Source organism: Pholcus phalangioides, unplaced genomic scaffold, assembly GCF_987345545.1.
Source record: "Pholcus phalangioides strain wild (caught in Gottingen) unplaced genomic scaffold, Ppha-v1.0 ptg000011l_1, whole genome shotgun sequence".
Taxonomy (NCBI): Eukaryota; Metazoa; Arthropoda; class Arachnida; order Araneae; family Pholcidae; genus Pholcus; species Pholcus phalangioides.
The window spans coordinates 62,029,980-62,102,068 of NW_028301604.1; the positions used below are offsets into that span (position 1 = coordinate 62,029,980).

Here is a 72,089-nt window from a genome sequence, read left to right on the forward strand (position 1 = left end):
GTTTTAATAGGGCGTGTGGTCTCCTCGAACAGCTAAGACTGCTGCACACCTGTTTGCCATGGATGCGATGAGGTCATCGATCAGACTTTGGGGAATACTGTTCCACTCCTCAAGAAGTGCAATCTGCAAGTCTCGGACAGTAACAGGCGGCCTTGGTCGCGCAGCAATGCGTCGTCAAACAAAGGAATCTCCAATGGCTCCAGCGTAAGGGATGACATGAGGTCGCAGTATCTCGTCTGCATACTTTCGGGCCGTCAAAGTGCCATTCCGAATGATATACAGGTCCGTACGTCCGCCTATGCTGATTCCACCCCATACCATCCAACCAGCTCGTCTGTATTGTGACCTTTCACGAACGAATGTGGGGTTATTTCGAGTGCCCCTGTCCCTCCATACCAGAACACGTCGGGTGTCACACTCCAGACTGAATCGGGACTCGGTAAACAGCACTTGGCTCCAATCATGTTGCTCCCAATCTCGATGTTCAGCAGCCCATCTTCTTCGGGCCGCACGGTGGCGTGGGGTCAACGGAATGCAGACCATTGGCCTACATGCATAGAGCCCTCCCTCATGAAACCGATTACGTACTGTTTGGCTGGACACCCTTCGTCCGGTTGCCAAGAGCAACCGTCTTTGCAGCTGCGTAGCATTCTCTGTTCTGTTTCGACGGGCTGTTAATCGTATATACCGGTCATCAGTTGCTGTAGTAGGCGCGTGGCCGACCTTGCCCTGGTCGACGTCTAACATTTCCTGTTTCTTGGAATCGATTCCACAGCCTTGCAACAACACTTCTGGCGACTCCAACAGCGTCCGCGACACTACGTTGTGTTTGCCCGGATTCCAGTCTGCCTATAACACGCCATGCCATGGATTCCGGTAAATCACGTTGTTCAGACATCCTCAAGTCACCTTGTCTCAAAAAACAATACTGCGCAATCGAATTTCACAGTTACGGCAGTAAAACAGACGTTTCTGCAACATCCCGATTTCTGCCCTTATCTCCTTTTTCTGGTTTTTGATGTCATGAACTTTGATTTGCATATGAAGTTTTCTTCTTCCGTTTCCTGCTAGGCTTTAAATTATGGATGATTCATTTTATGTTACTTATCGGTATACATCTTTGCGTAATTTTGTTAAAACCATGTGCTCCCCTAATTGTTTTGAGCAGTGTATATGGCTGTATAATAAGGGTACGAACATAGTGCACGCTGGTACCCTTATTATATAGCCCTAGTTCCATCACTGCAGAGAAGTCGCATCTTCAAGCTGCAAGGTCAGCTGCTCCTGAGTGAATCTGGTTCCATTTTTTTTTTTTTTTTTTTGCTGTTTTTCTCGCAGTTGGTGTGGCCCCACCAGGGATTAATCACTTCACATACAAGCAAGAAATTTCTTGCCAAACTGCACATTTGGAAAAAAATTTGAATTATCCCTATTTAATAAAGCGGTAACAAATATAGTAACCATGTTCTAACCTAACTGCATGTTAGAAAAAACAAGAAGGAAAAAAGAAAAAATATAAAAGGAAAAAGTATAATAGATAAGAATTTTTTAGTTCTCTTTCGCTCTTTCATATATATAGTAGAAAGATACATTATATGTGTGGGAAAAAAATGTAACGTAGATAATAGGTTTGCTACAAAGCTTTGCGATGGTGAAGAGAGAGGAAAGAAAACACAGAGAACTTGTTCGAATTTATTCCACTGGAGTCTGTGGACATATTACACCTGTGATCATAAAGAGATAAAACATTCTGCGATTATTTTTCTTTTCAAATCACGTGAAAAACGTACAAAAATTTATTTAGCAATAAATATTTATATCATTATAAATAAGAAATTTTGAATTGAAGTAGAAGTGAAAAAATTAAAATAAATTTTCAAAATAATAGATATAGCCATAGGGCCGGAGAGAGATCAATCTTACTTTTTTTCTTTTTTTTTTTTACATTATAAATTCACTATAGATGAGCCCACTAATGATCTCAGATCCAAGATATGGGGGAAGCATGATCTGTGAAATCAGTCAATGATTGAGAAAGATACGGTGGATTCTTTGATATGTATTTTGAACTTTTTTAAAATTTTAAAATCTCCCTCCTCTTTTTTTCTGCAAATTATAATAATGCAAATGATTGTTTGCATTAATTTAAATTTTTCAAGGATAAAAAATAAAAGACGAAAATGGCTACAATCAGTATTATTCAACATAATGGAATAAAGTCCATTATACACAATGTCATCACTTGTCAACTGATGTTATTATAGCATCTGGTAAATACTGCTACCATAACCTATTCATTAAAGCGAAGGAACAAGTCAGAAAGTTTAAGTGCTCTGAGTGTGGATTTGGTTCCCGTACTTGGAAATTGAGTCAACATTTTTCTTCTCATCGAATGGCGCCATCAATCATCCAAAAGTTGAAGTATTTGCATTTTGGTCATTTTATGTTAATTTTGACGTTTTTAAAATTACCATGATGAAATTCTTACAAGCGGAAATTCTAAGAAAATTTGAATAGACCACTCGGGTAGCTTCATTTTGCAAGCGCCCAATCAGGATGGTGCAGTAGTCTTACACGCAGGTTCTCAGCTTCATTCTGACCATGATGTTTGAAGTGAACAGATCAAGAGTTAAGATTTGGTATGCAATCCAAGTGGGATCCTTGATCAGCATGTGATTAGTGGTTAAATATTTTTACTCTGAAAACGACACCCACTGTGTGTCAAAATGCATTCAGAGTTGTTGTATTTTTCGTATATTTGCCTTATTCATTGGCAAGTTCTTAAAAGTCCTCATTCGCCTCAAACTTGACGTGGTGTCACCTTAAAATGGTCACACCTAATTCGTTAGAGACTTCTTAATATCCTTGGGATTGAGTGATCTAGTCCAAAGTTGATCTAGTCTTCCATAAAAATGGCCATTATGCCCCTTTGAAGGCTTATACCTCACACTAAAAAATGACAATTTGGAAATACTTCGACTTCTAGAAGATAAATAGCACCATTCGAGAAGAAAAAAATGAAATTTTCTGCGAACGGAATTTGAACTCATAATCAGAGTGCGTACTAACCCTCAATCTTTTATCAAACACAACACAGCAACAGTAATACTGCTGTGTTATTATGACATGACTTTATACATAAATACAAATTCACACATGGGCCAAAACAGGCAAAAAGCTCAATCAGGTGGGAAAAAATAAATAAACAAATGCTTGCATAAAAATATGAATGCCACATATGTCTAAAATAAACAAACCAAAATAAAACATCATTTCACGAAATGAAAAAATTTTAAACTATAAGGAAAATATAATACTGCCCGTAAAAAATTATGGTTGTGTCTTCACATCTAAGACTTAACCTCATCCAGAATAATTTTAGCACTGCATTCAGCTCGTAGGTGAAACATGGGTGATTTGATTCAAAGTGAGCTACCATGCCTTGTCTCAATGTTGAAAGTCATGCTCCATTCATTTGCTGCAATCACATTTAAGTTAAGTCTAGAACAACTCCCTAACAGGTGGATTTATAACTACAACCATTAGTTTTGTGTCACCTGTGAATTTGCTATTGATCTAGAGCTTCTTGAAATACCAGGCTGACTCATCCACTATCTTTGAGTGAAAGCATGATGTCAGTATTATGTTGCTTTAGACTAGTGATGGGCAAACTTTTTTAGAAGCAGGCCAAAAAAGAAAAAAATTTGGCGGGAGGGAGGGGGGGGGGACATATTCTGACATTGATTCATAATCTTTTTGCTTGAAGTAAAATGGCGATATATTTTGCATTATTTGCAGACTGCCATTGTTTCATTTCAAAAAAGACAATGATTTATCCTTCACAACTGTGAAAATAAATAAGTATATTTTAATAATTTTATGCATATCTTTTATGGCGCATTCCACTTTTTCCATGTGCAAAAAATGTTTTAAATAAACTTCTATTAAAATGCTCACAACTATATTTTGCACGTGCAAAAAATGGAACTTCCCCCCTCAATGAATTTTTTTGAGAAACACTGAAATTGAACATTTTTCTATACTATTATTTTGAAATCTGCCCCCAGCCAGACAGAACCTCTAAGCGGGCTGTAGTTTGCCCATCATTACTTTAAACAATAGCTGTTGCCTAAGGTACCTAGAGAGGCAAAAACAAACTCAGTGCCCTCCATTTTGGAGCAGTAAAACCAGTTTTTTTGTTTTCTTAGTATCAAGGAGCCCAATCTTTTTCCCCCAATGATTTCCGATACCTCACTTGAAGTCGCAAATGTGTTCTTTGCTCAAAGATGAGCAAACGAGTCTGCTCTCTTTTATAAGGGCCTTACTTTGATCGAGGTTATCAATAAAAAGCGAAAAAATATTGATCCCAGAACACTACTTGTGGCATCTATCCAATCAGGAAATTCCCCGTTCACCATGGCTCTCTCTACGACACATTCCAGAACCCCGCATCAATCCAATTCAACAAAAGACTCACCCTCCCTAATTTAGCCCCACAACCCCAATCTCATGTGAACAAATTTAGACAATGTCCACATACTTTCCTTACCAAAGAGCTTTGGTCACGTGATTGTAAAACAAATGATGTTGTTTACACACAGGCTGACCATATTTCCTCGAGAAAAATTCAGGAAATTGCAAATTATTGCCAAAAAATTATGCTAAAGCTAAGCAAAATTTCCAGTTGTTGCTAAAATCACCAAAAAAATTATAAACTGCGTTAAATGAAGTGCTATTGCAAACTGCAGCGAATTAAAATGAATTCGCAGAAATCAAATGGTCGACATGAAAAATATGTGAAATGAATATATCATGAAAGTTGGAAAATAATTTTAATTCTTCATTTTGATAAAAATTCAAGTAGGCTCCATTGAAAATATGGGGGAAAAAAGGACATTTTTCATAAAAAAATTTGGGATGGCCATTTTTATTTGATTAAAATTTAATTAATCAGTCAAGATTAAATTTTTTTAACTAGCCAGTTAAAAATGTATTTGATTTCCAGCCCTAGTATTAAGTAAAACTGACCAGATGTAATTGTCCATCCTGTACTTTGGTACGTCTGACAAAATTTATGGGCAAATGCTGCATTATGAAGCTGTTTTTCAGTGAATAATAAGATTTACAGAAAATCTTCAACATTCTGGCAACACCTGATGAGTCAATTTTCTTTTTTTTGGTTCTATCACTGTGACAAGTCAGAAAATACAAACATAGACCAGCCTACATTACTTTTTATTCGCCATGATAATCTTTGGTTTGATGACAAGATCATTAAATTAATTTTCTTACCCCCTGTACCTGAAGTAGTAGTTACATAAATGATCATAAAAAAAATTAAAGTCAAATTATTTTTTTTAAGACCAAGAGAAAAGAGAGCATGTAAATTTTTAGTACCAAATTCCCTTTGAGTGTTATTTTTATGATCTGAGTTCCTTTTATAGTATAGCATAAATGTTTAGAACAGACATCTTCAACCTGGTGCTACCTGAAGTACCCAGAGTGCTAGATGCTTGGGTTACATTTCATGCTCGCGAACACTTGATTAACATTCCAACTGAACACCTTGGAGTAATTGCATTCAAAGATTGAAATCATAATCATTTAATGCATTTGTATGTTAAAATTGCTGTAAGGATGCTCTCCTTTTGATGATGGTACAGGCAGTGCTCGTGACTGGAAAAGGGTAGAAGACCTCTGGTTTAGAACATGTTAGAAATGATGAACTACAGGGAATTTTCATGTCTGACATCATTAACAATTTCCTGAAAAACCATACATTTATTTGAATTCATTGAGCATACAGAAAAAAAAATACACAACCAATCATTTGACTTTTAAATTTTAATACAGTCTCTGAACTTTACAATATTGCACATCACATAATGGAAGACTTTTTTAAGTGATTAGATCACTTAAATTTCATACACAGCTTGAACAGATAAATATAAATCTCTAAAGACAAACATAACCACCAGAACATTCAGTGTGCATATGACTACACTATATTCAGAATATTTCATTCAAAAATAATAAATCATACTGATGAGTCTAAATCTACACTGCATAAACACAAATTTGATTTTCCTGATATGTAAGATAAAATGTCAGTAATGCCTAGCATTTTAGCACCAGTGAAATAAAATGAGGGTAAAACTCCAAAAAAAAAAAAAAAAAAAAATTGCAAGTTTTTTAAAGTTTTAAAAATAGTTTTACATTATTACCATTTCAATTTCTTTTTTTCTTAAAAACTCATGTCAAGCAGAAAAAATATATGTGACTTCAATGCAAAATTCGATCTTACAAAAATATGTCTCTTTTGAAAAACCATATTGACTTTTCAGAACCAACAGCATTTATAAAGCTGAAAAAAATTAAAAAAAGAAACATATGCATTCAAAAATTTTTTGAAGGTATAAATTAAAAAAATATAATACAAAAAAATAAAAAAAATAAATAAAAATACATAAATTAGTGAATGTGGGCTTTTTCCAGAATATTAATCCATTTGCATGTGCATCACAGCTCTAATTATGCTGCTACTTGCTTTATATAAATTGGATGTGCTGACCTCACATTCAGCCTGTATCAACATTCACTTTTGATTTATTTTTCTATTAAGGTTTACTGAAATTTTAAACCACTAGAAATCAGATTAGCAATGCATTGGAAGCATTCATACACAAAAATACTAAACTTTCCCACTGTGAGATGTGTGTATGTAATTGATGATTTGTCATCTGTAGAACATTTGTCATATAAATATTTGACACACCGAGAAATTTGAAAAATCTGAACCTTAGAAAAGCTATTTTCTTCCTAATTTTTTTCTACAACAAAGCTATTTATGTACCCATGTGAAATAACTACAGCAGGACCTCAATTATCCGAACACATCGGGACCAAAGGATGTTCGGAAAATCGATTTCGAAACTAATTCAATGAAGTGAATAAATAAATTGAATTTAAGATTAATTTGTCAGATGAAAAAAAATATGACAGCTAAATCTGCTCCTATATTCACACATTTGTTTGCTTCTTAATCGCTTGTAACTACATACACTGTACCCGGATCTGCTCCCTACAGGTACGGTATGTACAATTGTTTGGAAGTGAATTATTCTACAATAGAGCTATCGTGTGGAAAGAAAAGAGGATTCAATTTCCAAGAAAATACCAACTGTTTGTTGAGCATCACTGACTATAGAAAACTGAAAATGAGTTAGGTGGAAAAGGTGTTCAATTGACAGAGTTGTTCGGAAAATTGATGTTCGGATAAACAAGGTTCTACTTTACTTCTAAATAAAACTTAAGCTAACCAAGGGTTACAAGATGTCTTCATTTAACAGGGCATGTTCTAATTTTCTGTGTCATTTTAAGCATCTTCATTGGTTTTGAAATTTTACCCTTTTTTTCCTTATATTTTTATGGCTCCAAAATTATTTCCCTTTTTTAATTTGAAAAAAAAAAACTTGTAGCGTGAAACAAAAATCTGTTTATCAGTGTGTGTTTATTTGGATTTTCCACACATATTTACACCCTTTGAGGAGTCCCACGGCTGTACTTACCCTCCATTAAAAGTATTCTGCCCCCCCCCCAAAAAAAAATACTGTACGCCTACATATTGGATGCATCTCAGTTTTGGTAGGGAAAACAATCGTTGTACTTTGTTGGTACAGAGGCCTTATCTGTTGTAAAAATATGTAAGTGGCATACATTGTCAAGAGGACACATGCATGTGTCCTCATTTCTAAGTTTCAGAATCCACTAACATTATGCCACTATGCTAGGATCTAAGTATAGTGGCGCCATCTGTTGTGAACAAAGATAAATAAGTTGTTAAGGCAGCACAAGCATCAGTCCTCAATTTGGAGTTCTGGAATCCGGTAACCCCAAGCTCAACCATATTCATAACAAATTCCACAACCCAGACTAGACCAACACATTCAGTTAAAAAGAACCAAAACTAAATCAATTACTCGCTTATGTTTTTATATACATGGGTAAAGTCCATAATGAAATTTAAAAATGCCACACACAGTTATATTTGGAAACAGTCACAGGAACCTGGGGGGGGGGGGTGAGGTTATTTGAGCCCCCCCCCCATGAATTTCATGAGAGGGCTTAGGGCCCCCACTAATAATCAATGAATGTACAATCAATGCACCACTCCCTCTACTGAATGAATGAACGCCAGAACTTTGCCACTGGACTTATCCCGTTGCCGAGATCTCTTCCAGCCCAGATTCGTGGCAGAGTCTGGAACAGCACTCCCTCTACTGCATAAGGGCTTGCGTCCCATATATATATATGGGACAACAGGCAACTTTCAGTTCCCACAATGTTTTCTTTCTTTCAGCATCTCTGGGAACAGTACATTACAAGTGCAAAGAATATTGTGAACTTTTCTACTGTGGTTTCTCTATTTCATCCCTTATTCCTTCTTGTGTTTGGTTGATAGCCTTCAATTTCAATTCACTTCAAATTTATTTATTTGGTTCCAAAGTTAAATAACACATAAAACAGTCAAATTTAAATGTTTGTCGTCTAGAGGCCTAAGCCTGTACAAAACAATTAATCAAAAACTATACAAACTGAAGAGCCAAAAAAACTAGTACAGGAATGTGTATGGAACCAATCAGAGTATGGCGCTGCAGTCGGCAACGCCTATATAACACAACAAGTGTCTGGCATAGTTGTTAGATCGGTTACTGCTGCTACAATGGCAGGTTATTGAGATTTAAGTGAGTTTGAATGTGGTGTTATAGTCGGCGCACGAGAGATGGGACATAGCATCTCCGAGGTAGCGATGAAATTTGGATTTTCACGTACGACCATTTCATGAGTGTACCGTGAATATCGGGAATCCGGTAAAAAATTAAATCTACGACATCGCTGCGGCCGGAAAAAGATCATGCGAGAACGGGACCAACGACGACTGACGAGAATCACTAAACGTGACAGACGTGCAACCCTTCCGCAAATTGCTGCAGATTTCAATGCTGGGCCATCAAAAAGTGTCAGCGTGCGAACCATTCAATGAAAAATCATCGATATGGGCTTTCGGAGCCGAAGGCCCACTCGTGTACCCTTGATGACTGCACGACACAAAGCTTTACGCTTCGCCTGAGCCCGACAACACAGACATTGGACTGTTGAGGACTGGAAACACGTTGCCTGGTCTGATGAGTCTCGGTTCCAATTGCTTCGAGCTGATGGACGTGTACGGGTATGGAGAGAACCTCATGAATCCATGGACCCTACATGTCAACAGGGGACTGTTCATGCTGGTGGAGGCTCTGTGATGGTATGGGGCGTGTGCAGTTGGCGTGATATGGGACCCCTGATACGTCTAGATACGACTCTGGCAGGTGACAGGTACGTAAGCATCCTGTCTGATCACCTGCACCCATTCATGTCCATTGTGCATTCTGACGGACTTGGACAATTTCAGCAGGACAATGCGACACCCCACACGTCCACAATTGCTACAAAGTATCTCCAGGAACACTCTTCTGATTTTAGACACTTCCGCTGGCCACCTAAATCCCCAGACATGAACATTATTGAACACATCTGGGATGCCTTGCAACGTGCTGTTCAGAAGAGATCTTCACCCCCTCTTACTCCGACGGATTTATGGAGAGCCCTGCAGGATTCATGGTGTCAATTACCTCCAGCACTACTTCAGACATTAGTTGAGTCCATGCCACGTCGTGTTGCGGCACTTCTGCGGGCTCGCGGGGGCCCTACACGATATTAGGCAGGTGTACCAGTTTTTTTGGCTCTTCAGTGTGTATATATATATATATATATATATAGATATATATATACTGTGTTATATATTATATATATATATATAACACAGGAGTTATAATAAAAAATGAAGTTAAATAGTAGAATCCTTTTGGATAAACTTTTGTAACAATTAATATTTAAAATACTTGTTCACAAAACAGTAGCATTTGGTACAATAAAAAATGGTATGAGTCAACTACAGGCATATTGATAATAATATAATTCGCTTCTATAATTGAAAATATACATCAATATCGTCTATTGCTATTAGAAATTCAAAAAGTGATTTTTTAAATGATGCAAACCTAGATAAATTCTGTATTACCAATGGTAAAGCATTAAATAGTTTAGGAGCAAGGTAGTAAAAATTTTTGTGAAATATTTCTTTTCTAAATGAGGGTATGCAGTAAATTTTGTTTGGTCTTCTCAGTGATATGGACTCTCTTTGAGTGCATATTGATTTATTACGATATATGTAGAGTATGATTCGGTAGATGGCGTTATGTCTTATGGAAAATAGATTTAAATTTCTATGAATTGAGATTTCAGAGCGAGCACTGTAAATAGTTTTGAAGCATCTGTTTTGAATAGAACAAATAGGTTGTAGATTTGTCCTGTAATCGCCTCCCCAGATGATGATACCCCCCAACTGACAATTGAATAAAACCATGCATAGTAAATTTCTCTCAGTAATTCTGCCGTTACCTTTTGTTTCAGATAATAGAATTTATGTACCAATAGAAAGTTAGCGAAGGCTATCAATCAAACACGCTGACCAGCATTTGCTTTTTTCTAACATAGGGATTTATTATAATTAATTAATGAATCAGCTGTATATATATAAAAGATTATTTTTCTCACACTTGTTGTTTTTCTCATACAAATATGTTTCATTTGTATACAATGGAACTTTGGTTTTCGAGTGTTTCAATATATGAGCAAAAATTTTGTCTCGATAAACGAGTAATGATCCACATTACAAAAAAATAAATAAAATGTGCTTCAATTACATGACCACAACTGATCAGATGTTTCTTTGCTTTAATCCACATGCCTACTGCACATAATCTTCAGCAAACAAAGAACCCTCCAATTCCCATGAGTTTTGGAAAATCCATTTCTATATTGTGCACTGCCTCAAGATCATCAATAAGGCCTAGGATGAGGTCACCAATTGAACCCCCAATTCTTCTTGAAGGAAACTGTGGGCTGATTGTATTATTGAACATGGCTTTGAGGGGGCTAGCTGAAGAACAGAAGACACTATTTGTCGAAGAGATTGTGTCCTTAGGGAAGACCATGGGATTAGAGGTGAATAAGGCTGACATTCAGAAACTAGTGGAGGAACGTGGCCAGAAGTTGACCACAGACAAACTAATGGATCTCTATTGTGCACAACATCAGGAGCTTATGGACATGATCTAGTCTGATGACGATGAAGAAAGAAATCAGGAGAAATCTCTTTGGTTCAAATGAAATTAGAGAAATGTATAAAATGTGGGAAGTCAAACAAAATTTTGTAAAAAGAACCACCCAAATAAAGCTGTAGCTGTGTGTACAATGAATCTGTCCAACAACGATATATTTTAGTATTTCTGCAAAAAACTCCAGAAAGGAAGTAAAAGCAAGCATCATTGGAATGGTTCCTTTTCTGAAGTCAAACAAAAAGAAAATGATTGCTGGGAGCCAGCAGATATCAGTGAGTCCATAAATCATCCTAAATGATAGCCCTCCTCTCTCTCTCATCATTTAGAATAGGTAAATTTGTAAAACTATTGTATTGTATGTTTACTTTATGGCGTTATTGTATTATTTATTACACTATTATTGCATCGTGTTATCTATTACATGCCATTTTTGTCAGTAATTATTATGTGAATGAATAATTGTGGAATAAATCCTCAGAGTTTACATTAAGGTACACTGAGGCAAGTGGAAATTGGGGGTAAGTGGAACCACATATAATTTATAAAATTCGATTAGCTTCTGGGAACGATCTCTTGCAAAATTTTTCTTCTATACTTACTTCTATTTCTCAGTAAATATATAATTGGCACGATAGCTGCTCATACGACAAGGAGCTTCCATATGGACAACTTAGATTTGTAGTCAAGGCACTACCTGTTGTACATTTTGACTATTTCTGAAAATGTGATTGGCCTTATATCGATATTTCAGGGCCAATTTCTTCCTTTCTAATTACTTTATATATCTGTCATATTTTAATCTAATTCTTATATCTCTTTGTGTAAAATAGGATTTAAGAGGTTTATACCTTCCCCACGTTTTCACTGTACTAGGGCAAGTGAAACCCAATGCATTAACACAGAAATATTGCTCGGTCCTTTTTGAGTGAAAGTGGGTCCCTCTCATAAAAATTTATCTTGAAAAAAAATTATGCCCCCCCCCATAATTCACTGGTAACTCTATGAATTTTCTTCCAGCATGCCCCAGGTCTTTGATATTACCTGCTTATATTTCTTCATTGAAACTCAGCGGTGGGCCATGTTCTGGGTAGGAGAAGAAGAGGTATCTGTGAATCAAGTAATTCATTTCTAAAAATATGTTCTATCCAAAGGTTCATTTACTTTCATTGTCTCTTTTATGATGGTTTTTTGAACATTGTTATAAGCAGGATCCACTTTATTTAACAGTTGGAGGCACACATTTATATATTTACTAATAAATCAATCTATAAATTCCTTTCTGATTGATTTTACATTTTGTTAAAAAAATCTTAGCATTTTCTCAATATCTTTTGATTAAATTTAAAGCAAATTAGATTTTCTCTCTCTCAGACACTTATCTTCTGATTCCCTATTCATACTTTGATTTTCCTAGTAAAATGATTTTATTTTCCCTCCCTGATAGTCCACCACTCTGATCTGTTGCCATTTAACTGTCATATATTTTCACACCTGAATATGCGAGCTATGTCAGATTTGTGTTGGAGAAACTTAACAGTGTGCTTATGTGTGTGCCCCCAGCATATGGTGTGTTTGTGTTCAGTATAGGTGGGGTGCCATCTATATCTAGCACGACAACTAGATACTTTTTCTCAAACGGGGCAAACACACATTTTGACACACCCATGTAATGTAGAAGCAGTTATAAAGGGTGAATTTGGTGCCACCCTCTAGTTCAGAGCCCGGGACACTAGACTCACCTGTCCCTCCCCCCTCCCAGTTGCGGCCCTGCATCCATCCTCCAAACTGGCAATGCGCGCATTTGAAATTTAATGCATACATATTTGTGTTGTAGGTCTGTGTAATCATCGTGGCAACTCGAAGTTTTTTTCAAAAGATCCAAACCCGGATTAACACCAAAAGTAAAATTTGAGGGGGGTTATAAGAAGCCTCTTCCAGATTGCCTTTTTACAGATTCAGTTTTTTTCACACGATCTCTGGAAAGTTTTACAATTTGAACAGCCATTCCAATCCTTTACAATTTAAAAAAAAAATCACATTTGCAATATTGTGGGAATGAGGTGAATTTAGGCCGTATAGATGCTGTCTTTGAATACCGGCAGATAGCCGTGAAAGTACAGTAATTTCCGGTATGTAACCGGAAGGGAGAAAATCTGCAGGGGAATAAAAACTCTAGAATTTGACAATTACACGGCCCCTCATTCAGGGAAGCAACTAGAGATATCCCTTATCTTATTCTTCAACAACCCACATGTATATCAATACAGTACAGTGCACAAAGTGGTAAAACCACTTTTTCAAGGTAGTGCAATCATGATTCACGGTAGAAAGAAAAAAGTTGGGGAGGTTTTTCTCTCTACTTTTTACTTCTTAGAACTAGGAAAGAATTTTTCTAGGAAAGAAACAAAATTTTTATGAGTCTTTTTCTGAAATTCTGGGTATTTGACGCATTTATAGTAAAACAATGGCATCTCTGATTTACACTAACTCCATACTCCTGCATTTTTGTATTCCCCTTCTCATTTGCCTCATATAATGTCGGATAATATTTAATGGGGGGAGGGGGTACTTTTATATTGTCATTTTTCTACATTTCAAAGTCATTAATTAACATTGTGAGTTTTCCGAATACTAAAGTTGTAAATTAGCTTTTATACAAAAATAATAAAATGTTTGGGCTTTTTTATGGTTTAAATTAATTTTTTTTCTTTGTTTAAACTTCTTTCATTTATGAATCATCGTTATATGAATGATTTTAAAGCACAATCAGTGTGAAGTTTCACTTGCCCCCCCCCCCCTCAAGGAGGCAAGTGGAACCAACAATTCACTAAACAATAAAATTAATCTTGAAAAGGAGAGACACTGAAGAATTGTGGTTAAAGCACCAGCCCTAAAAAGAGAATAATTCAAACAACCTGCTTCCATATTTTCAAGAAGTTTCATCGACTTCTCCAACATAGGTGCTAACTTGAACTAATGAAAAAAGTGGTTCCACTTACCTCAGTTTACCTTATTCCCTATGGGGACGTTTGTATTAATATACAAGTGATTTGGATTACAAGCACATTCACGGAACAAATTATGCTCATAAGCCAAAGTTACACTATATGCTTTTTAGTGCAGTAAAATATCTTTAGCAACGATATGCATATAAACATGATATTAAAAAACCCAACAAATTAAGCATTCAATTTACATTCATTTCACTTACTTTCTTGCAGCTCACTAGAAATTGCATTTTATATTTTAGGAAATTTTATTGGACCTTGAGCATGACATGAACCAGAATTTTTGGCAGATGGTCCTTTTCCTTTGTAATCGAAAACACATTCGTGAGATTCTGGGTAACGATGGCGAGCACAGAATGCAAAGCCACATCTAAAATTCACAAAAATGTGTTTTTAATTATATTTACAAATGTTATGTTTACAAATATAATTTTTGAGTTACTGAAGCAATAAAAAGTTAAAACATGTTTTGAAAAAAATTAATATTAGAATTTATCACTGCTGAATTTTTGTAGTGGTTTTACTGTCAGAAAAAATCTCTCACTTTATCAAAACTACCAATGGAAGGCTATAAATAACTGTAAAAAATTTCATGCAATTGTGAGAGGAAAAACAAATAATCACAAATTCTAAGTTTTCAAAGAATCTCTGTATTACATGTCAACAAATTTGATTCATTACCATAATTACAGTTCAATTTTTAACCATAAACATTACATTTGTCATCTTAAGACAATTGAACGACCGACATTATTTGAACGCAAAATTGCAAAAGAACCACGGCTATACGCGCTTTGGAACTATAGGAAGTTCCTTCATCAGTAGCAAAAAAATACTCCTTATAGCAGGAGTTACTCGCTGTTGTAGGCAAAAGAGTCAAATTCAAAATGAACCGGCAACAAGAGACCATAATTTTGACCATAACCTTTGATAATAATAATAAATAACTTTTGACCATAAATTTGGCTTCTCTTCTGCCAAAATCATTCAAAAATGCCATCCTCACCGTCTGACTTGGACTTCTTTGAATCATTCCACATCAACAAAAACACAAACCAGTTGGTCAACGACCTAACTAGCACACCACCCTTCCCAAAAATCTGGCAACAGTTTCTACAATAATTATTCTTCTCCATCAGCATCACTATCATGTTCTCGTTTGCCATTGGCTCCACCATTTTTCTTTTTCCGCCTCCTCTACTCTTTTGTTGCCGGTTCATTTTGAATTCGACTATTTTGTCTACAACAGCGAGTAACTCCCTGTAAGGAGTTTTTCGATGTTTTTTCTTTTTTCTTTGTTTCTGCTACTGATGCAGGAACTTCATATAGTTCCGAAACGTGTATAGCCATGGCTCTTTTGCAATTTTGCGTTCAAATAACGTCGGTCATTCAATTGTCTTATCTAACCCAAAAGGTATTTTTAATAAAACAAACTGGTACACATTCAAATGGTACAAATTCATTTTCTATTTGTCATCTTGTTCAGAACTATTGCTGTAGCAATTGAGAGGAGACTGAATATAAGGCAGAGTGCACACTGGACTGATACAGCAAGTAATACAACTCTATTATACCAGTGTACATTGAATCAGTTGCTTCAAAATTGACTTCCTATTTTTAACCAACTTGTGTTGATGTTGTAATGCTGTAAAAAATTGGTGAAATCTAGATATTTTTGTTTTTACTGTGAAATGTATTTTAAACATGGAGAAAACAAGCCATGTATTGTTGAACTATGGTTCTTATATACCCACTACTTTACAGCACACCAACTCTGGTCATATACCGCCATATTGCAATTTCCAACCAGTGGAGTGGAAAAAAGAAGTGTTCCAAATAGAGTTCCCAACAGTGGGTGGGAAATGAAGTGGGTCACCCCAGACTCGATAGGTAAAACACCACCTGCTAGTACTGGGCTATGTGTACCGATTTATAATAAATCACCATGTAAGGCCCACATCGATATCCAGATTTAACAATTTTGAACATATTGATGTATCGTTAGCTCTGACATGCGATGTTTAATATTGGTGTAATTCGATGTAACAACATTATTGTTCAAATGATGATACCGATATAAAGAGTACGCTTAAGCAATGTCTAATATTGGTGGAATCTAATGTAACAACACGAAAAATACTAAAAACTGACAACCGAAAAAGTTTTTCAAAAATATTTTAAATACCTGCATTTGTAAGTTGTGCATATTCCAAGCTTTTTTCGACAGAACCTACATAAAACCTTGCCTTCATGACCAGGTGAAGTTTCATTTATGTATGGCAATTTAGGCATATTTGAAATCTGAGATTCTGATGAAATCTATAAAAAATCAGTCATATTAAACACTTTACTATATGTGTACCCTATGGAACATATACAATTGAAAGGCTAGCAGCAAGAAAGGGTTAGCTTCACTTTTGGCACTTTTGGGAAATTAAATAAAGTTTAAATTTTGAAGTTTTGTCAAAAATATTTTTTCCACTTACAGTCCATGCACCTATGCATGATTTGCCACCAATATAACATCCAGAAATACCTATTCTGTAAAGCAGGGTGGAGTTTTGGATTTTGGAGCTAACTGCTTATTGCCCCAAACAAAAATTCAAATTTTTAAAATCTGATATTTGGACTAAATAAAACATTAAGGTACTAAATTGAGTTTCAAAAAGCTTATATCTTGTGGGACAAGAAGGTTTTTTGTTTCAGCTAGTTGGTTAATTTTTTCAAAAGTAATCAAGATCTCTATAAGTTTCTATGAATCATCTAATTGTGTTCCGCCTGATTTCAGTTGGTTGTAGAGCCACATCTTGTGCCCAATGTATTTTTTGAGCAATTTCAGTTGCATCTTCGAATTTGGCTTTCAGTGGGATTGCACTTTCACTGGCATCAGCTGGTCAAAGTTCATGTAGAGTGATAAGTGTCATAGACTTGACAAGTGTCTGATCTTGGATGACCAAACATGGCATTGCAATTTGATTTAAAGTATCTGAAGTAGAAATCAAGTGAAGCATTGGCACATTCTCAGTGTTTTTCCAAAAACAACTTGCACATCATTTTCACACAGTTCTGGAGACAGATTACATGCAGTAAAACCTCTTTTACAAACACTAACAGGACAAAAAATTTGTCCATAAAAGAGGGGTGACTGTTAATCAGGGGTTTGAAATAAGCATTTTTATTATACAATGGGAAATTATTATTAGGCCATAAAAGAGGGGGTGACTGTTAACAGGGGTTTCACTGTATATATATATTGTTTGTCATTTTGGCTGTAGTGTTAGCTGGAAAAGTTAACTAGCTGGAAAGCTCTCAGAATGTGGTTGTAAATCTTTTGTTTAGTTTGTTCCAGTATTGGGTAACCATCCCCCCATTCAATTCTAATATTGCGCATATAAATGGAGCTTAAGCTGAAAACATGGTAGTGTGGCGAGGAAAGCAAAAAATGGAAAAATATTGCCACAAGCAAAGAACATAGCGTACACACACACGTAGTGGATAGATATAGCAGAGAGCTATCAAGCAGAAACTCACAACCATTTATTTTTTAAATAAAGAATCTGCTCTATGGTTTAGAACTCCCAAAAATTTAAAAATTATAAGGACCAGCACTCAGATATCAGTTAAGAAAAAATAGTGTGGTGAATATCACTATTTTTAAGAATAATTATGGAAATATTCCACTCCTATATATTTTGGTCACCCTCTTCCCATATCATTTACTGCGGTACTTAGGCCTGATCATTCAACAAAAGAATCAATTATATTTATTACTAAATTCATAGGTATAAAAATAAAAATACCAAGTCTAAAAATGAGCCCTGCAGCATTGTCTGAAGAGCATCGTGAGCTCCAGAAAGTAGATGTCTAGAGCCCTTATCTGACTGAAATTACCAGTGATACCTATGATTACCAATTACCATCTTATACCAGTTACCTATGATATTCACCATTGAAAATCATAGAAGCAAATCTCATAATTATGAGGCTGTGAGTCGTGCCGGGTGGACCAATGGATTAGGGTGGCACAGTCCAGTTCAGAGCCCTGTCAGCCTCGTCATTGTGTACAGGGAAAATGCTTGTTTTTTTATATGAATATTTTTTTGTTTCATAACTTTTTTTACACAACTAAGAAACAATTTTTGACACAAAAGAAACCAGCATAACAAACAAACATTCAGTATGGAAATATTGGCAGTACACGGAAAATTAATGAGCAAATAAAGTTTGCTAAATTTTCCAGTGAAATAAATATACAAGATGTTCTAATTCAGAATAATTGAAATACATTTTCCCACACGCACTCACAATGTATGATAAATTAGTGTAAAACTTAAAATGCAAATCATTTTCAGTTCGGTTAAGCATTTGCATATGAAAAAAGTTCAGCAAGAAATTTATAAAAATGATTTGTTACTTGTTGTTTCCATTTGATTGTTCACAGCATTCTAAAATATGTCGAGAAGTAAGCATTAACGATTCTGGAAATATTTTTGATCTTATATACAGGCACATAGGAATCCATATGCTTGATTTCATTACTGTGCTCTTTTTTTCCCCATTGCTGCCTCACTATGTTTTCAGACTTAGATTTTCTTTACTTACATCAGGTAAAGTACTTTGTATTGGGCCAAGGGGGAGTCAGCTTGGGGAGCTACCCCTTTCTTGCCCCAATGCTACGATGGTGTAAGCTTTTTATATTCAGAAACATGGGAACTAACTGCTGGCGTTACTTTCACCTTGCACCAAATGAAGGAAAGTTTTTTTAACAAGAAAGTGTTAACTCATGTGCCAAAAATGGAGCAAACCTCTTCTCGCTGCAAGCCCTTCAATTGTAAAATTATTAATTAAATACAGCAATAACCCAATGTTATGTGATAGGTAAGATAAACGATAAACACGTAAGTCGGGAGCAATTTTGCATGAAAATATATAACATACAGGGTGTAAAGTCATATATTTATACCCTTTTTATCAAACCATTGGTGATAGAAACATATAATTCGAAAAAGTATAAAAAAATAACATGCCCATTTTAGGTATTTCATTCCCATTTTACATGGGGCCGTATATGTATTGAGATACAAAATTTTAATTTTTCATAGGTAATGTATTAAATACCTCGTCAGCAGTTTCAGAATTTTGCTCAAACTTGACTAAGGTAGCATGATTACTTTCTGCAAGAAAAGAAACAAGCAGAGGATGTTTATATTTGAAAACCAATTGAATTATAGAATATATACTTTAATTCACACAAGCTACATATTTTAAATGAATTCATATTGCTGCCACATTTTGTACAATGTATTTATAACTACTGAGGTCACCTTAAAAAATGTAACTGTTTTAAATTTAACTTTTGTTAGGTACAATTACAGTAATACTTCAAAGTTAAGCAATAGGTGGGACAGACAATAACCGTATAAGTTAGGATATGATTGGGATCAAAATTTAGAAAAAATACAAATTTGTCAACCTTCTTACTATGGCTTCATAAAATTAAACTTGCCTTGTGACTGCAATCCTATTTAAGACCTTAAGGGGTCACATACTTCTTAACATGAGGAAAAGTTTGAATATCATTCAAAATACTATTTAACCATTGATTTATTAGAATTTTTTCACATATTTTTCATTAAATATGTTATCCTATGCTGGTATAAAATTTTATATATCTCTAATACTTAATTTTTTAAAAATTAAAAGAAAACACATTAAAAACAGCTTGCACGCATGGTAAAATGACATCACATCAATGTAGCCATACAATATTAAAATTGAAATGAAGAAAACGATCCATTTCATATAATGAACTAAAAGATTGAAATTGCAAAGAATTGAAATTCTTATTTGAAATTTAAATTTTCGAAAATTAAAAAAAAAAATTAATAAATTTATTTTTTTTATAAATCAAATATTTATGAATGGATCTGAAGCAATCTTTTAGTTCATTTTATAAAGTGAACCTTTTTTCTTCGTTTTAATTTTAATATTATATGGTTACATTGATATCATGTCATTTTGTCATGCGTGCAAGCTGTTTTTAACGTGGTTTTTTTTTTTTTAATTTTTAAAAAATTAAGTATTAGAGATATTTAAAACTTTATGCCAGCATAGGATAACACATTTAATCAAAAAATATGTGAAAAATTTTAATAAATCAATGGTTAAAGAGTATTTTGAATGATATTTTAACTTTTCCCCATGTTAAGAGGTATGTGACCCTTTAAGGCTGTATTCCCTAAAGTCTGTGCAAATGGAGTCATGTGTTAAATGCATGGGCAGAGATACGGGGGGGGCGGCATTACCCCCCCCCCCAGGGTCAAAGGTGGAGTCGACTGATCTAATGTATATATGAATTGACATCATCATCATCGTGCCCACCCAGGAATAATGACCATGCCCCCCCCCCCCAGATTTCCAGGTCTATCTCCGCCTATGGTTAAATGGCATGACTTTGAATACTTCGATAACACCTAGGTCTATCAAAAGAAATAAGCTACTTGCATTTGGAGGCAAGAAAACAACTTTCACCCATGGGTTAAAATAAATTTAGAGTTGTGGAACAGGCGCATAATCATGAAAAAGAATCACATCAAACTGATTTTTTTGACTGGCAATTATGTTGGACTTCAAGTATGAAATTGTAGCCTTCTCTCCAAAAATGGCAGATACCATGCAAGCCTTGGAATTCCATTACTAAACTATGACAAAGTTTTTATCTTTATATACTGTAGTCTCTATAAAATCAGTGTAGTTTCATCACATATGATTTTCTAATGAGATAAAACAATTCTCACTTTATTTTCACTCAATACACTCTACTGTCTCAGCAATAATCCTGTGATTAGGCTCAAATTTCAGAAATTCACATTTTTCAAAGAATATCTTGTAACTCCCAAATCACACAACTCAGAAGTAGCATAAGTTGGAAAATAACTGTACATGAACTGAAGTCCTTAAGTTTTTGATACCAAAATTATCATAAGTAAATCATGTTTAAAATTTTAAAAACATAGTTTTTTTTTAATCTGAAATCACTAATCTCAATTAACAACCAAAACAACAATTTAGATAAAATGTACTGCACTTTAAATATGATAGTAAAGGAAAAAATAATCTCATGCATTCATTATCATGCATTGGTCTAAGACTGCACAAGTATTCTTGAAAAATCATTTTCAGACTGAATCAAAATATGACTCTTGCAAGGCATTACAATTCAGTAGCATTCAGTGGAGTTCAATTTGATACTACTACTGATTATACAGAGGGGATGAAAAGTCCTACTTTCAAAATTAATAAAAAATCAACCAATTGACATAAAAAGGTGTGGTTTGCAGTAAAATAATTATCATGGCCTAGAATTTTTGTTTTTAATAAATTAAAAAAGAGTTCAAATTTCACTCACAAGTGGACTGTATATATAAAACGAAAAATTCTACATAACTCATGAAATGCAACACAAACAGTGCATAATTAATGTTTATGACAATTTCTGTCACATAAAACTTTCACATTTCAATATGAATGACCTTTATAACTTGGGCTACATCTAAACAAGTGAAAGGGTAACATCTTTTTATGTCAATGGGTTGATTTGTTATTCATTTTTAAAATGTGTCCAGGATTTTTCGTCTGCCCTGTATTTTTAAAATAAAATACACAGTGAGTGTATGCAAAAGTGTGTATTGTTTATTTTTTTTTTTGTTATAAGAATTTAATTTGAATCACTGCTAAATGATTATACAGAGCTATGAAATTATATTTAACCCTATAACACATTCAGATTTTAAATCACTTACAATGCATTTTCCATGATGAGAAGAATTTTCAATAAGAAATGATACTGAAGTATCATCTCTTTTGAAATTAAAAAAATTGTATTTGATATAGCAAAAATATAAAAATATTCAGGTAATCAATTACTGGTTACCTTGCACTTGATTATAAAAAACAATTGCATCATAACATAATTAAGGCTTAAAGCTCTAGCTAACATATTCATGCATGACAATTTAAAAAAAAATGCATTAACTCATAGAAAATACAAGCTACAGGCAAAATAATTGGTATAGAAATACTTTTTCTTGTAACATTAAATATATGAATAGTTAAGAAATGCAAAAGTATGACAAGTATAGAAAAACAAACAGTAACAAAAATTAAATTTGTTTCTAAAAATTGTAAAATAAAATAAGAAAATTAATAATTATTTATAATTATGCTTCAAAATTATTTGATGTTCATAAGGTAAAAATGTTATATATTTATGTTCATGAGGAATAAATGTAGTTACATGCCATCAAATACAATTATGAGTTTCTAATATTTACATGACCCACTCCACAAGAAAAATCATAAATGCAGTTCATGCTGCATTCATTAATTTTTATTGCACAATCAGTATTTGTTTTCAGAGCTGCAACTAGAAAAAAAGGGGAGGGTCTTGTGCACCAGGTGCTAAGTTTACTGTTTTTTCATTCAAAATTATGAGGAGAGGCACAAAAATGGACACTGGTTCCGGGGTAAAGGAGTAAATTTTTGTTTATACTTGTGGCCTGTAAGTATTACAGGATTCCATTTAGGTATTACAGGAGATTGACTTCAAAGCAATGCATTTAGTTTCCCACAAAATGTAAAAAAGATAAAGTGCAGTGTATAAATGTGAAAGGTTGCAATTACAATAAAACACCTTCTTAAAAAAGTAATGCATATTTTTATATAAGTAGAACACTCATCATTTTTTTATGTCACATCTTCACAACTGAACTTATGTGGCCTGTGTGCATTTTGCATTTTAACCATAAATCTGTTACAAGCAATATCGTATTTGCTGAAACCTTATAACTGTGATGGAGTGGTTCAAATCTTTCGTTGATCTCTCTGGTACTTTTTAACTGCTTAAGCCATAAATTTTAGAGAATTTAAGGACAGATAATTTGTGGTCGGCTGAAGTTGGTTTTCTGTGGTTCCCAACTTCAAGTCGCATATGCGAGCCGATCTGCCCGTTAAAAAGTCTCGCCACAGAGAGCAACAGTCCTACAACGATAAATCATTCAATCATAACACTTCACTCATAGTTTGAAAAACTGGTGGCAGATGGCAGCACTACACATAACAAGCATTACAGGGAAACACAAAAAACTTCACGTCAGGTTTCACTACACGTACACGCACATTCCCGCATGTACCGATTCGTTGGGGGTTCCGCGGGGGGGGGGGTGCGGGCGGGGTGCATGTGTGGTGTAGCAGTAGTAGGTAGGGCCTCCAAAAAATGGCTCGGGGATCCATGATGTTCTTAAGTCAGCCACCTCGTTGGGCAATTTGCCTGTTGTGGCATTGTATTTGTATTCGTATAAAAAATTGATTTTGAAAAATCTGGAACATACACAGGGAACAATACATTTCATTGCCTTTTCTCAAGAATTATTAGCTAGGCCATTTCAGAGCCCTGTTTACCAGAAATTAGGGTAATGGATTGATGGGTATGTTGTTATTGTTAGGGTAATGCATCCTATTTACCAATACTAACTGAGGATTATACATAATCATAGGGGTGGCTGGTGACTTACAGGTTTTTGTAACCACAACTTTTAGAAGACAAAAATAATAGTGACTTAAAATTATCTTATTTTATCAAAAATCAACAGATTTTATTTCATTAATAAATTAAAAAATATTAAAAATAGATTCAACATCACATAAATTCATGTAAGATCAAGAAACACCTTAAAAATAGTTGCAAAAAAAAGAAACAAACACTAATGCCATAAACTCCATTGAGCCAGTATGGAAAAATTTGCTAGAATTGATTTTCTCCTATTTTGAAGCACTACTATAAAGTAAGACCTGAAAGTTTGCAGGCCCAAATGCAAATCTGACATTGAAAACCCTTTTTGAGCATGATTTTAGGCCATGTTGGAAAAGAAGGAATATAATATTGGTTTTCAATTAACTATGAAGCTCAAAGTTCAGGTAATTTTCTACCCCATAAAGGACAATCAATGATCCAATCATGTCACAGCACCTCTGAAATTCTTATTCTAAAATACAATATATAGGCCTACTCTACATAAGTGAATGATATTATTCATACATGAACATATGTAATATCATATAGGTATGGGAGCTTTATTTAATATATAGATATATTTTTATTATTTATGCATATCATATGGCATAATTTGTTTGTTTTCTTGTTTTTAGTATGAGCCGCACATTCTAATTTAGCTGGTTTTAAATTTTTGTTAATGATCAAAATGAACTTGAATCTTTCAAACTTTGTTTTGTCAAACTGGAAACTTTTTTTTTTTCTGAAACCCTAATTTTTGAACCATGAGTAGCCATTGCATAATCACAGGTAAATGTGATAAATTTGAAATATATAAACAAAGTTTATCAAACTTATCAACATGGCATGCAATTATACTGAATAATTGGCAATTATATGTATAATAACCAGATTTATCACTTTTAATGTAACATATGTAAAAAATTTTTGCATATAAGTTGTTCCATGCCCTTGAATTTTATTCTGGTCACAAAACTTTTGGAGTATTTTCAAGTTACTGAAAAGAGAATCCTCTTTTTTCTTTCACTTTTCTCTTTTAAATCCTATTCAACTTGCTAAGAAGCTGACTGCATAGAACAAATAAGTTATTTTAAAAAAAAAAATCTGACCACCCAAAATAACCTTGCACAAATGCACATCTGCGACTTGTTGCCCCCAATAAGGGTTGATACTCTCGCAGCACCTTTCCAGGACAAAATTTAACTTTCATGTAGTTAGTGTTTTCTGTATTTTACAAACAAATACTTGTTAGTGAAAATTTTTGTTGAATTCTCCAAACTGATTTCAAACAGTAGAAATGCAACCTAATTAGTTGATATTTGAATGTTACATGATAACGTGCATAGTCAATATTTTAAAGATGGTGTTTTCTGGAATGAAAAGTGTAAGCAATACAACAGTTTAAGCGCAACAAGCCTTCAAAATTGTGTTTTTGAAAATGTATGCGACGAAGCTGATAGGCCAACAGATATGGTGGAACAAGTACACGCCACTTATTGAAATCATGGATAATGTTATCATTGAGGTCGTTGTATCAGATAGTATAGTTATCACTTTTGCAAAAGACAGAACAGACTAGCATCATACCAGGTGTGAAAATTCATTTATAGTTACGAGGATTTTGGTTTATACTATCTTTTTTGTCAATAAAAACTTTTTTGGGGGGCATTTTGAAGCCAAAGTTGAGCCAGGCTTATTTTTCCTCTATGAGATATTGTTATCAACTTGCAAGACTATGTAGGAAGTAAGAAGGCATACCCCTCTCTCTTTGTTTCTAGTATTACTGTACTCAACTCATGATTCTAAATTCAGCCTTAGTAGCAGCTATGATCCATGTGCATGCAGAGCTGCTTTTGCAATGATATTCTTATGGTAGAGGAAAATATAAGGTATAAAAAGTCCCTTCCTTCATTTCCTGGTCAGTTTCTTACAGCTAACCATACCTACTTGGATGAAAGACTTTATCAAATGACCTATGGAACGTACAGTACATTAAAAAAATTACATTAGTTTGTAATACACATTAGGCAGTTCCATTCTAATTTCTCGCAATGTCATTTATAATAATAATAAATGGAGGGATTTTATAGTTTGAAGGGAAAATCACCATTTTGGAACAATATGAAAAAAAACATCATGCTTGAAACAAAACAGAGTTGTCCTGTTTTCATATATCTCGGTCAACCAAACAAAGCATAATGTCATTGCATTTGTATTTGTTTCAGATATAGTTATCAATCAATTGTTTCCATCAGAAACCCCGAGTCCTGATGTGATCCCATTAAGTGGCATGATCTGTGCATTGAATTTCATTACTCCTAAATGCTTTCACATGTTCCAAGTTTTTTAAAATACCTTCTACTTCTCCATTTTTTCCTGTATTGTTTCAACATCTTACAGCTGAATTTGAATTTGCATTGGCTTTCATTATTTTTCCTTTCATTTTCTCTTCTGATTTTTCAGTTGAAAGACATCTATTGAGACATTCATGGGAAAAAACCCCTTTAGTGTTTCTGGATTCACTCATGCCCACAGAAGCAACATTAAAAATGCAAAAAAAATCAAGTTATGTTCTTCCTTCTAAATTGGGGATTTTAGAAAAATAAATTTGACATAAGTGCTAAGATGAATGAAACTTTTGTTATCTAAACTATCTTATGGCCGCTGTGGTGGTCGAGTGGTTATAGTGCCGGACTCGTGATGCGAGGATCCGGGTTCGAACCCCACAGTGGTGGTCGGCTGAAGTTGGTTTTCTGTGGTTCCCAACTTCAAGGCGCAAATGCGAGCCGATCTCCCCGTAAAAAGTCTCGCCACAGAGAGCAACAGTCCTACAACGATAAATCGTTCAATCATAACACTTCACTCATAGTTAGAAAAACTGGGGGCAGATGACAGCACTACACATAACAAGCATTACACAGAAACAAACTTTACGTCAGGTTGCACTACACGTACACGCACATTCCCGCATTCGTTGGGGGGTTTCGCGGGGGGGAGGGTGCATGTGTGGTGTAGCAGTAGTAGGTAGGGCCTCCAAAAAATGGCTCGGGGATCCATGATGTTCTTAAGTCAGCCACCTCGTTGGGCAATTTGCCTGTTGTGGCGTGGTATTTGTATTTGTATTTGTATTTGTAAATTAAGTTTGAAATCTCACACCTTCAGGGGAATAAAATCAAGTGTTTTCATAGAATAAAAATATTTTTCTTTTTGATTAATCAAATGTATATCCTCAATTGGGCACATTACATATAAAAAAATAATGATTGATGAATTCACAGAAGACCTCCTCTCCTAATCTTCTACATTTATGTTTTGATTTATAGAAACTAGGTGAAATTAGCTTTGTTTCATGCAAATACTTCAATCATGCAATGCATACAAAAAAAATTTTTTGCAGTGCAAATATCTGTGCATTTTTTGGCAAAGTACCAAACATTTTTATACCTTTTAATCCTGCTGAAGATTTGGATGTTTTAAAATGTCCAGGTGACCCACTTGTAGAGCTCTCTATTTGAGATGTATATGGCATCAATGATGAATTCCAGCTAGAGCAACTTTCTCTAACATGATATTGAACTTTGTCACAATCTGAAGGATAACTGAAATCAATTTTTTGTTTAACAAGTAATTTTCTTTTTCCCTTTGTCACAGTTTCTTCAACAGAAACATTGGTCTTCTCTTTCTGGTCAGGTTTACTAACATTATTCAAATTCAAACTAAAATTGTCTTTGGGTATAGTTTTGGGTCTAGTATCTAACCATTGATCTAAACCCATGAACTGTGAAGAGATGTCATTGTTATAATTAGACATTGAATGAGCTGTTGTCTTTTTATCGTCAACTGATAAACATCTACATAAACCATCATCTTTCATTGGGCTGGAGTATTCTGTAGGACTTTTTGATTCAGATTCATTTTTCATAGCTGAAGTAGATTGAACTGAGTTGAAGCAAATGTATGGCAGAACATTGTTGTTTGGAATAGAAATATGGTTCTTTGAGTTATTGACAGAAACTTTTGCATTTAAAACCGGTTTCAAAACAGCAGGGTGTTTTGTATGAGAATCTTGTAAATATGATGGAATATTTATAAATGGAGTACTTAGAGCATGATATCCCTGATGTGAAATCTCTCTTTTAAATAAAGAATGTGTATCAGAACCATTTGCAACAGAATGAGGGTTTTGTTGTTCTGTATATTGTTGAAAATGTTTAAATCTTTCTACAGGTTCAAAATAAGGATCTGGTAGTTGATACACACCTTTCACAATATTTCCTTGCAAAGGTGAAGTGTTACCAGGTTGTGAGAAGTTTTTTTTCTGCAAAAATAAAAATAAGATGTATATACTACATAGGAATAATATGAAAATTCTGAGTTCATGCACAATTCTGAGTCTTGCAATATTATATTCAATTTTAAATACATGAGATGATAAAAATAAATTAAAATGCATGAAAAAAAGCTAAGCATTACACATTACTACAAATGCTACATTCTTATTTGTGAAGTTTTGTCTCTATCTAAATAATGCACTTTTTCTCAACACGTCAACTGATCCCCACAAATGATAAGTTATTGCCAATGTCTAGCTTAGTGTTTTTTTTTACCCTTTTTTCATTTGTGGCCCCCCTTTAGACACTTTCTTTTCGCCCCCTCCCTTACACAACCAGAAACAAAACCCTTTATTTCTAATTTCTAAATAAATTTATTTTGTAAAAAATTAGCATAAATAAGGTTGATGTCCACACTACTCGAGTAAATGCTGTCATCCTCTAGTAAACCTCTAGTAAGTGCTAACTCTTGTGGGAGTTATATGAGTAGAAAACCAGTATTTTTATCAAATTCTAAACTATTTACTTTTCGCACCATATTTTACTTAAACGTTTTGAATCTCTCTTTAACAGCCTTCTGTGATCCCTTAATTATTATTCATCGCTAACTTTTACTTTATTTCTACCCGTGCTCCCCAGAATGTCTCACGGCTGCAAGGGCACCATGAGTGCCCCAGTTGAGAACCACTGGCCTTGCTCTATTTTTTGTTGGTCACTCCAGGTCTCCTTCATTTCATAATTTGATATACAAAAAAAGTCTACAAAAAGATGTTACGGTCCATTCTTTTTATACCTATCTTAATCCATCTTCTAACCCTGAGCTGGTCAGGCCCACTTCAGATTATCTTCTCTGAAGTATGGGATGGTGGTGTTAACCCTCTATGGTGTATATTGAACGAATGAAAATCATGTCAAATAACCTATTATACCAATTTCTCTTCCCAATTTATTTGGTATTTTAGAAAGTTAATCTTTTAGTGTTATTTCAGTATAAAATCCAGCTATCTAAGTACAATATTTTTTTTATCTGGAAAAAGTTACTTCCTTGTCTGTGCCATTTTTTGATAGCTGCTGAATTTTCTACATGTTCAGAGATTTGTAAACTCCCACCAAATTCGAGAAATTGGAAAAAAAAATTAAGGTAAACTTTGCTAAGCAAGTTTTCATCTATTTATACATAACAGTGAAATACAGAAAAACTGTATATGTACCCTTAATTGCCCATTGCAAGTAATTAAAAAACTACTGTAATTGATTAAATTTCTGTGTTGATATATTGTTTCAATTAAAAATACGCTAAAACAGCCAGGGTCACAACTAAAGGAGAGCAGGTGGGTCTGATGGACTGAGTGTTGAGCCAAGGGGGTTGCAAATGCAAATTTCACCCTTCAACATTACAAGGGGGCATCCCAGCTGACCAAACATTTAGTTGTGGCCCCTGCTAATAGCACCCTTACATCCGTATTTGCAAAAAAAATTCAATATGTTTTTATGGGGGTGAACCATAGAGGATTAAGCTGTGCATGTTCTTATAGATTAAAATTTAACATGAACTCGGGGTCCGATTTCCACATGGGCAACGTGGGCCATTTGCCCAAGGCCCCATGTTTTAGGGGCGACCCCAAATTTATAACATAGTATATATCTCAACCACCTTGTTGGGCATTTTGCCTGTTGTGGACTTGTATATATATATTTGTATTTTACTCACATTTTCCTAAATTTTATTTGGTAAAATTTTGGAAAATCAAAGAATTTTCCCTAAATCACATCATGCAATTTCAAGAGTGTCCATTATTACCAAACCCAATTAAATATCAATTTTAATATTATACCAATCAGTAATAGACTTTACACGGCCATGTACAATGCACCTATTTTAATATCAACTCCACAACAAAAATATGTTTCAATGTGTCACAATCTTTTGTTAGATTCTTCAATTTCACATCTTTTTGACCGTAAAATGATCTATGAAATTATGACAAGAAAGTTTGCATGTTTGATCAACATGAAATCCTCAAATTTTCATGAAGATTCTGTATATTTGCAATGCAAAACTTTATGCATCTGATCTTGCAAAACTTTATGCATCTAATCTTGCAAAACTTTATGCATCTGATCTTGCAAAACTTTATGCATCTAATCTTGCAAAACTTTATGCATCTGATCTTGCAAACACTTTTTCAAACTAACTGCAATAATTTTCATCCTTGGTTAAGGTTGGTGACATAATACCACAAATGTTAAATACCGCTAGAGATTTAGAAGAGATGTTTCCATGTTGAAATGTTACCCATCATTGACAACATCACCAATATCAAAATGTTCTGGAGAAAGATCATTCTTCTTATGAAAAGGATAAAATCATCAGTTTGCTCAAGTCTTTGTAAAAAACTGTCATCTTTACCTTTATTGTGTATTGAAGCTGAGGTAACTCTCAAAAATTAGATTTTGATGACATTATCAATGATTTTGCTCATATGAGAGTGTGAAAAAAGCATTTATATATATCGCAAGATAATCATGAAGAATTTTACATTGTATTTCTCATTTAAAAAATAGTTCATATCTTTTTTTTTTATGTGTTTGCAAACATGTACTGTATTTGCTGACGAACCAAACCTCTTCAACCACAGTTGAAAGGGATCCCTAGTAAATAAAAGTCTAGCCCTGTATGTACTAATAACCACTCAGAAATCTGGCAGCAATGGCAAGGGTCAAAGCTGGCCATTCATATTGTTATTAAATGATTTTTATAATCAAGGTAATGTTTTTTTTCAAGAGTTTTCTTAAGATTATTACTTTTTTCAAACTATCTATCAAATAATACATAAAAAAATGTTTTTACATAATCCTCTAATGGAACAAGAAGAATATTCTTAAAATAAAGCAGAAAAGTATCATGATATACTACTTTCTTAAGGATATATATTGTACTTACTTTTTTCTGAAGGCTTTTCCTCAAAAAGTTAATCTTGTTTTTCAACTTCTTATTTTCTTCGGACAGATTAGATGAATCAAGATAATCAATTCTACTGGATTCACCTTGTGAACTTTCACTGGAATGAAATAATAAAAAAATATATAAATGCAATTTATTTTCAAGAGAAAAAGCCAAACCTAATAGAAACATAAGTGACATCTGATCAAGAAAATAAAGAAATAGGTTTCATCAGGGCCATAACTAGAGGGGGGGGGGGGACTGCTCCGGGCGGCAGTTTTAGGTGGGAAAAAAAGAACACCATTACAAAATTACCTAATTTTAAAGTTGTGGGGGCGGCAAAAACCCTAGTTACGGCCCTGGGTTTCATTGTTTTCCATTGAAATGATTGCAGGAATAGTAATAAGATCTGGCATGACAATTGGGAAAACTCTTATAAGCATCAATAGAAATTGTTAGTGACTTAAACACATATACTCAAGCTTTACTCCCCCACGCTAATAGGGTATGAGAAAATCAAACAAATGTCCCACAGAGGGGGAAAATATACCCAGAAGATGAAAGAAAGGCTACAGTATGAGCAAGTGGTAAATCAAAAATTTACTTTCCCATCATTGTTGCAGCAGGTGCTCAATGTTGCGACTATTTTCTAGAATGTAGGACTGAGAAAGCAGAACTGTAATGACTGTACCTTGGTAGAATAGGGTAAGTACAAATATTCTACCAATGTCACACATGCTCACTGTTGTCAGCTGCTTTGAGGCACCTTGTGCAGCAATTGCACTGACTGCCACCATTAGGACACCATGATCGGCTGAAGATGGTTTTCCCACTTCGAAGTGCAAATGCAAGCCAATCTCCAATTTAAAAAAAAAAAGTCTCTCTACAGAGAGCCCAATCAGGTCTATAATATTTGAAATTCATGCGCAATACATAATACAGTCAAAATAAATTGCTGAGTTGTTGTTGGCTTCCAGATTCTGAAGACAGATGGCAGTGCTAACATTTTGAATGGATGGGCTTGCCCATTAACCTTTCTGACTGATAAACAATTCCTTTGTTAATTAAGCTATCAAATTCCTTTTTCAGGGATAAGAATTTTTTAGGGAAATCCTTAGAGCCTCAGAAAAAATGAACAAATATGGTGAGTGGCAAAGCAGGATTTGGGATTAAATATCAATAAATCAAAGAAATCATTACTCATTAATCATTTATAATTAATTTAAATCATTGATCATTTAAATCATTGTAATTTAAACACATTTAAAGTTAGGCTGTAGTTCACTAATCAAGAATCAGATGAGAAAAACTATCGCATTTAAAATTTTTCAACATTTAAAAATATAACATTTCTATACCTCAGAACCATACTATCATATGTCCATTTTTGCAGATTTTTTTAATTTTTTTCATTTTTTTCAAATTTGAGATATTACTGTATTCTTGTAGTTCTTATTCTGTAGGGCCATAGTATTGTATTTTAGCTAAAATAATTTAAAATGTTTTTAATTATTTTAGCTAAAATACATAATCTGAAAACTGACAAAAATGGGTACATAATAGTATGGTTCTGAGGTACAGATTTATTGTTGAGGATATAGCTGTTGTCATGTGAAATAAAAACTGAATGGAAGATGAAACTGAATGAAAGATGAATAAAAACTGAATGAAAGATGAATAAAAACTGAATGAAAGATGAATAAAAACTGAATGAAAGATGAATAAAAACTGAATGAATGAAAGATGAATAAAAACTGAATGAATGAAAGATGAATAAAAACTGAATGAAAGATGAATAAAAACTGAATGAAAGATGAATAAAAACTGAATGAAAGATGAATAAAAACTGAATGAAAGATGAATAAAAACTGAATGAAAGATGAATAAAAACTGAAGAACTGAACTCAATAAAATAATAAATGCACGTCCTAATTTTTTTTTTTTTTTTGCATGATAGTGAACTGACTTTGTAAAATGAGAAATGAGAAAACAGTGTACAAACATTTAAGTCAAATTATTGCATTGCATGAAAAATATAAATTGATACATTAAAAAAATGAAATTTAAAGTAAAAAAATTATGAAACTTTCAAACCTGATTGCAGAGGTAACACATGATTGTGGAAAGTTTGCATCATTTGATTCATCACAGAGAGCACTTTTGTTCAAAAAATGTAATCCATTAGAAGAACATTTCATAAAAGCCTTTACCAAAAATTTGCACTTGATAAATGATGAAAACAGTCACACGAACAATGCAATATTTACTAATACAAATATAAATGTCTTTTCTGCATATTTTACTGATGTTCCCGATCCCAAAGGTCCACAATCCCAATCTATCACTATAGAGCCAATTTACATTATCCCATCCAATTAAATTTTATCCCTCCACCAAAAGGTGAATTACACAGAACTGAGTTTCTATGAAACCCAACAGTTCACATGTATATGTGTCTGTCGTGCATGTTGAATGTTCAAGAGCCGGAACAATCTATAGTCAAAATCGGAAGTGGTGAAAACTTGTAGTTTCAGTGAATATTTTCTGTGTAATTTTAATATTTTAAGTCTACCGAATGCACCAGAACTCTGTCAATGGACTTATCCTGTTGCAGAGATTCCGTCTAACCACTGGAACACTTCTGTGTTTACTAAATTTACTAGATTTTGTATGCTCTTTTACATACAAATTGGCAATTAAAATCATCAATGCTGAGATTGATAAAATGATCAATTCTGAACTTCTCATTTATTATTTGACTTCTCTTTGTGTTCATTTTTTTGTTACAGGCACCTCAAACTTAATGTTTACAAGGAGCATCAGTGATGATAAGTGGTATTGACCAATCTTCAATTTAATTTTTGAAGAGAAAGAAAAACCAATGCTTTTAAAAGAATTTTGTTGACATCGTAGCAATAGTTTCTTCATTTTGCAACTTGTTATAAAAGCATATTTTTTGTTAGCTCTTTTCACAAACAGTTGCAAATTATTAGTAATAGTAAGATTATAATCATTAGCTATACTCATTACAGCCAATTTTAACTTTATTTAATAAAAAGTACAAACATCATGTCATCAAAATATTCATACTTGTTTGTAGAAGAATCAGGAGAGTCTTGATTATTGATAGGTGTTAGGTCATTACTGCAATGCAGATGACTGTGAGAAGAAAAATTTTTATTGCCATAAATTGAGGTTCCACCACAAAAAAAAAAAAAAAAAAGAAAAAAAAAAAAAAAGATCAGAATGGGGGGGGGGGATACTTAAAAATATTTCAATATTTTTAAGCACAAAAGTATATAAATATCACTATCAACTGAAATATTTTTGACTACAAGAAAAAAACAGTGTTTTAAGATAAAACAGAATTCTTAAACTGCTTTGCTATACCTTTAGATATTAAATAATAATTTATTCTAAAAGAATCAGTGTTATAATTCTTGTCTATCTAAAAAAAAGAAAAAAACCCAGCAAATACAAAGTTACTCTACCTCTAGATACTAGCTACCTCATGTGCACTGATATGATTAACCCAGGAAGACGCGCATGGGTACTGCAGTAGCATAACCAAAGCATTAATTCAAAGAATTATGTTATCAGTGAAATATTTTTTTATCAGTAGCTGATTTTCCTTTTGTAGTACTGATACTAGCAAATTAAGCACCCTAGTTTGTATTGTGACTTATTTAATGAGCCATTTTTCATTGTTAAGTACTGTAATATCCCACGCAAACATTAGTGTTTGAGCTATATAGATGTGAAATGATGAATGAGATGCACAAAAGTTTCTTAATTTGAGTATAAGAGCTTTTCATTTATATTAATTTCAATTGTACTTGACAATAAAAATGATAAAGAACAAACAAAAAAATTAATTAAATTGTGGCAATAAGATATCTTTTCTTAATGTTTGTATTGAAATTTAAAAAATCATATACGCCTACTGTAGCTGGGGGATTTTTTCACAATTGATGAGAAGCATAAAAGCTTTCCATGGTTTTCAACAATATATTCTGAACAAAACCTGTTAAATATAAAATGGAAATTTTTTGTGTTTGTCGACGCTCTCACCTTTTATACCTTGGTTATGTATATGCATGCTAAAATCCATGCATGCTAAAATGAAGTAGATGTATGATGTCTTGTTCATTTGTTGCATTAATCTTTGCATGTTTAAACCTCTGAAGATGATGCTACAGATGCGAGCAAAACATCAGGAATTGAATTTCTTTAGGTGGCCCCACACAAGTGACCCAATAGGCCAAATGTCCCTGCACAGATCCAAAGCGCGCCATGTGCGGGGAAACTCAGATGAATTGATGTGGATTGGCAGGCCTGGTTTGATCTTCTTCAAGTCAAATATCAGCAACGGTGAGCCCTCGAGTTAAGGCTCAGCACACATGAGCGATCTAACAGGCCAAATGGCCCAGCATAGAAACAAAACTCGCCCTGTGTGGGGGAACTCAAATAGATTATGTGGATTGACAGGCCTGGCTGGGTTTTCGTCTAGTCCAAAATCTGTGACGCTGAGCCACGAAATAAGGCTCAATCATACCATGTGAGGGAAATACCCTTGCCAACTAGAGTGTGAAAACCCGCCAATCATAACGTGCGTGTGCAATCCCTGATCTAAATGATCCGAAATTCTTTCAGTATGAAATCATACTTTTTCAAGATCAAATATGGTCACCCTGATTATAATAAAACAAAACTTCACGTGCACGATTCCATTGCATCTGGTTATATTTTTCATACTTGAAAGGTCTTGAAAACATCAACCTTGGTTGAAACGACATCTTGGTGATAATGGAAAAATTTTGCAAACTCTTGTATGTCATTATAACCAAGTTTGATTGTAGTTCACAGTTGTACACTTGATAGTGACATAGACCAAACTGAAAACTGGTCAGGCTATGAATGTCTCCCTAATTTGGACTGACTCCAGATGGACTTGAGCCAAATGGATTGCTTATGTGTGACCACTTTTAGACCATGGCCTAACAACCTACATTGTAATTGAACCTTGGAAAAATTATGACTATGCCAGTTGTTTTAAGGAGCTAATAAATGCAAGCAAACAAGCAATACTTGATAAGTTGTACAAATAAATATATATATGTTTTCAAAAGCAGCAGCTTAGGGCCATTCAAGTATTACGTAAGCAGATTTTCAGCCATTTTTGACCCCTGTCAGCAAAATTTTGTCAGCAGCTTAGAATATTTCATATCTTCAAAAAAGGGTGGTTGATGACTTAAGAAACCTTCAAACCCCCCCCCCCCTGATGCTGACGTAATAATTGAATGACCCCTTACAGAAAATTCAGAATATTTAACTATTAAACTGCTCCTCATCATGAATAGATGATGAGCTGATCAAGACTGCAGAATGGCTTATTGATGATTTGTACTGTAAATTGGAGAAGGATTCTCTTGCCTATACCGAGAGCTATATCACGACTATTTGTGCTGTTTAAGGGATTTGCAATGGTGTATTAAATTCATAGTGGTAAAAACTATTATAAAATAAATAATGGAAAATTGTATGTTTTATTGGATGCTATTAGTTGATGACTGTGGGAAAAAACTACAATTTCTAAAGCAATTATGGCAAGCAAATTTTTTACTGAATAAATTCCAAATCCATTGCTGAATTTAGTAAAGTACCACACACATGATTTGTAGATTCTAAACATTATAAATGACTGAAGTTTATAGAAAAAGACAGACTGATTTTTTAGAGAATTTGCGATAGCATGAAAATGTGTTTACATTTGCTTGTGTTTCATCTATAGGTGGGGTGTGAAGCTTATAGAAAAAAACGGACTGATTTTTTAGAGAATTTTGCGACAGCATGAAAACGTGTTACATTTGCTTGTGTTTCTTCTATAGGTGTAAATATAAGAACTCACTCAATTTTCTTCATCATATGAAACAAATCTTGAACCATTTCATAATCTATAAAAAAAATGGCACAAAACATTCAAAGCAAAAGGCAAAATATTTTTTATCAAGATGCACATCATTTGAAAAATTAAATTAAATATAAGCACTTATTATTACAATCAGGGTTGGCAAGTTTTTACCATAGCGGTAAAAACCATGGAAAAAACCGCCCCAGCAAAAGTAGTTTTTGCCAGTGGCAAAATTGAAAAGAATTCAAAATTTGAACTTTTATTTTCATGAAGCAAGTTCTGAGAATTAGTTTACTTCACAAAGGTGAAAATATTTAAAACTATTTATTTTACCTCTGGAATCAGCTGTTTTCCTTCCAATTAGACAAAAGGGTTGGAGATAAATATGAATAAAAACTATTTCTGCCAAGCAAGATACTTGTAAACACATTCTTAATGAAGCACATGTCTTTTCTTAATGAAACCCAACAACATGAATTGATGAGTTGCATAACAAAAGTGAAATTGTAGAAAATTCCTACTCATTTCATTAGTTTTGATAAGGGTCAGTGAAGTTAGTGCCACAACGTTGCATTCCAAAGTATTAGATAGGTGATATGTAAATAGATCACCATCATTGAATAAGCTCACAGTCAGGACCGTCTTAGACCGTGTGGTGTCCTGTGCAAAACCAGTGGTCGGTGTCCCCCCAAGGCGGAGATCCAGGGTGATGTGTGTCAGGGGAGGGCAATTTATTGCTAGTCACTATTGTCCCATAAAAAAAAATATGGGACAAGTTCATTCTCCTATATTATCAGGCTCTTGGGGAAGTCGTCCTCATCGCCCTCCTCTGATTTCATGCTTGCCCCACCCTTTCTTCCAAGTTGGTTGTAAAGGGATGCAGAAGTTAGTTTCTTAAAACGAAAAAGAGGGATTTCCTTTATGTGCCCTTTTTGCAGCCGCCACCTCACAAAAGCCTCTTAGATAGAGACTATGAGGCTCATAAATAGTATCTAATCTACGAGGCTTTGACCTTATGCACCTGCTTCATTCTGGGCCTGGGTATCTATAACGTAGGCCTATGAAACTTCAAAAAGGTGTTCAGTTGTGTATGTGAGGTTTGTTAGAATTCTTAAGTCCAGACACATAGGGTGCACCCAGGGGTGGCTCGAGATGAAGTTTCTACCAGTGAGGGACCAATTTTCGGTGCCCTTGACTTCCCTCCAATGAAAAAATAAAAAACTTCTGTTTTAATCGCTTCGCAGTGATGAGTTCAAAGGCACAGAGAGATTTTTTTCATAATTTCTTTCCTCTTTTCACCTCTGTGTGTGACCTGTGCTATAACACTGTCATTGCTCACAGTATTTTAATTTTCAACCTTTATGTTATAACTTTTGTCAATTTTTTTTTGTTTGGAATCTCTTAAATTGAAAGCAAACATTACAATACCTTAAGCCAGCAGTTCTCAACCGGTGCTCCGCAGAGCCCTTGGTTCTCCATGTGCACTTCCCAGGGGCTCTGTGGCCACTCGAGAGAAATAAAATAAATTAGCAAATTTGATAAGTAAATAAAAAAAAAGGCTTACAGGGTTCCACCATAAAAACTATTCACAAAAAGGGCTCCTCGAGTCAAGCAAGGCTCCGCCATAGAAATTATAGACCAAAAACGACTCCGCAAGTCAAAAAAAGTTGAGAACCACTGCCTTAAGCAAAATCGGACACTATACGATATCAACCACAGTACAAATGAATGTCGAATACTGCAATTATGATATTCTAGCCTTTTCAGAGAACTCCACTCCCATCAGAGCAAACAATTCTCAGAATTTCTAGCACCAGGCATTGTACCCAATTTTTGATGATACAAAAAATATCACTTTTACCGGTGATTATGCATAATAACCATTTAATATTGATAAAGATGATAAATAGGTCCCATCGCCATGAAAAGTTTTCTTATTTAGATCAGTGGTTCTCGACCTGGGGCCGTATGGTCCCTTTGCAGTCCATTTTAAGGGGGCCACGGAAAAGTACCACTCTATGATGATGGGCAAACGGGTAAAACAGGGCTACGAGAATATTGTCTAAAGAGGGACATGGGCTGAAAAAGGTTGAGAAACACTGATTTAGACGACCACACTTGTGAGCCTGAATTTTAACCGGGTATAATGAATCTGATTCAACAAATTTTTTTTAACATCCCCGAAATAACTCCTATTTGACGCAGTCTGCACTCGGACATCAATATAACAAACTGCCATTCAACAAATTTTACCATCCTACCCTAATATAGGGTATCATGCATAATCACTGGTAAAAAAGATAAATTTTAAGTATTTATCATATTTGCCTATATACTTTGACAATACACCTTGGGACTATGTATGGGCCTAATCGTTGGTAAAAGTTTTTTTTTTTTTTTTTTTGCATTTATCAAATTTTCCAACGACCTTTGGATATTATGCATAATCACTGGTAAAAAATGAAATATAATGAAATTTATCAAAGGACAATTGGCAATTATGTATAATCACTGCAGAGGAGTATTTACTTAATGGGGGGTAAACAGGCTATATCCCAGGACTGCAAGTTCGGAGGGGCGGTAAATTTATGGAATGAGTGATCAAGGAAATTAGATTAAAATGCGAGAAAAGTGGCAAAACCACAAATCTGTCTCTACCTAGAGAGCAGAGACCAGGTGAGTGACAGAGAGAAAGACCTAGAGAGTATGTAAGCATGTGAAAGACTTAAAGAGAGATCAGGTCAGTGAGTGTACTTGTGAGCAGAGGTGAATTTACGGTTTTCTGCCTGTTGGATAACTGAATTTTTCCGCCCTTTTCTCATTATAATTTTATTTTATTTTACTGACTACTCATTCCTCAAATTTGGCGCCCTGTGCTATAAATCATTTAGCTCTGCCTATAAATATACCTGTGTCTCTAAGTCCTTCTTTTGGGCACTCACATGCTTGAATACTCTTTTGGCACTCACATACTCTCTAAGTCATTCTCCCATTCACACACTCTCTAGGTCACTCTCATGCTCACACACTCTCTAGGTCACTCTCATACTTACACACTCTCTAGGTCACTCTCATGCTCGCACACTCTCTATGTCACTCTTTTGGCCATTCGCATGCTTTTGCATGCTCTAGGTCACTCTTTTTATCACTCATGTGCTTGCAAATTCTTTTGCTTACTCACATGCTTGCAAACTCTCTAGGTCACTCACTGACCTAGTCTTTCGCTATCTAGGCAAAGGCAGATCCATGGTTAGAAAATTTTGCCACTCTCATCTCAGCTACTCATTCCTAAAATTTGCTGCCCCTTCGAGCTTGCTGCCCTTGGCTAAGCCCCCCTGTAAATACCCCAGTGTACAGTGTAAAAGCATGTGAGAAACCAAAAGAGTAAAACATATCTCAGTTTTATACCAGTAAGTACATCTAGATAATGCTGTGCCCACCAACTGGTATAAAACATAAACACACACAAATCAAATTTCACTACTTTCACATTTGTTGTAACTATTTAACATTCCATTAAGATTTATTACTCATACACTAACAAAATTAAATCTTATGAGAAAACTCTCCTTATTTGCAATACAAAGATTATTTGCTTTTTGCAATACAAAGATTATTTGCTTTTTGCAATACAAAGATTATTTGCTTTTTGCAATACAAAGATTATTTGCTTTTTGCAATACAAAGATTATTTGCTTTTTGCAATACAAAGATTATTTGCTTTTTGCAATACAAAAATTATTTGCTTTTTTCAAAACTATAAATTATTTAATATATATATGTTATGGTAAAAACCCGAAGACTGGTAAAACCTAGAATTTACAGGTAAGACCTAGGTTTTACCATGGCAAGTTGGTAAAAATCCAAAATATGCTTGAGAAAAAAAAACGTTTTAATTTCTGACTTTTACCAAGTCACACCCCCTTTTTTAATATTAACTTATTAGTTTCTGCTGTTTATTAATTAATGAATAATTATAAAAATTTATATATATATAAATTATGATTAATAATTAACAAGTGAATTAACTAACCAACATGAACCTATTAGTTCCACAATAATTAATTTATTTATTAATATACTCTGAACAATAAAAGCCCATTTTTAATGAATCAATTAAAAGTAAACTTTTTTGTTTTGTCATGCCCCCACATTATTATTAACTAATTTAGTTACTTAAATAATTAAATAATTAATAACTGACCATAATAATAAATTGATTAACTATTAATAACAAATAAAGTAGCTACAATTATTAATTGAAAAAGGGCATTTTAGTTTACTCCAAACAGTATGAACTTTAAATCAATTAATTCATAAATTAATGATTTACTTACATAGTCAGCACCAGGAACTAACAAGTTTGTGTTAATTATTGAATAATTATTTCATTATCAGTTAATTAATAAGCGGATGATGGTTTATTGATTCATTAAAAATGGTCTTTGACTTCATCAAAGTCTGAAATGTAAATATTTACAAGAGTATTTCGGGTTTTTACTAATTTGCCTTGATAAAAGTTAGGTCTTACCAGTAAATCCTAGGTCCTAGGTTTTTACCAGTTTTCTGGCTTTTACCGTAACATTATATGTATCATCATCATTTATTGGTGTCCCTGAGGAAAGATCTTTGGTGGTTCTGCCCATTAGTCTGACATCAAATAAAGGATCATGGAAATGTGAAGAAGATATGGCATTTTGTCATCCTCCTGTGGAGCTTTCCCAAACATTTTAGAGACCCAACTGGGGGAAAAGGCATGGTAGGCTGAGCCCAAGAATCATTATAGTATGAGGTATCTGCAACTATTTAATATGTAAAAGAAAAAAAAATTGTGTACCCTTCAAAATAAAGAACAGTTGGTTTTTCGTAATAAAATTATAGATTATAACTTAAGTATAGAATGAATGGCACTAAATATTAATGTACAAGACGAATCAGTTTAAATGTTTAGTTTCATTCTTATAAAATACTGGAAGTTCAGATTTTCTCAAATATAATTAAATAAAATTGATTCCAAAATTAAATAATAATTTTTAAATTTATTTGTAGAAAAAATAGTTACCAGCTGTAGTGAGGGGTCCACACTCTATATCAAATGTGACAAATATATCTGTGTCATCAAATATACCACAGGTTTCAATAGTATCAAAATCATGTAATTCCTTATCTTTCCAAATGATATGCAATGAAGCAGCAGGAATACCTAAAATGGGATAATGAAAATGTATGAATGAACTAAAAATGACTAACAATACAAAAATATAATATCAATTAATTCTTGAGTTTGATCATTCATGACCATTTAGCCACTTTTGGTTAACTGTTTTATTAACTTCTACAACAACAAAAATATATTTCTAATAATATGGAGGAAGTGAAATTCTTTGTCCAGGAAACTAACACAAGTACAGTGAAACCTATACGAAATGGAACGTCAAGAGAGTGAAATAATATTCCATTTTAGACAACTTACCATTTTACCAGGATGCAAATCAAAGCACTAATCATTGAACAGAACTTTGATTCCATTTAAGACAAGTTTACAACTCATACAGTGTCCATCTTAGACAGGTTTCACTGTACTTGGGAAAGAAAGTTCCATCATCTCTATTAGGAATCAAACCCAGAACCTCTCGCAAACCAGGGAAAGCACACTGACTATTGTACCAGAGAGATGTGACCTTTATCCCTTAAAATATGCACAATAGTGTGACTTGCTTAGTAGGGGCATTACAGCCTCTTTTAAATTCAACGAATGGTCTCGAGGTGGCAACAGTAGTGATGGATGGTGATTTTTTTAAGCCCATGATACATCAAATCAATAGACTTTTATTTTTGAATTACATTTTAATTCACTGCAATTTGCAGCCTTTCACTTCCTGTCATGGTGATTTTCCAGTGATAAATGACAATATTTTCTTATTTTTTCATAACTTTATCAGCGATAAAATTGGCAATGACCTGTATTTTCCTTTAGGGACAGTGATTTGCTGTATTTTTATAGAGGAAATATGATCAGCCTAAGTTTTTATCATGTGCATTGGCGTATGCAAATGGAGGTTGAGGTTCTACCCCCCCCCCCCCCCCCGAGCCAAGATGATAGTGTTATTTTGCAGGAAAAAACTTAACCCTCCTCCAGAAGGAAAAAAATCTGAAACCCCTCCTCGAGAAAATTCTACGTACGCCTATGATCATGTGTGTATTAATAATTTTGAAATGTAACACCTTTCACAGGCCAGGTGGATCTACTTAAAGGGTTGTGCATCCCCTGCTTCAAGTGATAGAGCACACTAAAACGAAAATTTTTTTTTTTTGGAGAATGTATAGATAAAAGTATATGTTTAGACTACACCAGCTGAGTAAGTGCGATGCTCTATTGAATTAGCCTAATAAGGTGAAATCAACAAAAGAAATGCAATGGATTCTATATTTCTTACAACATTCCACCAAGTTCTTTACTCATGGTCTCATTTAGGATGCATGCTTTTGATTGGTGGAGGACACTGGCTTGGCCCAATGATTGTGAGGAACTTGTCATTGTTGGACACTACAGTTTTACAGTTTAAATTTAACTCGTTCAATGTTTTTGATGTAATATGATGTCTGAAGTTGTATGGAAGAAATACAAAACACCATTCCTTCGCTACCAATATTATGCTAAGTGTGTTGTGTGCCAAAAACCAAGAACTTACTTGAGAAAACTAAGTAATCCTATGAACCTTTTGTGTGTGTCTGTTGAGTGAAATAAAAACAAATTTTCCCCCCAGAAATAGTTTTTCCTTTGCTCATGTTTGTCTGAGGGGATATACAGTATATTAGAATTTCGTAGAGAGAGAATTTAAAACTGACTAGTGCATTATCAAATTAGAAATATTATCAAGTACAATATGAAAAGGTGTAAAGTTATTAAAAATATTGGGAAGGCTCATGGGCCAAATATAAGTTTACACCTACGATAATTTGGCATTATATAGTTCGCTAACATTTTATTTGGCATTATATAGTTCGCTAACATTTTATTTGGCATTATATAGTTATGTGTCCATTATATTAAACCCAATAGTTCTTTCAGACAAAATGTTACACTTCAGAATTAATTTCCCATTTTTTTTGTTTTTTATTTGACATGTTTCATTTCACACCACTGATTAATGCGTACCTCTAGAATCTAAAAAAACTCAGTTTAAGTAGAAGTAATTAAAGTCAGGGCATCAGAAGTGTTTAAAACAAGGATTACACTATAAAATTTTGACAAAAGTTCTTTTATAAAACTCTTATAGTGTAATCTCAGCTTTAGACCCATGGGCACTTGTGCACAGCTTGAGCTTCAAGTAAAAATTCTGAGTTTTGAACAAATTCTGGTGTGCTTGGACCCATACTATAAAATACTTAGGGTGCTCGAGCAACCAAGGCTCTGACTCAATAGTTTTACCTATCAAATTATATAAACAGTCCTTAATGTAGGAAGTTTTAAAATCTCTCGTTTAAAAAAAAACAAAAAACAAAAAAAAAACAGGTTTGTTTTAAAATGTGAAACAAATGAGAACAAATACTCGTTCCTTGGTCGAAAATTGCTATCTACCCTGATGATGAAAATGCACTTATAGACATCCCCCAATCTCCATATACCACATTGTTTATTCTTATTGAATCGCTAAAACCTGTTTCTGAAAAGTAATCATGTATCTCCAAGCATTAAAAAAATAATCTTAACAAGAATAATTTTTTCCCATTTCCACTTTTGGTGAATCTTTGTACGGGGAAAGAAAAAATGCATTTCATTGAAAGAAGAAGCAAGTGAAGAAATATTGGTAAGGTTAATAAAGAGAAGTTTTATCAATTTTTTCAAAATTATGATGTAATTTGATTATATATTACCCCCCCCCCCCATGCCAGAAGCACGAATGTGCAATGTTCTTGGAAAAAAAAGAACATGGGAAACAATGTTTGAATGCATTACTAATTACCCATGTTATTCTACGGAAGTTATTTCCTTAAAATGTTTTGTGGCATGTGTTTCAATAAGGATACACATTTACGTTTCAGACAAAACTTAAGATAGCAAAATAAGGTATCGAACCAGCTGATTAAAAGAAAAAGTGAAAATTCATACATTCATGCTTCTAGCATGAAGGGGACGATATAACTTACTATACATGGAAGATGAATACAGCTGTTTAAACTGTTTTACAAGTTGTCATTGCTTTTCCAACTAGCTGAATTTGAGTAAAAAACCGCTTTCACCTTTTTATACCTTATATTTTTTCAAATAAAAAAACCGCACACATACCTTAAAAACAAGAAAATTAATAAATAAAAACTTATGACTTTGAAATGTTGTCAAATGCACAGCTTATCTGTGAAAAAGTGGTGAAAATCTATCATCTTCAGAAAAACCAAAAATAGATAATAAAACATTATAAAGGTATTGTAACAAAAAATATAAAGACCATTATAAAAGCATTTTAAGACAGAAAATATTTTACTTGCCCATTAAAGAACGGAGTTGTCCTTTTACCTCCAGGATAGGTTGTCTGTAGAAACATCGCACACGGTACTGCATTCCAACTACAGTGTTTGCAGTTAATATCACATCAGGGCTTTCACTTTGGAATTGACGCCTCTCGTCAACTTTTGATTAAAAAAATTATGTTTCAGTAAGATTAAATTTGAATTACTAAACTATTACAACATTTTTTAATTCATTGCAATGAGAGTAGCCCAAAAAATTATCCACTTTTAAATCCCAAATTATAAGATAGCCTATTACCATGAGATACTTGATGAAACATCTATCGGGAGATTATGAAATCTCAAGATGGTTTTAAGCTAAATAAACATGATCATCCTTACCTGTCAACATAAAAGTATTTTTCATAGAATAACAATTTAAGTAAAGACAGTGATGTTTAATGTCTTTTTCTTGTTGGTCAGACTAACAATGTTGGAAGTTCAGTTGTTGGGCAGAATTCAGCTTTCGCTGCTCATTCGTCATTTTTAAGAAAATCATTGTGACTAATAAGAGAAAATAACTTTTTGGCTGATACTGAACCTCAGTTTAGAGAAGCGCGATCCCCTCCCCCTTTTAACAAGGAATTTATTGGCGAACCAACTACATGCACAGACCATATGTCCTGGAAAACCAGAACATCTTTTAATTTTTTGCTAGTAAATGTGCTGCCCCCAAAAGCAGTTGTCAGGACGCCTGTTTCTCTTGGTAAAAATTTGGCGATATTAACTACTTTTAACAATATTCATTATTTTTTTTAAATATCTATACATACACATATCTATTAATATTCAATATTTATTTTGTTTTTTTGATATAGTTAATGTTTGTTATGTAAGACAAAATTGTAGCAAGGTACATGTTCCATGTTTTTAAAAAACACAGCAATTCAGAAAGAATCATCTAATTTCAAAATCATTCTTCACTTGAAATTGAGAATTAATAATATTGTTCATAAAACGTAGAAACCCCTTCCTTAGTTTATTACGTCACAAAATGTAAAATGAGTTTCTTATTTGGAAGTTTTTTTATTTGGGAGAATTTTTTCGCAACCCACACATTTTGGAAACCACTGCTACATTATTCTACACACAGCTGAATTCACTAGTCTGCAGTTCATTGCTGTTTGTAAGAATACCCTTATACAGTAAAACCTGTCTTCAATGGAATTGCAAGGGGCCAAGATTTTTTTCCGTTGAACACAGGTTTCCATTTAATAAAGGTTCAATTGATATAATGTGTAAAATTATATAACAATCTTGTGTGTGATTGAAATAAAATAAAATTAAAGGGATATATATAAAGTGAATGATTTAAAAATAGATGAAATAAATAAATAATTAGTCTATAATTACTAAATACTGCATTTAAGTTTTGACACATCTGTTTTTCTTCTAAAATAACAGCATTTAGGTTCTTCAAAAATTTTCAATTAGGGTGTTAATATCTGTCAGGTCAGGTTCAATTTGTACATTATTGTCTATGTTTATGTAATCCTTGGCATCAGGGCCATAACTAAGAATTTTGTGAGGGAAGGAGGGAGAGAGAGAGAGCACGAGCGAGAGAGCAACATGATTTTGCCGCCCCTACCCTGTAAAATTAAATAATTTTATAACCATGTTTTTGTGCCTACCTAAAATTTGCTGGCCCCCTCCTGAATTTTTCAGCCAGGGCAGTTTCCCTTTGCCTCTTTCTAATTAATTCTGGCCTTGCTCAGCCTTGCGATTGTGGAATGCACACAGCTTGCATACAATTTTACAAGTCTCGCATGTAATTTGGAAATTCAACGCCTGCTTTTCTGAAAAATTTTGTCACAGTTTCAGAAAGCAACTGCTTTACTACACATGGCTTATGGTCACTAAACACAAATGGTGCTTGCGTGAAATTTTTTGTTAAAGAGTAGAATTTTTCTTTCCGTTTCCACGTAAGACAGGTTCTGTTTAATACAGGTTTTTTAATGCGTATTTTGGCATTGAAATCACAGGACCATGATTTTTTTCCATTGTAGACAGGTTTCTGCTTAATACAGGTTCCGTTAAAGGCAGGTTTTACTGTATAAGAATATAAATTTTCAAATATGCATATCCAGGATAAATATCTTACAAAACTGATCAATTCACAGTAAGAAACAGAAATACTGAATGACATTGTATTGAGTTTCAATATGTTTTTGCAAATCAAAATCCTGCATGAGAGGGGGGGTCAATATTGATGTTGCTCAAGGTAATAAGAAACCACTCACCCCGACATTTGACTAAAGTAAAAGTGTCAAATATTCATCAGTAAAAGCTGCATCTTCAGACCCAAAGTATTTATCATAGTAACTTTAAATGAATAACACTATACCCACTCATAGGCATACACAGAATTTTCTCAAGGGGGTTTTTTCAATTTTTTCCCCTCTTAAGGGGGGTTTTACATTTCTCCTGTAAAATAACACTATAATCTCGGCTTGAGGAGAGGGGTTAGAACCCCCCCCCCCTGCATACGCCAATGTACCCACTCCCTGTTTATACATCAGGGTTATACTAGAAATGAAATCTGGATATAGCAATACTCTACGAACTAAGCGAAAATCCTAAAAAAAAAATCTGAATAGGGATTGTAGTTGTATCACGAGGCAAGTATCTCATCATAATGCACCAGAGCTATAGCCAGAAATTTATTTCATAAGGAAATGACTAGTATTTCATGGAAAGGGACAGGAGTGATAGAAGAATAGATTCAACCATACTATTCTGTAAAAATCAGTCATTTTCTAACATTTCGGGGTGGGGGGGGGGTGGGACCGGACAGCATATAGACAAAGCTTACATTCCCACATGTACAAGACATAATAGAGGAATTTAGCACGCTCCTAGAAGAGGGCGCGTGAACAAAGTATCTTTCAATGTTGCCAATAGTGTTGGTTAATTGTGGTAGACCTTCGACTTCAAATATCTCCACAGCCAAAAGTCACAAGGTGTGAGATCGAGAGATCTGGGTGGCCATGCATGCAGAAAGGATCAACAGAAGACATGATTCTCTCCAAATGTTGAGCACAGTAATTGTTTCACAAGCGTGACAATATGCGATGGTGCTTCATCTTGCATAAAGTTGACTATATGCAGTGCTTGTCATGCTTGCAAATCTGGAATAATGCTATTTCGTAACATTGCTTTATATTGCTCATCATTGAAGGAAACTGTTTTTACAACAGTCCCTAAGACTTCCTCAAAGAAATATGAGATGAAAAAATCAGCAGTAAAGCCATAACAGACTGTGACTTTTGGCTGATGCAGGTGTCATTGAACAAATTAATGCGGATTTTCTCTACTCCACAAACAACAATTGTGTGTGTTAACACTGCCAAGGAAGCATTAAATGTGCTTCATCAGTCCAAATCACAGTGTGAAGCAAGTCCTTTTCAGCAAAATCTGTGTGGGCGATGAAGTTGTCAGGTTTCAGTTCTTGAGTATTTTGTAACTCATGAGTATATATATATTGTTTAAGGATAATTCTTATTGATCTTCGAACACTGCAGAACGAAATGCCAATCTGTCGGTACACTTCACAAGCGCTTCAATCCCCCTTTGCAGAGATCACTGACATTGATTACACTGTTTGGTTGACTTGTTGGCCAACAATAGTGGATGTTAAGTACTGGCCACTTCTTGGATGCATATCTAAAGAACCTGTAGCTTCGATTAATTTTTGTACCATTTTTGTAACTGCAGAACATATCAGGTCCTTTACCATCTCGCATACCATACAGGAGTCGAATCTGCAACCTTATATGGCCATCTGTTAGTAAAAAAATGAACTAATTGCTCATTATTTTTATTTTTTGACAATAAAGCCGGTTTCATAGCCACCCTTTCTGTGCATACAGAATATTTTTAGCTTTATTGGTTCAGGAATTATTGAACTTTCACGATTTTTCAAACTTTCGGATCACATGGTACTTTCCACATCGTTAGCACCATCATTAGTATTTATTTGCCAACAAAAAATTATAATTAATAAAATTCAGTAAGATGTTTGGTCCCTGTAAAAGTGTTCCTTAACAAATGTATGAAACAAGTATGCTTTCCTTTGTGGTAAACTGAATAAATATTCATTCAACATATTTGGTGTTTTTCATTTTTATTGTAGGCATATAGTATATACTGACAGTATTTTAAATTTAAAGTACAAGGTTAATTGATTCAGTACTAATTATTTTTTTTGAAAAAAATGTTTTCTTCTTCTTAGGCTTTAACTAGAAATAAAATGATCTACCAAAAAATTTACATAATAATAATTTATTTTTTTCATAATTTGGTAGATAAGGGGTTAAAATAACCATCAGAGAATAATGTAGGGAAAACTCACCAGTAGGCAAATCGTCCATCTTGATAATAGCTAAAAACAGAAATGTAAGAGTATAATATTACAATATGATTATAAATGGAATAATTTGATAACAGATTTTTTTTCAGCATTGAGTTTATTTCATTTCAATATGAGTCTATCGGTGATTCAATTTTAATCAATCAACAACCACTGGATGAAGATTTAAAAGTGAAATTTGATTATTGTAATGTATTCTAGTATGCTACATAACAAAACACACTTCTGATCTCTATTACATGTGGTTATGGAATACAATGATTGATGATTGTAACTATTCTTAACGGGTCATTCAATTATTACATTAGCATCGATTGGGGGGGGGGGTGGTTTCAGATTTGCTGACTTCTGATAACAAGGGAGGGAAGAAGGTTTGAATGATGCTTACATCATCAACTACCCTTTACAAAATTTGAAATATTTTTAATGACATCTTTACTGGGAATGTCAAAAATAAGAAAAACCTTTCTCTAGTTTGGGCACCTGTAAACATCCTCCTCTCCTATTCACATGAGCGGAGATATGGGGGCATAGGGGGGCATTGTTCCCCCCCCCCCCCGCATCAAAGATGAAGTTGACTAATCTAATGTATATGTGTATATATAAAGTGGCATCATCATCATCATCTTGTCCCCCCCCCCAGTAATACTGATCGTGCCCTCCCAGACTTCCAAGTCTATCTCTGCCTATGCCTATTCATAAGTCCTCTATAGACCTCCTTCTATAGTAGACCTCTCTAGACCACCCCTTCACATCCTGTCTCACTTACATGGGAGGGCATTGGCTAAACTGTTTTGTGTCCACTCAGTGCGACACATGCGTTGTCCTTGAGTGATTTGCTGAACTCCTGTGCATAAGCACTGCCATCTTGACTACATCTTGAGTCATGACATAAGCAGATACATACTCTTCAAATGAGGGGTTGTGGTTAACTGACGGTGTACATGGTGAGCGAGGGAAATTGGTCTATTTTTGCCTTGCCGCCGGTGATAATGATACAATTTTTCATGAATGGCAGATCACCCCCCCCCCCTTCTGTATCGTCTATGCTCCTGTATGATGTAGATGAGAAAACAAGCTGGGATGATTTACAGTACAAAGAAACTACTACTCGTGAAAACAATTTTTTCGTATAATGGAAAGCTTTGACCGCAACTGGTTTATGCGTAGGTGGGACATTAAAAAAAGAAGCAAACATTTTGTGTATTTCTTTACTATTTCCAAGAAATACTTGATCACACATGGTATGGGCCTACTTTGCACTCGTTAAAAACCAAAGCAGAAGGTTTAGAGGGCTTGTTGTATTGTTCTGCAACGAGCCCTCAGCCTGACTAAAAATACAAATACAACGCCACAACAGGCAAAATGCCCAACGAGGTTGCTGAGAAAAAGATTCCCATAAAAATATGGATGTCATATATTTCAAAAATATAGCAACCATATTAAAAATGCAATTAATAAAAATTATAAACAATATATACACATGATAAAATACTTTACAATGCCCATAAAGAATACTTATGGTTGTCTTATTCTAAGTATGAATAGCTTCTCGATTTACCCCAACATGTTTATAAATTAATGGTCTATGGTAAAAATTCCCACTAGTATTTTCTACACAAAAGAGTTCTTTCCTAAAATTCTCCCTGATATCATTCTGCGATGTGCATCACAGTTTTAGGCAAATTCTGCTTTGAGGTTCCAGATCAACTGAAGTTATATATTGGTTTTGTTTTGTTTTTTTTTTTGCTTCATAATATTAGGACACTACTTGAATCAGCAAGACCAGAAAGGTTATTGTTCTAACTTCTGTTCAACAGGTCTGAGTTTGAATCTTGGCTACAGGGGCGGCTCAAGCTTACTTGGCGCCTGGGTGCAAAGGTTCACATGCTGCCCCTAAAATGACCCTGGTGGGAGGCTGACAGGGCTTTAGCTTAGGGGACCTTGGAATTAACCTAGTTTTTTTGGCAGCTTTGATACCCACCATTTTTTACCTAGAAAAATGTCACTGACCATGTCCTGCTTTAGAAGAAACTGTCCTGTTTTTAAAGAGGTTGTTCTGCTGTTTGGTCTGTAAAACCACACATTGACCCAGGGGATATACGCATTGTAATCTGAAGAGTTGGGCTGTGCTGGGAAGCTTTTTCGTCTAGACCTATTTTGCCGCTCTCATTTTTTGCCAGATAGGGTCAACCGGGGTAATTTGAAACAAGACAGCTGTGAGCAATTTGGTGGCTTTTATTGAAATCTAACAAACAGGGTTAAGTTAGGTGGTATTGTTGGCAATTCTGAGCCTCTTAATAGAAGTTGACTGGGCCTAGATAACAGCTGATAGTTAACAACAAACAAAATTCTGTTGCACATTTCTTTTGTTTTTCAAGTTTTGATTGCCCACTTGCTGCTACAAAAAAGTAAGGGTCAAATTACTGTTGTTATATGATTAGTATACAGTCACAACTTCATGCAGTGTTGTTTTTTTCCGTCTCAAGTCTTTCTGTTGACCCATCTATTCTGTTTTCAATTACCCTGAAATGTTGAGAACGTGGGGTAATTGAAAACACGGTTTTATTTACTTCTTATTTACATTATTCATACTATATTTGATATTACTTTACTTTATTTTACTACAATTTCTATTATTTTATAAGGTACTTGTTATCTACAGTTTCGCTGTTGTTTATTTACTTGAAATTTAATTGTTGTAAGAGTCCTTGATGTTATTTGATCTGGAGTTGAAGTATTATGTTTTCTTTGTCTTAAAAGAAATAAAATGTCATGAAACTACAGGGAAAAGACACTTGGTCCCTTGAAGACCTGAACAAGGGATGTGGATGATGAACAGAAATATGACACCGTGAGGCACAGGAACATTATGGTGTGCCCATCACAAATATATACAACAAAATCAAGGGGAGGAAGATAAACATTGATAAAATGGGAGCAGGTCGCCCAATCAAACTTTCAGCAGAAGTGGAGTTCTGTTTGGCTAAATATCTCATTGCTCGATCCAAGATGGGATTCCCATGTGATAAAGGGGAGTTGAAAATGCTTGTTTAGAAGTATGTAACTGAAAATAATTTAGGAACTAGGTTAATGCGATGACATCCAAAGCTGACATTGAAGAAGCCTGGACATTTACAAAATTGTAGGAAAACTGCTAGAGATCCTAAAATTTTGAGGTAATTGAATACAGGCTTAGGTGGCTTTAAATCAACTTAGTAACTTTGGTCACCTCATAGAAGTAGTTTCTAAACAAGTACAGAATAGGTATAATCCTCGAAAAGAAGCAAATTTTCATTAATTACGTGTTATGTTCAGGGGCGGCTTAAGCGAGGGTGCCCTTTTGTCCCGGGGGCCCGGGACCCGGAGCCCTGTCAGCCCTACCCTTGTGGGTCATGATCCTTCCCCATAACTTATCCCAACATTCCTAACAAATTGAAAAAAAAAATTTGCCCTTTTATCTAGGATTTAGTGCCTTTCCAGAACGGACAGAAATCATTTTCTTTGGTCAATTAAACCTTTTCACCCATTCACCACAGACTTGGCAGCCCTCTTGAGTGGCGCCTCATGCTACCACAATGGGTCGCATGCCCCTGTACTCTATGAAAAGGGGCAAATATGAATTTTGGTTCCCTCACGCAGTATTTTTTCCAGAATAGTCTGGAAACAAAGGAAAAATTTGGCTCCTCACTTGCCCGGTCTCTGGAGTACCAGAAACATCTTTGAAATAAATTTCTCAATAAAAAAAATAATCCAGTTATGCATCATCTTCACAGGATAAGCGATGATGGCTCCCCAAATTAAGTGCTGTTTTAAAGATTAAATTACCTGTTATCTGGCATTATTAAGAACGGTAAATTAATTCTGGATCAAAAAGCAGAAAAATCAGCTTCAAAAGCAGGATGTAGGGTGTGATCGGTGCAGAGAGTTCAATGAAATATGAAACATTTATTTTGCTCAAGTAAACCAAAAAAAGTTGTAATAAAAATATATGTTAAGAACAAGCAACAGCTGTGGAATTATGTTTCACATGGTGCCTTAGGCGATTGAATTCTTTTCCTGATGAATGATGGGAACTGATGTCAGAAGCGGATTCCAATAGCCAAGCAGAGACGGCATAAGCGAGGGTGCAAGGGGTGCTGTGCACCCAGGCGTCCAGCAGGTTGGAAGGGATGGCAGCTCAAACTTCAGTCAGACACCAATTTTTTTTTGAAATTTTCCAATAGTAAAAATTTACATGACATCACGCTTTTGAGATATAGTCTCAAAAGCAGGTGACGATCATTTTGCACTGTAAACAATGGTCTGTGGTCTTCCTCTGAAAAAAATCAGGTATATCTAGAGGTCCCCTTGTGACTGAAGCCCTGCCATCCTCCCTCGAGGGTTGCCTTTAGGGGTGGCAGGTAAGCTCGAGCCGCCCCTGGTTATGTTCGAACTAACCAAAAATTGTTTCCAATTACTCCGCCTGACCGTAATTCAATCCACAAAATAGCACTGACTGGTGAGCTACCACTGCTTGAACTTATCCAATAAAGATTACATATAACAAAGTGATTTTTATTAATTAATTCATTTCAAAGGCATTTGTGTTACTCCAGAATTCTTATTTTGCCTTTATTCGGCCGGTATGGAAAAACTGATATTTGAGGGCACCAAAATGTACACTTGCTCCTTGTGATGGAGTGTATTGTTTCTGATATTACGGTCCCAGGCCTTGCCTGTTCCCTCAAGTTTTCTCAACAATTTCATCGTCAGACTATATCTCAAAAGCGTGATGTCATGTAAATTTTTACTATTGGAAAATTTCAAAAAAAAATTGGTGTCTGACTGAAGTTTGAGCTGCCATCCCTTCCAACCTGCTGGACGCCTGGGTGCACAGCACCCCTTGCACCCTCGCTTATGCCGTCTCTGCTTGGCTATTGGAATCCGCTTCTGACATCAGTTCCCATCATTCATCAGGAAAAGAATTCAATCGCCTAAGGCGCCATGTGAAACATAATTCCACAGCTGTTGCTTGTTCTTAACATATATTTTTATTACAACTTTTTTTGGTTTACTTGAGCAAAATAAATGTTTCATATTTCATTGAACTCTCTGCACCGATTTCGTAAACTATTGTATAATAACTATAATATGAAAAACGATTATAAATAAATGTAAAACTATGTTGGTTCAAGAAAAATTAAGACTAGGTATTTGAATAGGAATGTAATACAATACATACACAATCAGGTGTAAGATAAAAATCATATATAAACTGCTAATGTAGTTGAAAATACTCACAAAATAACTACCAGTCAGTAAGGTTTTTTCAAGAAAATAGCTAACTCTGGTTGCAAAAAATCACAGCACGAAAACGTGATGTTTTAAAAAAACTGAAGCGAAACTGAACACCGGTCTGTCCACGGGTATTCACTGCACACATTAGAACCGTTGCTAATGGCAACCAAGGTGAAGCTCACTATGCGTTGCCACCTCTTTTTCAAGAAAGTAAAAATGTATTTGTTTCTTCTTCAATTATACAGAGCTTTATGGTATTTGTTTTTTTTTGTGACTATACATCCCGTATTTTCCGGAACTCTCGTCATCCTGACTTTTTTGCAAAAATGTCCCGGTTTTTCCTGTATTTTGAACAAAGTTTACAATTATTAACAAAAGAAAATACCACATCGAGGGTCTGAAATATGACTCCTTATGCGAAAGGTGTCGGAAAAAGTCCCACCAAACGACTATCATCAATATGAGAAAAAAATTTCAAACTCACTACCGAAGACAGTTGTCAAAGGAGGGGATGGGATTCAGTGCTCTCTGTGGAGAGACTAGAAAATCGGCTCGCATTTGCGCCTCGAAGGTGGAAACCACAGAAACTCAGCTGATCGACGCAGTAGGACGCTAATTACTGAGACCTAAGCTTATCTCTAAACTAAAATCAATCGAGTTCTGCCGAACGCGTTGTATAACTTTTAAACCATTAACCTAACATATCCTGGGGAGGGGGAGGAATCACTGGTGAGGGGGGGCTATTCACTGATTCCATCCAAAATTGATCGAGGAGCTCTACTAAAAATAGGGGGGAAACACCGGAAAAATCCAACGTCGATATCCATTTTACCGTCGTCAAATGCTGTGAAGATTCTGAAAAAAAGTTATACGTGTATATAAGCGTTACAACCATCATGCGACTATACGTCGTCTTACGAGAGTATAGGTGCGAGTAAATACGGATACTAAGATCGATCCGTGACATGTCGAACGTCGTGAAGATTCCGAAAAAAAGTTATAGTACCGTATAATAATTTTACCGTATATAATCGTGTATAAGCCGACCCCAAAAAATCCGTGCATTTCAGAGAAAAAAAAATTCTTATATTTTCCTGCAAAATGAGTAGCTTACGGAAATTTACGATAGAAAATGATTCAAACTTTTTAATCCGTTTCTTCTAAGTCTCCAAGCTCATGGCAATCCATCAGATCATCATAGAGAGTGCGGCATCTTCGTTTTTATCTTTATGTGGGCTGTCATCGCCATTGTTACTTTCAAAGAGGATATCATCTTCAGTTCCGTCTATCGCATTGCTGATGCATTCATCAGTTTCTTTGTTTCTTTGGTTATTTTCTTTACCGGTTTGATTTCTTTTTCTCCAGCGACTTCTTTTGCTACTTCTTTTAGGGTAGTGGTTGAAGTTTTGTTCATCGTGGTGACATCTTTTCCATCCTTCAGTGGTGTTATATAGCAAATCAAATCGCCTCTTCAGCTCTAAGTGGAATTTATATCGATGTTCTTGAAGCTTTACCATATCGATGACAGTTTTTGTATTTTTTATAAGTTTCGCTCTTTCCATTCTATTATTAAGCCTTATTCTACATCTCATCAGTCGATGATCACTTCCTGTATTGAATTTTTTGAGAACACTGCAGTCTTGGATCATTTGCTTCTTATTAAATAGGATGTAGTCGATCTCACTTATTATTTCAGTTGGGCTTCTCCAGGTCCACTTTCTTTGGGGTTTCTTCTTAAAAAATGAGTTCATGATGCATAACTGCTCACTCTCTGCGAATTCGACGAGTCGGTTTCCTCTGTCGTTTCGTACACCGTAACGTATAGTATAGAGCAGTGGTTCTCAACCGGATGGGATACTGGGATACTTCAAGGGGGGCCATGGAAGAAAATGGAGAAAGGGGCCATGACAGGTGGTTTGGAGAGCTGAGAAAAAAAAATTAAGGTGTGAAGAAATACAGATTTCATATCAGTGACTAACACTTACAGTGAGAGAGAGAATCCAAAAAAACCACCCATAAAACCAGGGCCTTCGTTAGGGCATGGACCCACCCATGCCTCACCGCCTACATTTTGCAACAAGTTCCCTAGGAAGGGGTTTTCCTCAAGTTCCCGGCTAAATTTTTCAGACCCCCTTCCCTATATGAAATTTATTGCATGAAAAAAAAAAGATGAAAACCATATTAGGTCCCGGGCAGCAGCTCTGTCAGTCCCACTCTTGTGAGGGGCTTCATGCCCATAAGTGACCCCATCTTATGATATTTTGTATAGTACAACTAATTTTGAAAATAAATAGAGGAAATATGTAGGCTGTTTATATTTCCAGCTAAAGTATGGGACTACCATAGCATCACTTTGCCTAAAGAGGGGACCCCCCATGATATTGAGATGGTCCTGATAGAACTCGGACTAGCGGGGAGATCAATAAATTCTAGGCTAGTAGTCTGGAGGCCAATTTTCTTTGCAAAATTTTCGTTCAATATAAATTCACTGAAAAAAATCATTTCAATACGTATAAAGTGTCTTGCTTCTAGATGAGAGATGAAAACTCTGGGTCAGACAGGGGAGCCACAAGAAAAAAATATGGTTCAAAGGGGGGGCCAAAGGCAAAAAATGGTTAAGAAACACTGGTATAGAGTATAGATGCGAGTAAATACGAATACTAAGATCGATCCGTAACATGTCGTCGAACGTCGTGGAGATTCTGAAAAAAAGTTACATGTAGACAGTACAATTATGCAAAGATACGTTGACCTAAAAACACAGTTATTGAATCTGAAATAAAGATATGTTACGGCGACAAATGCGACTATAAGTCGTCTTATACGCTATAGCGACTATGCGACGTTTCGTTGTCTTATGTGAGTGAAGGTTCGAATAAAACACGATGGTATATGGTATATCCACGATGGTATATCTAAACACAGTTGGATATTCTAAAAATATATATATTATAACACAAGGGAAATGCGGCATATCGTCGCCTTATACAAGTAAGGGTTTGAGTAAATATATGTAAAGCATAATATAAAAACATAAATGTCATCAAAGGCAGTTAGAAATTTTGAAATTAAAATTATACTCATAATAATGCGTAGAATACTAGGTATTCAAAGAATAACACTGGTATCTTGCTTGATAAGTCGTCTCCTTTAACTTCAGATATAAAATGATGATCCCTGAAAGGAAAGATCACAACCTCCTCTCCCAAGCCATTTTCAACCCGCTTCAATCGTGAAGACTTTTTTTGTCGATTTTGCTTCGATTATGGATCAATTAAACCCCTGATTCCTACCAACTCTTTCGATCCGAAATCTCGAAGAGCCGGGAAATCTCGATCTTCGATCTTTCTCGATATCGAGAAAATTTACCCCGTTTTCCAAAAATATAAGCCCGAACATTCTCAGTTTGTTTCAATTATGGAGCCTCTGATTCCCACCAACCCTTTCGATCCGATCTTCGACCGTTCGGGATTGCATGGAACGAGAAAAGTTACCCCCGTTTTCCAAAAATCTAATCTTTGTTAGGAAATATCGGTGGATGTAGTATTAACCGTCACACCTGTCTTCGAGGGTCCCGGTTGACCATACGATTGTAGAGGAGCTAACGATTTCGGCCGAACAACCAACTTTTGCACAGAGCTACCAGTTCATGTTGATCAGCGCCAACCGTGTCCCCACTCCGGAGGAGATAACGATCTTAGAAAGAGTTCTACACAAAAATGTCCAGAACGCGAGTTTTAATTCTTTGGAAATGATCACTTCACTTGGTCATTTTCAATGGCCACCCCCCCCCCCCACATGGTATTATTTTTGAATAGTTTGTATCGGCAGCAGTTGTTGGTATTTAACCCGATGACGAACACCATGCAGAGGTCTTTCCCTTCGTTCCACCGCGAACGTTCAGAGTTGCTACTCCCTACGGACTCGTGGCTTCCCTCGGATCCGACCTCTACACACACGTTTAGTTCACTGAGGCGGATCATCGGGTGACGTCCACCAGACCCTTTTTCGTCCGCGGATGGCCCTCCTCCTTCAGCCACTAACACCCCCGCCACGTGAAGGCAAATGTGCGATGATTTGGGGGATGAGGTTAATCCCCTCTTTGTTAGTATATACCGGCGGATGCAGTACTAACCGTCACTCCCTGTCATTGAAGATCCTGGTTGACCATGATTGTGAAGGAGCTACCCGATTTTAGCCGAACAACGAACCTTCGCATCATAGCTACCAGTTCCAATTGATCAGCGCCAACCGTGTGCCTCCACTATCCTGGTTGACCAGTCCAGTCACCTCTCGGGGAAGAAGAGGGCAGTCTCCTCGCACCGATTCCTCGTGATCTAAGCTCACGCACATTCCAACATGTACCAATTCGTTAGAGGTTCCGCAGAGGAATATGGACGAGGTACATGTATGGTTTAGTAATAGTAGTGATCTAAGCAGACCGGCGATAGAGACGGCCTACTGACGCCAGTTTGAGGATTCCGTGGATCACGGCCTGGAGATAGACCAGAGGCTTCGTGGATCTTTCCCTTGTCTCATTGTTTCTAATTGTTAGAGTGAGGCGATAAAGAGAGTGGATGTCTGGCCTCGTGCAAGGCCGTGACGACAGTTCTCTCCGTTAAGGTGGACGCCTCGGAACCACCGGCTTGTCCCGAAAGACGCTGAATGCTAGTTCCTAAGCAGAAAGTAACTCGCGAGTTTCGGGCTTCGGGGATGGTGGCGATCGGAGGAGGCTGCAATGTCCCCACACACAGTACAGCCCCCACAAAACCCTTCGTGAGAAATGGGAACCTCGACGAAAGTACACCAGACCCGACGTTCGGGAGTCGAGCAACACACGGTCGTCATTGCTAATCACCCCTTAGCACCGATCAGTTGAAAACGAGACGCTCATTCATCCGCTCTGGATCCAACTCCGCTCGCTTTTTCACGACTCATCCCAACCTCCTTAGGCATCAGTGCTTCACACTGATTCGCAGTCCCGGGGGACCGCGAACGACGATTGAAGGAAGAAAAAAAAAAAATTCCCCAAAGTCCCGCAAAATTTTTTTGGAATATGATCTGAACATGAAATACGGGACACCGGAATATGTTGCCTGAAAATGGACGTATGGGTACCAAAGCGTAAAGGGATACGACCCATAGGTTACGAGATATAGAGGAATACGGGATGTTCGAAAAAACGGGACGCGTGAATAAACTTGAAATAGAATTCCGAGTCGATTCCCCAAAGTCCCGCGAATGTTTTTGGAATATGGTCTGAACATAAAATACGGTACACTGGAATGTGTTGCCTGAAAATGGACGTACGGGTCCATTTTCAAACCAAAGCGTAAAGGGATACGACCCATAGGTTACGAGATATAACATTAAACCTTTAGAATAGGGGCTGATGTTTGTCTTCGGAATTGACCTGGCATTGTAGCTCTTGTCGAGACGAGAACTAAGACATCAAACACAATTGGGTTAATTGCTTTAGATCTCGAGTTATTTGCTTAGTTACTCGATCTAAATAGGGTTACTAGCTCGCGGGCTGTTAAGTTAATTACTAATCGAACAACAGAATCGACTCCTATTAAAAATTTGGAAATGGTCACACAATTAAGAAAAAATTCTGTGTATCTGAAATTAAAATAGCCCCCATAACGAATGAAATTTTATAACTAATACAAAGCCAAAACTGATGAAACAACAAATAATATACAGTAAAACTTCGGAAAGTTTGCTCGATTTATGTTTCCCACTCACCTGAATTCCTTCGTGTTGCTATATATCCAATGGTATTCGAAACACACACACACGACATATATATATATTTTTTACTCGCGATCACCGGTACTGGTCTGACACATACGCGAGGCAGGGATTTTGGGGCTTATCCAAGTGTTACCGCGGGTCCACTCGCGCACTGCACTGATCACAGGTATCGACCACGGTCGGCACACGATGATTCCCACGCGCACTGCCCCATCGGATGGCTCCTCTAGCGCACCATACCATTTGAAGACGTCGCTCAAATCCAGTGGCATGCTGGCGCACTGTACCATCCGAAGAAATCGCTCCCATTTCTGAGGTGCATTAGAGAGACCAGCGTAGTGCGATGAGAATCTCGTAGCAAACTCTATAGTTCGTTTCAGGTTAACTTTGCAGTGGAGAGAAAGGTAGAGAGTGTACTCCTTCGCAGTAAAATAAAGTTCCCATAAATCGGAGTTTTATGATGATCATTTATACAGAATATTTCAATTTCTTTAATGATTTTGTGAAAAAAAGGGAAAAATATCGTTTTGAACCGATGTTTCTTCGTTTGAAATTTTTAAATTAGAAAAAAATATTGGTTACCATTATCTAAAAATCTATAGCAACCACAACGACACTTTCGCGGTATCCTAGAAATCATCCATACCTTACCGAGGCCGCGCATCGATACATTGGTTAAGAGGCTTTTGTTGCCATAGCAACGAGTGATGAGGTTCCCTCGTAGCTTCCTCTTCACTGCAAAGTTGACCTGAAACGGACTATAGTGCACCATCCGAAGACATCGCACAGCAAGCCTTCTGGGAAGAGGGCGTCGAACACTCTTTAGAAGAACCATCTGCTAAGGCTCCCTTAGCCTTCCGAGCCTGTATTATACTATCTCTGCGGTATTACTGACGCTTGCGTTAGAAAGTGATAAACACCCCAAGCCATAGACATAAATTGTCGGACGTGGTGCCTCGGTGCCATTATGGCACAATATAACCACTTCATCATTGTTCTGCCAATTGTAGTCACAGATGTGCAAATTTTTCCATGGTCGGAGTAAGGGGCGTGTAGATTTGTGCAGCTCTTAGACTGCTGAGTGCCACCTGGTGGCGGTACAGAGAGTAGGAAAAAGAAGGGGAAAAAGGGAGAGCCAATTTTCGTAGTTTTCGTAGGCTGTATCCTGTGTTAACAAACGAATAGGGGTTGTTATTGTATGACGTAAGAGCGCTCTCTTATATTATTCTCCTGAGAGGAGTCATGTTAGTGTACTTTAAAAATGGGATAAGGGGGATGAGACATGGGCCCCTTATCGAAAATGATGAATGATTTTCACAACCAAGGATGATGATGTTAAATGGGATAATTACATGATGGTATATAAGGAGAAAAAGATATGATCTACGATTGTATTTAATGTTATTTACAAAAAAAATTATTTACAATCCCTGTATGGAGACTCTAATCATCAAGAGAACGTTCTTAGGTCTATAGGCAGTGCTCTAAATTCGTTGGCACTGTACGCTGAAATCGTTCTGAGGTGGTCGAAGTCCGAGTTTTCTAATCGGTCAAAAAAGCGCTTTGCGAGTTCAGTTGGCCCGTAGATCGAAATTTCGTTCGGAGGGAGATCACTTGCATTTCGGGATGGGACCAAAGAGATTTGACCATCATTTCCCCTTTTTTCAGTAATTTTCTCACATTTCGTGTTGTTGGGGGAGACCAGACAGTTCTAGAAGTATTTCTTTCATTTATTCAGAATTTTCATCAATTCCAGAAGTATTTCTTTCATTTATTCAGAATTTTCATCAATTCCAGAAGTATTTCTTTCATTTATTCAGAATTTTCATCAATTCCAGAAGTTTTCTTTTATTTATTTTGTTTATTCTGAACTTTCGCCAATTCTTGAATTGGGAATTTTAATCAATTATAGAAGTACAGTATTTTTCTTTAACTTACTCTGTTAATTCTGAACTTTCGTCAGTTCTGGAATTATTTCATTTATTCTGAATGCGTGCTGGGATTATCTCTGTGCCAATTATTTTCCTTACTTTTTGATTCAAATTTAATTGTGTGTATATGTTACTGCCAAAACCCGAAGTGCGATCAATTCGATTCGCGACGGGGCCGGGCACTTCGCGAATCGGCCGGGTCAATTCTCAACGAATTTGGCCAATTCGCTAACTGGCCAATTTCGGGATTTGGCAGTAACATATCCATCTTTTAACCAGCCATGATTTAAGGAATAGATGTGTATTAATCTGTAGATAATCTACAGAAAACATAACATTATCAGGTTCACAAATATGTTTTCAATGAATTAGATAGCTACATTCCATTAGTGTCAATGACTAATTCTAAAATTGCGTTGTATTGTGCGTCAACACTTTAAAGCAAAATCAAATTTCTAGATGTTTGAAACGCATCCATGCAACACAAATGTGGCGCCGTGCTGAAAACGGTGAATAAGGATATAATATGGCAGGCACGACTTACTGATAAAATTTCTTCAATCATAAGAAAAGTGGGAAAGATGTGTATAATACTTCGCTTCGCAGTTCCAAGAAATAGTTGGAGCTCTTTGACGGACAAAGCCAAAAGTTCTCTATAGCTTATTTCGTTTTCTGAATTCCAGACCCTCTTTTCTGCGATAATACTTTCTGAAGTCAACAATTTTTGGAAATAAAAAACTGGAGCTTTTTGGAATGTGTTTGACAATATGCTTGAGTGATAAAACTGAAAGTGAGGTCTTCTACAATCACATAACCAATAAAAGAAGGGGATAAACGAAATACTTTTTTTAATGTATTAATACCTAAGAAATTTTATGGTTATTTAATAACTTAAATTTAATTTTTAAAAACCAAAACTTTTTTCAAGCAGATTTTTTTGAAAGATAATTTCAGTTTTTGATAAATTCTCGATTGAAAATAAGTTAATAATTTAACGATGGGAAGAGATATGTGATTTTTGATGATTAACAGTCATTTAAGGAGATACGGGACGTTCAAATCATGAAAATAGCGAAATTTGCGTGAAATATTTTTCAACAAACCGCATTAAAATTTGTTTGTCAGTTATTTTTCTACTCCTCCTCCTGACCAGAACATTGGAACTAGACGTTTGGACGCGACTTTTTGGACGTAGCCATCTGGACGCCGGCTGCTTGGACGTTGTCTCGTGGTTGCTTCCAATCTGCCGGATCATTAGTCAAGTCGGATCATTATTCTTAATGACGTCTTATTTATTTAATCTTCATTATTTTTTATATTTCATTTTAATTATTATTTTTCATTTCAATTATTATTTTTTTATTTTCATTTCAATTATTATTTTTTTATTTTCATTTCAATTATTATTTTTTTATTTTCATTTCAATTATTACTTTTTATTTTCATTTTGTTTACTATTTATTAATTATTATTAATTATATATCACATTTCATATCGCATTTTTGAAAAAAGAAACAAAAACAAAAAACTCGTAAAAACACATCAATGAGAAATTTGAAAACAAAATGTGTGAAAAACGTGAAATACAAAAAATATCATTAACCCTTTCAGCAGCAATCCCGAGATATCTCGTCAAACTTGATCCGCTTTATTTCTGTCACCCAGAGATATTTCGTCTTTTAAAAACGCCATGAAGCTGTTTTTACAATAAAACATGTTTCCCATCCTCCTCAACCAATCAACTGCGAGTGGGCGGAGTCAGCTCTTGTTCAAGGTTGGATAAGGAGGAACAAGAAAAAGAGGTAAAGAAATTACGCTCAGTATATGAACAATGCAAAACGATTTTTTTCTCAAATAAAAAGTATTTCTTTTCTTAGAAAGTCACAAAACACTTTTTTTGTATCATAGTGCGGGAAATAAAAGCGCGATGGGCGGGAAAGTCTCTTGTCGGGAGGGGGGGGGGGGAGATGTGGAAATCTGCTCGCAATCGGAAAAATTTGTTCTTAAAATATTTGGCAATTTGGGAAGGTTTCGCAATTTCAAATGTGGCAGTTATAATGCGGATCAGGAAAATGTTAAAAACCGCTTAAAGGGTTAAGTCAGGTGTTCTCAAACTGTGCGCCGTGAAGTGGTAGTCCTGACAAAGGTTTTTTCGAAGAGACTCCTTGTTAAACTGGTCTGGGGAGCAGTGGATAAGCGTTGATTAAGGAAAGGGGGGCGCCTCGGGTGGGAAAAGTTTGAGAACTCCTGGGTGAAGTTATAGTATAAACTTGTGAGCACAGTAAATACACGATAATTTTTCGATTACGGAAGTTCTCATGATATTGAGAGTTGCTGCGTCGAAACGGTGGTGTCCAATCAGCCGATGTCCAAATGCCCCATGTCCAAACAGCTGCGTCCAAACGTAATGCACCACCAGAGCATGGCCCCTCGTAAATTACTACGTATAACGTGGGGTTATGTTCCTACTGCAATTTTTATATTTAAAATCATAGTTGCCTACGAGAAATAATATCTCCATTTCTTTAGTTTTCTTTGTTTTTCGTCACAAACTGATATTCAAAATGTCCCTTGCGAACCAAAGTTCATTCAATTTACGCCAAATTTTACACACTCGTTTCTTATGACCTATTTAAGATAGCTAAGCATTCATTTTTAAATCCATCACTATATTTACTGCTAAAAATATGAATTGTTAAAAAGGCCAAAAAGTAGTCGTTTGGTACGATTATATTAATCTTTATATTTTTTTCTCACATACCGTTCGACATATCCTAAAAGGCATGCTTATAAATGTTTGTGTATCTTTAAAAGCATGATAAAAAATATGAATGAATTTCATCACACAATAGGAAACGCAGGGGACAAATATAGCTTATTTCAGCTTTACAGTGGTTTTCGATAAATTGTTCATCAAACATAAAATTTTTCCAAATAATTTGATTACATTCGCCAAAATGCATTTATTGTGTGTATTTACGCTATTTAAAAACACATTAGATGAAAACATTAAAGAATCTTCATTTTGGACGTCTTGTCCCCTTAAACTAAGCCCACATAACTCAATGTCATAAAAAACAAAATAAAACTACAACCAACACGTCAGGCACCGCATCGGTCGTCGGCGCCCGTCGAACTCGAATAAAGAAGTTACTGTATTTGTATAGAGAAATAAAAATATATTTTTCCTGAATACAAAAAATATAAGAAACCTACAATAAAGATAGGAAAACTACGAATGGTCCACTTCAGGGGGATAGATATTATCAGACTGACCGGACATTCCACTTGTTGGTTGGTAAGCAAATCTCAACTCCCGGTTGCTCTGTGGAAAAATTACGTCCATACATTGTATTCAAAGAATTCGTGGTTTTCCTTGCTATTTTCCTTTATCGTTGGTATCTTCTATATTATGTCAACTTGAACTGCACACCACCGTACTGTGGTTGCAAGGCCGTAACGAGAGGGTCTCGCAATGGCATTGTGTACCCATTGGCGATTGGCGTACCCACGAGGGGGAAGGCAATCTTGAGGAAAATTCTGCGTACGTTACTGTAGTTACCTGTATCCACACCACGCCTATTTTAGACGAGCCCAATATGCCTAGTACATAAGAAAATATTTTGTTCTTTCACCTTATTGACGATCTTTTTCTTCCTCTTATCATATTGTCTTCGTAGGAGTAAAAGTTCCAAAAATTGACTTCAAAGTTTTCACTTTCAACTATGTTTTACGTGGAGAAACTAAAGTGAATTCAGCCAAAACAACAGTCTGCTCGGCGCTGTTTAGCTGAATTATACGTAGAAGAGAAAAAAGAGGCTGTCACTTGATTGAGTAAATGTTTCGTAAAAAATATATATATTGGATATGAGATGTTGAATAAAATATTTTTTCAAGCAACCATATTTTACTTACTTTGGTTATTATTATAACCACAGCGGAACGTGGCCAGAAATTTATTTCGGAGGGGGAAGACAAAATTGATAGAACAATAGGTTTAACTATGTTATTTTCGATAAAAATTAGTCATTTTCTAAAATTTCGGGGAAGGACCGGACCCCCTAGTTCACCCCTCTTGCTACAGCCTTTCAACCACAGTTCAATGACGTACAGCTCAAGTTGAATATATAACAATTAATAACTATTATCTGCTCTATCATATAAAGCCCTCTCTGAGCGTGTCTTAATTAAAAGTCTGTTGCAACTTCTTTGTGTATTTTACACAATCTTAGGTTTCGTAGCCTACATCATTTAAAATTTTTCATAACAGTGTGAACAACCTGTTATTTAGGTAATAAATCGGGGCTAATGTGAAATATAGTGTCATCTGATAAAAATATTACTTTATTTAAACGAAAACGTACTTTGAGATAGAAGAAGAATTTGTTTTCTTAGGAGTTCTTGATTTTAAATCTCTTTCATTGAATTTCATCAACATAAACTTTATCAGACATTTCCTATTATCAAATACGTGATAATAAGTAGAAATAAACGTATCGTGTATTTTTTACTTTAACTGTGATAACAGTGTTTAAAATGTTAATAATGAAAGTGCAAAAACAATTTTTTAAGTAATTAAAAAAATTGAACTAAAGTTAATATTTTTATTACTATCATATAGGAGCTGGATCAGTTAAGTGACCCATAAATTATGGGAAGAATTGAAATGCAATATGAACAGTTGAATGACAACTTTTTGTAACCAGAAGATGTCGATACATTTTTATTGCAGTTACATACATTGATCACAAAATTTTTCGAAATAGGTTTTCTTTAAAATTTTACATTGTATTCTGTGAAACAGATTTCACTTTTCTAAGGCCGGGATTATACTATAAAAATTTGATAAAATATATTTTACAACACTTGAAAAACAATAATCTTATCAGTTACATTCGAGCGAACGCAACTGACAAGATTATTGGTTGCATTTTTCAAGTTTTATACAAGAACTTTAATAAAACTTTTATTGGGTAATGCTGGCCTAACACTTGAAAATCATAAAGGGAGGAAAACAAAGAACCTATCTGCACATATTGGAGTTAGATTTCCTAGTTTATTTTAAATTTTTTACAATTTTGAATATATTCAGCCACTTCATTGATACTGTACATGTAGAATCTATTTGTAGATTCTGCTCACAAAATAGTCTTGAGAACGTGATTATTTGCAAATTTTTCTTTCAAAGATTTTTTCTTTTGGCTCAAACTAAGGAGATACTGTTTATTGATTTCTTGTTTGTAAGACCCTTTTTAGAGAGTATTCAAACATCTTTAATCTCGTCGATGCTATGAAGAGCTCATTAATAACGTGTCAATCATTCCTGCAATTAAAACACAATTTCGGTGAGCAAGAGCACCAAATGTTTTCAGCCTTTGATTAGAATCAGGAATTTTCTCGCATAGCTCCTTTGTTAAAAGTGGTGATTAATAATTGCGATAGGAATAGTAACAATTCTCTTGCGATTCCAATTAGGCAAAAATCGAGAATCGCCTATGATGAGCGTATCACTTCAAAATATCCGTATAATTTTTAATTTGAAAAAGTTTCATTCTGAAAGAGAAACACGAGTTTTTTTCATCTTCTTATATTCATTGGTTCGAAATACTGGGTAGGGTTTATCCTCTCAATCTTCATTGTATGCAAAAATTTAACTTTCATCAAACAAGGAATTTCAATAGAATATTAAATATTTTCTATTTCTAATGGCTATTCAATTTTAAATTGCTATGTATTACATTTTACCTTTTGAAAAGCAAACTTTAAGTGGTTTTTCCGCCTTTATTTTACTCTGGTAAAATTTGTTTTCATGTTCAAAGAAGAAAAGATGGGAAATGAGAAATATATAAATACTCTTCAGAGTCGCAGTTGAATTGACATTAGGATAAGTTTTTTAAACAAGTTTTTGTGGAACAAGTTGAATTTTAATTAAACGCTTTTCGAATAAAAACCGAAATTCAATAGTGAAAAATTTGAAGCTTTTGTTTTTTTTTATCTCTCCGAAACATTATATCGTCTTTAAATCTGAAAAGTTTCACTAAATGATGATTTGACATATCTTTCGTTGCTTGAAGTAATCATTTTTTGCTGATTTTGTGTGTCAATCTAGTTATATGGTATATTCAGGTAATATGGAATACCACTTTTATTTTTTCGATTATTCCAATTTGAAACATGGTAAAAACCTGAAATCTGTATTTCTATAAAATTAAGTTTCTTGTCTTTACAATGACAAATGTTTCGTATTTAAAAAATAAATATTATAACTATCAAAAAAGGCATTAAAAATCATTTTCGGGGGGTAATGCGGAATAGTTGGGTAGTATGGAATAGGGAGGGTTCAAAATGAAGAAAACTAACCCGAATTGATAAAAAACAAGATTTAATGAGTCTGACAATGAAAAATAAAAATTTCATCGTTTGTTTTGTAGTTGATGATGCGGTGGTGTCATGTTCTATTTACAAGAGACACAAATACAACCTTTCTATTATGCCCCAAAACCGTCAAGGGAGCCCATATAGGGGTCACACATTATTTCTACCTCGACCTCTTTCCTCTTCTATCTTACTAAACTTTCCATCTTGAAGAAATATTCTAACCCAACTCAGATAATATTTATAGTATTCCATATTACTCGACACACCGTCTGTAAAAAATAGCGTTTTCCATCTAGCCAGAGAGAATCCCTAGCTAAAAAACAATACAATAAAACACTTCCGATGTACATTGTGCTTAGTTTTAAATTAATGGAAACATTTCCAATAATTATTGGAAAAAACACCTTAGTAAACTCGCCTGAGTAAATTTCAGGAAGTAAAGAACAAATGCTCTCCTATAACAGCCGGGGTGATGGTGACAACCGAGCGAACCAGACTCTATATATCAGACTCTATAGCATCATGGGGTGATTTTCAAGTTTTTATCACTGTTCCATTTGGCGGACATACCTGAAAGCGGAAGAAACCCGGTATTTCATATTACACGACTGTTCCATAACGCCTGAATGTACAGATACCGATTACAGATGTTCAAAGTATAAATTTTCCTCCAAAAACAAGAGCATTTAAATGTTTCAATAACAGAAATGTTAGCCTGCCAAGGCTTTCTTTAAGACAGATAGGCTTACATATAGTAATAGTTGAAAAAAAAAAGTTTCTTGTTCAATATTCAGTACAACAGCAACACTATACATGTGTCTCTCATATGGCACAGTCATTTTTAGCAAACATTGGAAAAAAGTGTAGATATTTATGTAAACCAAATTATATATATATGGAGTTCGTGGATCTCTCTTGTCTTTTAAAGTGAATATCTATATAGGCGTACGCAGAATTTTCTCGGGGGTTCGAAAATTTTCCCCTTCTGAGGGGGGAGTTTACGTTTTTTCCTGCAAAATAACACTATAATCTCCGCTTGGGGGGGGGGGGTTAGAGCCCCAAAACCCTTTTTTGTGCACGCCAATGAATATGTATATCAGAATAATTATATATATATATATATATGTATGTATGTTGATTTAGCATTATCGCGCGCATCAAACGTTTTTATTATCGTAATCATTTTTATTTATTGGTTGGATGTTTTTATTTCACATTGAAACAAATCAATGAACAGAGATTCAAAGTGAAAATTCATCTTCAATTTTTGAATTAATTATGAAAAAGTGTCAAAACTTTTCCTATTTATCTACTCAATTTCTCTGGTGAGAGGAAAAAGAATAACGATATAAAAACACATGAAGCAGCTTATATAGATGGCTACATCGTATCAAATTCACGTTTATAAAGTTCAGCTTGTTTAGAGGACGTTGTAAATGATCAAGACAAAGTATGTATCAATATAATGCTTCTATCGGAGAGTTCCATGAGCGAAAGCTATTTTTTACAGCCGAAGTGCTCTCAAAGATGAGCTGAATACTTTTGAAATTACTACGAAGATACTCCGAAAAAGCAATAAATTTGGGAAATACGCCAGAAAAAGCATTTTCGCAAAAGAATAGATAAGTATTGCTCACACGATCACGAATTTCTCGAAATTAGTACCAGAAGTACAAATCAAGGCAGGAAATGAATGATGCTTATATAAAGATTTTTATGCTACAAATACCTTTTACAATTCTAAGAATTTGGATATAAAATAAACCAGCTAATTTTTACAGATTATTTTTTGTACGTTTATATTTTCCGTATTTATTAGTAGAGTTTTAATATTATAGGTTTGGGAGACTTCTGGCCTTCTGGAGACTTGCTGGAGAGTAGTACTGTTATACCATTCAGCATAAAAATAATGATATTTATTGCATTATAAATTCGGCGTTACCTCTTCAAACGCAGATAAGATTACATATCTTACTCAATAGATGATGAATTTTAGTGAGATTAATGCGGATATAACGTACACTGACTGGAAACAAAATCCCAGCGCCAAGAACTTGAATTAAATTAAGATAGTGAATATTAGAAACGTGAAATAAAATTAAGACAGTGAATATTAGAAACGTGAAATAAAATTACGACAGTGAATTAAATGTGTAATAAACTTAAGACAGTGAATTAAATGTATAATGAAATTAAGACACATGCCTACGTGATTTATCAACTTTATATAAGTTACAATATTGTAGCTCATATGCGCAGGTTGGCTGTGGCAAATGCATTCCGCTGTAGAGAAGTCGAATGTCAACTTTTATAGCAAGAAGTTCCATACCTGTTGCACAAGCGATCATCATTGGCTGTAGGTGAGTCGCAACCCGATGTCTAAAAATAAATATCCCACAGTTTTTCACCTGGCAGTCGAGTGGTTAGGGAACTAGCTTCTCACAGTGCAGGTTTGGGTTCGAATCCCGGTTCGGGCATGGATGTCTACTAACCTAACATTAAGAAATTCCCTGGATGATCATGCTGATCCCTTGGGAATACGTGAAGTTCGCGTTTATTACATGTATTAGATTGGTGAAAGATCTAGTGATCCCGCTGGCCAATGGGAATATACTGACACTATGGAGCACAAGAGGCTACATCTTCGGTATGGAGAGCAAACGTTATCCTGCTGGAATATGTCACCTTGAATGCCATTCATGCTACTCGGGTTTGATCACCTTTGTGATTTAAACACTCGCCGTCTATACTTGGGGTAATTTCAATACAACCACTATGGTTTGTCTCTCCACAAGACTGTTTCTTTGTCTATTCAGCTGATTCTAAAGGAAGAGTATTGTAACTCATTTTTCTGAATACACAATCACTCTTGC

At 35.0% G+C, this 72,089-nt stretch overlaps 1 protein-coding gene across 4 annotated transcripts; it reads right to left on the reverse strand.

The window, feature by feature from the left end:
- Positions 1–5,829: 5,829 nt before the first annotated feature.
- LOC149080675 (uncharacterized) lies at positions 5,830–55,313 on the reverse strand. Of its 4 annotated transcripts, none has more exons than XM_089239870.1 (13): positions 55,154–55,306; positions 49,853–49,882; positions 45,481–45,621; positions 42,053–42,193; positions 36,988–37,033; positions 34,170–34,238; positions 33,174–33,236; positions 31,080–31,197; positions 28,065–28,122; positions 19,352–19,407; positions 16,419–16,552; positions 14,437–14,603; positions 5,830–6,364 (listed from the first exon to the last, which is right to left on the reverse strand). In XM_089239870.1, exons 2-12 carry the CDS (start codon positions 49,869–49,871, stop codon positions 14,465–14,467), a joined length of 984 nt encoding a protein of 327 aa, XP_089095996.1. In that variant the 5' UTR covers positions 49,872–49,882; positions 55,154–55,306; the 3' UTR covers positions 5,830–6,364; positions 14,437–14,464. The 4 variants fall into 4 exon arrangements, with proteins under 4 accessions (XP_089095996.1, XP_089095997.1, XP_089095995.1 ...); XM_089239868.1 differs by having other exon boundaries at positions 6,230–6,364; positions 27,249–28,122; positions 55,154–55,286; XM_089239871.1 differs by lacking the exon at positions 33,174–33,236 and having other exon boundaries at positions 55,154–55,313.
- Between the last annotated feature and the right edge of the window lie 16,776 nt (positions 55,314–72,089).

Excerpts from the sequence above, each read along its gene's own strand:
- LOC149080675 (XM_089239868.1), bottom strand. Across the intron at positions 34,239-36,987 it reads CATATGATGAAGAAAATTGA|TCATCTGCATTGCAGTAATG; the intron begins GTGAGTTCTTAT and ends TTCTTCTCACAG. Across the intron at positions 31,198-33,173 it reads TGTGTTACCTCTGCAATCAG|TGAAAGTTCACAAGGTGAAT; the intron begins GTTTGAAAGTTT and ends ATTTCATTCCAG.